The sequence below is a fragment of the Adiantum capillus-veneris genome, chromosome 7 (genome assembly GCF_014529385.1).
Source record: "Adiantum capillus-veneris isolate H3 chromosome 7, ASM1452938v2, whole genome shotgun sequence".
Classification (NCBI taxonomy): domain Eukaryota; kingdom Viridiplantae; phylum Streptophyta; class Polypodiopsida; order Polypodiales; family Pteridaceae; genus Adiantum; species Adiantum capillus-veneris.
In genome coordinates this window covers 161,222,726-161,294,814 of record NC_140937.1, presented here as the reverse complement: position 1 = coordinate 161,294,814, position 72,089 = coordinate 161,222,726, and the positions used below count along the sequence as shown (strand labels likewise).

Here is a 72,089-nt window from a genome sequence, read left to right as displayed (position 1 = left end):
ATGATGGACCAAAGACAGACGCACCTAGTCAGAAAACCAAGAGCAAACGAAATAGTTGGAAAGCTAGAAAGACTAGGATGAAAGCACGCAAGAACGAGAGCAAAAATCCCTAGCTGAGAATCTTACCGAAGCTCAGGAGAAGATAAAACAACATGAGGAAAAGGAGGCACCTTCTCTTACATAGATGGTTAAACCTCTAAAAGAACCATCCACGAATGAGAAACCGAGAAGTGCTAGTTCAGGAGGATCTGTTTTGGTAGAGAAGGTTAATGAGGCATTAGATGCCCTCTTGAAAGCCTATGATGTGAAGCTCAAAACCAACCAAACCCAAGAACAAAGGTGGATGACATATCCCTATGCGGAACTAGAAAAGCACAGGTTTGAAATGTGCCAGAAAATGATTCAAACATCCCAAGATTTACTAGAACCACCAGTTACAAAACCTGAGGATGTGATCCGTGTCATGCCTACACAAGTAATCCCACCAAACCAGGAACTAAAAGAGCCAGATTCTAGTCATGAGCACAGACCAAAACTCAAAGACCCAGCATTAGAACCAAGGATAGTGCTGAATACCATGGATAACTCTTCCGAGGGATTTCACCAAGCTATACCTAAGGATTGTAAAGAGATAGATGGTCTTGACGAATTGTGGAAACAAGTCAGAGAGGCCAATGAAGCCGATGACCTAAGAAGACGAGTAGACAAGACTGGTGATGAACGAGGAGTGTTTCTACCACCAATAAAGGAATTTGAGACTGGATCTCAAATGAATCTAGACGTGCAATCGTGTTGGGGCGACAAAGGATCTGTACAATCTATGGATAGTCAACCCCATTTGCTAAGAACACTACCGTCCTAAATGGGAGAGTACGAGACCAAGTTAGATGTGGTTGCAGTCCCATCAAAGAGATTGTCTCCCAACAAGGCCATCGATTCAAAGGGGCTAGTAGATATTCCATCTACCCCAGTCACCTGTACAATAATGTTAACCGAGTTGCTCAAAATAAGACCAAACATGTGGGCTAATGTGGGTAAATGTCTAGAGAAATTTGGTGTAAAAACCCCAATGACTCAAATCGAGGAAGGCATCAAAGAGCTTGAAATGCCTCAACCAAATACTAGGACAGTTCCATTAAACAAGGTAGGCGAGTATTACGAGGGAGAAGATGGAAACACCACCCTTCCTATGGAATTCAATGGTGTAAAAACCATGGCAATCCTTGACAGTGGAGCTGGTGTGGCCATTGCAACCAAAGAGGTTTGGAAAAAATGGGGACAACCTGCCTTGATATCCACACGAATGACCCTGCAGCTTGCAGACGGACCCAAGGAAAAGCCCCTAGGACTGCTAGAAAAAGTACTTGTTACTTCTTGTGGCATCGAATATGAACACACTTTTGCTGTTGTCGACTTTGGCAAGAAGAACAACTATGACATCATTCTGGGAAGACCATTCATGCGACAATTGAAAATGGTCCAAGATTGGGGTTATGACCATATATACCTGAGACATATGGAAACCATAACAAAGGTAAACTTGAGAGACCATAGCTATAGGGATGTGACGAGAACACCGGTTGAGGAGTTTGATTCCGCCACAGTAGTAGGATCAGAACTTCCAGCTTGGTTGGGTAAGCCTAAAGAATTGTGGATGTGTGGAGCTTCACAATGTGGTAGCTTGAAACATGAGGAATGTATCCTAGGGCGGGTTATAGAGGATATGGACTATATCCCATAACCATTTCCTAAAGAAGAGTTAGAGCCTTTTGGATGGGAACACATCTTGGCTACTCTGGACGTGTGCGGCGTGGAGGATGCTCCCACAACAAAGTTTTGTGATGAAAATGGCTATGATGTCGTTCCTTATTTTGCAGTAAGTGTAATCCAGGAAAACGAAGAGAACCAGACATCAACAAGCTCTCCAAATAAGGAGCAAACAAAGAAATGTGGAGAATCAAAAGATGAAGAAGACGACGAGTTCTATGACTCTGTAGAACACTTCGAGCTTCAAGAAGATCAACGACCCGGGAATCAATGTCATCGCTACACGAATAAAGTGCATCAAAAGTGGATTCCAAAGTCCTCGATGAAGACATAGCCACCACAAGCATCCTCATACAGGGCTCCTAATAAGGATGCAAAGACCTAGCTAGGAGGAATACGACCAAAGCAACGAGCTAACAATGCTCTAATCAATGGGCTAGAAAAGTCCTCCAAGAAACTACCACCCACGAGCAAACAGACAGTAACTTTCCACTACCAGCCAAAAAATAAAGGGAAAGTACAAGAAATCAACCTTGCTGAGGATAGTAGCGATAGTGATGAATCTTACGACATCCCCTATCATCAACTCATGCCATCACTATCACCAACCCCTTCAGCAACAACCATGACAGGTCAAAAGAACAGGACAACAAGTCAAAGCCAAAAAAGCTCGACAAATTTGGATACCAAAAAGCCAGATCGGCCAAAAACAGATATGGATCAAGAAGACAAAGATCTCTAATGACAAATCACAAGATCCAACACAAAAACAAAAACAAAGAAAGCGTGCACGAACGGGTAAGAATATCACAAAGTCTCAAGCTTTCACAACTCAGGTTTGGGCTCCAAAGAAGTTGATTCAAGCAGAAAAAAGTCAGGAATTCATTTGGATTCCAAAACAACCACAGTATCAACTTTCAAAGCCTGAATCCCATCCCCAACCAAGCGTACAAGGGCTGAAGCAAAGACCACTGTCGACTCACACAACAAAAAGGTGGATCCCAAAGAAGTCTCTTCAAACACAAACGAAGCACGGGCAAGTATGGGTTCCCAAACGAGAGTCAGCAACAAAAGAGCCAATAATCGCAAAGAAATGGGTCCCAAAGAAGAACAACAAAACTGCTGTCAGTGCATCGCCGCTTGAATTCTTACAATTCTTCCTACGATTACAGTACAGTTAGAAGAGAGCAAGTCGCTTCAATCAAGCAACGATACAGGAGCTTCAAAGACCATTACATTGCTTAGAATAGGAAGCCTCGCCAACAAATGCCAATAAGCAAATTGCTTATACCCACATCTTGCACAACATAAATCTTTTCCATGCATTGACTGTGTATAAATAATAGGGCTACATTACAAGGCCTGCATAGGCACAACTTTTAATTTCCCAAGCACAACACATACCCTTTGCGATACCCTGTCGTAAAGGATGACTCCAAATAGGAAGGGGGGAGGCATTCTAAATGCGGACCTAACATTATGACTATTAGAGGGCAATGTTTTGTGAGATGCATTGAATTTTTGCGTTTTATTGTGATAATCTTTTGACATAATTTAGAGTATATGCCCTCATAGTAGTGTTACAGAGGAGTATGGGGACAAAATCCATATATGAGCCCCTAGGGACATGTGTATAGTATACATAGCATTTAGATTTCTATTTGAATGATTTTTCTTTTGTTGAGTTGTTTTAAGATTTTCTTTGTTTATTATTAAGAAAAAAAAATCCATAATCCACATGAAGAAAAGACTGACGAAAGGTCTGAGCACTACAAAGAGACGAAGGTACAGGGAAACGATGAAACTTCACGAAGTATGTCTCCGTAGCCACTACAACAGCCGAAGAACTTGTCACAAAGCAGTGTCAACATGCAACCGACAAGTCATATAAGTCAGAGTCGAATAGCTACGCCACAAAATGAGTGAGGTGTTAGTCCCAAAGCTTCAAGTAATATTCTCTGTGGTCTAAGCGTCTTAGCTATTCTAGGTACTGCTCAAGCTGGAAGAGTTGAGCATATTTACGTTGTGTCGCTCATGCTAGTATAGGTGAGCAAAAGAGTCGAAGTCTAAGTACTTAAGTTTGGTGAAGTGAAGGAGAAGGTCCAAAAGACACTCACGTACTGAGCACAGTGAGATACGAGTGGAGAAACTTCTACATCAAAAACTCTTCTTGGAAAGGTGGAAGCTATTGAAACATCTTTTGATGTCACATGTGCTACATTTATTCCTCGAAACACCCATTATCTCCTTCTTTCACATTGCATGCTTTTGTTGACAAATTTCTCATATGCATATAGAGTGTCCCATAATTGGCACTTGCATCAGGCACTCTTTCCGTGTTTCACCCAAGCACTCACCTTTCATGAACATGTACTTCACGTTCAACTGCTCAACTCCAATAAGAGAGTATACCAAAGGCATTTTTTTCCCACCTGGTTTTTTCCCTTTGGTCATCCAGGTTTTAGACCCTAATCTAAAGACACCTATCACCATCCTCTTGTACATATTCCTTCTACATCAACAATAAGGAAATGCTACTCAAATCAATTGACAGATGAATTGGAGCACCAATTTCTGACCATAGCATACTTCCCCTCAATGGCGAGTCGAAGAATGGCCTACAATGACAAAGCTGCAGACAACACTAACAACATGATTGCACAGGAACAAAGAAGTCCTCAATGACAAAGAGCAGACATAAGGGTAATCAGAGGATCTCAAAAGCTTGTCCTTGATAATGCGCATCGAATGCTCGGCAGGGTTTTGAACCTCAAATTCGAATAATTAAGTCCTGGATTCGGCCTGACAGACAGACTTTGCATTGGAGTGCAACTTGGCCTAAAGAAGTTAAGGGTTTATCCATACAATTTCTACAAAATCCTTACAAAGTTTTCATTGGCTCACAAGATCAGAAAGCCAATCACTCAATTCTACAGATTGTTGAAGTTGTTTCTGAGAATCACAACTACTCCGAATTGACAGATTTGCTGGAGCAAATGATGGATGGAGCTTTCTCTATCCATGATGATAAGAGTCAAGTTAAATGACATTGGGTTCTTTTTGAATTTAGATCTGGCAGTAGACCTATAATGACAGAAACAGATCCTGCAGCCGGAGCGTGGATGTGAAAGACATAAAGTTCGTCATCAATTATGATTTTCCTGAATCATGTGAAGACTATGTACATCGGATTGGACGAACAAGACAAGCTAATGCAAAGGCTATAGTCTATACTTTCTTTCCAACAACAAACGACAATCAGGTCATGTCGGGGACGACATGAACGCGGAAGGGGGGAATGTTGACCGCTGGGTCAACAACACAACATAACTCAAGTTTCGTACCAAAGTCTTATCTTTTGCGAGTTATGAAATGCTGTGGATTATGGCTATAAACGTCATTTGTAATGAGTAGTTATTCTAGTTTTAGAAGCCGGGGTGCAATGGCACTTCCAGATTGTAAATACAAAGCCATTTGACCCTTTCAACCCCATTTTTGGTTAAACGTAAGGTAGCCTTAGTATACAAGGTACCTAGGTCATTTTGTAAAAAAAACTTTTATCATAATCAAAAACTTAGCGCTGCCGTCTACTGTGTGTGAGAGAGAAAGAGAGTGAGCGTGAGCTTCATCCTCTCGCTACGCCCGGCTCGCTCAACACATTGGAGATCCAACTGCACCATTGCTGTAGGCTCGAGGTCAGATATGCGACGACGCCAAGCATTCCACGCGAGACGAAGCACACATGCCGACGCATCTACGAGCTATTTGTGGCCGTAAGTGTATCAAACGATGCCTGTTTTCTGCATGCTAGTAGTCTATAGAATCGTGGCGACATAAGCTACGCATAGGTACTCATAAATTTCAGTTTCGGGCACTTTCAAAATTATGTTCTGTCATCCTACGCGTTTTCCGCAGATGGGTTTAGAGTGAGGGTTTTGAGTGTAGAATCTTAGGGACAGGTGTATCCTAGTGAGGGGATGGTGTTCCTTAAGTTTCGTATGAATCTGGCATGATTATGTGAGTTACCTTCCGCATGTGTGTATGTGGCTAGGTGGTGTAGTTGAGAGCAGTGAGGTTCTTGATTGTGGTTTAGTTGGCCTTCCTAAGTGTTGTATGTGTAGGATGGTCTCAGCTTGACAAGCTAAATAGATTTCCTCCGTGTGCCTATCGTGTCATCTGTGTCCTCGATTGACATTATGTTGATCTAGGTAGTGCTTGCATGCACTTCATGGGTGTGTGAGTCGCTCCCGTCCAACAATAGAGAGCAAGCTTTACAAGTTTACGGCTTGATATTGAGCTAATAGATGCTTTTATGGGTTCATGTATCTTTTCCATGTTCAATAAGAGAGAGAGAGAGAGAGAGACATGGCTGTTGGTATCTCCAAAAGATTCCAATGAAATTGCATTATCTACGATGGGTACCACCTACCATCTCCTACTCGCCCATACTGGCTCTACTCAATTCTTATTTTTCCAAATCTTTCAAGATTCTTTCTCTATCCCAAAACTTCATTGCAAGCAAAACAACCATGGGAGGCCCAATGCAAATTGATCTCTGACAAACTCACAATAGTTCACAACCTCCTAACCACCCAACCTTCATGCACCCATTTTCATTGTCGTCTTTGTGTTTGCTCACACATGTATTACCTCTACATGTTGTCGTGTGTTCCCTCTTTGCTTGAGCTAGGTCAGCTCTACACAGTGCCATGCGTACAACTTGTAGGACTTGCCTACATTCCCCGTTGTCTGGCTCCATCCCTAGTCGCAGCCACCTCTTCTCCTTTCCCTTTGCTAGATTAACAAATCTGGGCTAGATTCCTTCTTATATAGCATTTTCCTTATTTGAGTCAACGTAGCCAATACCTATTGTAATGGCACACATGAAAATAAATTTACCAATTAATGAGATCCCCCCCCCCCCCCCCCCCCCCCCCCCCCCCCAAGAATTTACGAAAAGTCTCTCTGCTCACCCTCACTCTGTGATCCATCTCTTGCTCCCACAGTGACCATCACCTGCTTCCCCCATTGTGCTTCTCCACACTGCCCATTACCTCGCCCTCTGCTTAGAGATAAAGAGAGACCTTTGTGTATAGAGAGAGAGAGAGAGAGAGAGAGAGAGAGAGAGAGAGAGAGAGAGAGAGAGAGAGCTCTGTGACACACATTGTCATAAAATCTATTATCTAACTTTACCAAATGATTTTCTCATGTTAAACTGATCATTTAATATGAAAAGATAAAAAGGGAACAAGAGCTAGAACATAGATATGTGTTGTTAGACCTACCTCAGCATGGGGCCAAAAGGAGAGATGGTTACATCTCAAAAGGGGCTCAAGAAGAGATGGTCTAGTGAAGAACAATGTGCAGATAAAGGAGCCTAAAAGACCTTAGGGTTAGCTTCATTAAAGACCTCCAAAGGTTAATGCTAAAAGTACTTAGACCTAGGACCTTTAGGTACTTTAGAACTTAGGCAAGCTAGGCATGTGCTTGAGGTGATTAGTGACTAATGTGCTTAGTGACTAAGGTGCTTAGTGACTAAGGTGCTTGAGGTGCTCACTGACTAAGGTGCTTGAGGTGCTTGATGACCAAGGTGCTCGAGGTGTTCAAGTCAAACATGATTCCTACAAAGAAGGGGGCAAGCTCTAAAGGTAGGGCATGAGAGAGAACACACTCCCACACTCTCAAGAGCCACCCTTTCCACAAAAGACATAAAGGACACATGTCAAGCCCCTAGCCATGTTGCCCTTAGAGTGTGCCTGAATCCTATTGGATGGCCTTTAGGGAGGTCCAATGAGAATTTAGATTCAATTAAATAAATAATAAATCTCTCTCTCTCAAAAGGGGAAAGCGGGACGCTCATCCAAATGCTACCTCTATTGCTAATTATGACCAAAACCAATGATTGACTAGGCCTTGGCATGGGCCAATAGGGTGCAAGCTAGTGCTAAGGGAGATGGGGGCCTCCTTTTTGGGCATACACTCACACATTCTCTCATATGTTGAGCAAGAACTCCATCTCCTTCTCCAAGCTTGAGAAATAGAGAGCCTACACCAACAGCCCTTGGCTATGGAATGCAAATCCAACCAAGAGTCAACCTTCAAAGCAAAGCTTATCATCTTGTTCATTTCCATTACTATGCTATGCTATGATCTAAGAGTAATGATATTTGAGGAGACTACTTCTTTCTCGTAAGAATACATCTTCTTCTCTTTCCTTCCCTCACTCCCTAGTAGCTCTCTTCACCTTTGGAGGTGTTTGAGGTCTTGGGATTGAGGCGGCGGACAAGTTCATGTTTATTGCAAGTTAATTATGGGCATAATATTGATGCATGAAGCTTACCATCTTCATGGTATCAACAAGGTCTCAAGGAACACAAATAATGTATTGTACCAAGTCTCTATTTATGGGAGAACCTATAATACAAAAGCCTTTTGGAGGGGGAACCGACTCCAAGTAAATTTGGTCCTCAATTGTTGTCAATTTCTCTAATTCTCACTCTCTTTTGCAAGTAAATTTCATGCCAAGCTAACTAGGTATAATGTTTATTTTGCTATCTTCAATGAAGTACTCTCCCTATGTTCATCAAGAATTCTCTTAAGGAAATGCTCACTACTGTCACTTTAATTCCGCTACAATCAATGTTATTAGCCTTTTTTGTTGCATTGGTATCAGAGTAATTGGTTTCTCTTTTATTTCTTAAGAAGAGAGGTCCTTAAGTTGTCCATGAAAGGTTGGAGTTGTTCATTGCAGGAGGGTAATTGACACAGGGATTTATTATCCCGATTGGAATGAACAAAGTTTGAGGTACACCGTTGGGAACTGTAGACTTAATAATGGAGTCTTTCGGGGCTTGCCTTTGGCTTAACCATTATTGAGCTACTAGCAATCACAGGAACTATATCAACAAAGCATTTTAGACCCTCTCCACTACTTTTTGCAATTAACAGTCTCTAAACCATGGGTGGCTGCTTGAGTGCTAATTTTCAAAAGTTAAGAAGAGTAGCAACTAATGTTTTGAGGCTACCCAAGAACAAAGTAGCATATACATAAATTTAGTTAGCATGGATGACAATAATAAAGAGAGTATAATGAATATTGACGGCTTTGATTTTGCACATGAAAAGGTGCTACTTAATGATGCCTCCATGTTTGTGAACTATCTTGTCAACTAGGTTGCAACAAGCCATGGGCAACCCCGCTTTACAAGCCGAAGTTGTCCCCAACAACTTTGCACCCATGGGATTTTCCAAACTCCCCGAGAAAAGAGAGAGCTTAGGAGGCCTCTTGTTGAGACTCCCAAAAGAAGAATCATACAAGAGAGAAAGAAGTGAATCTCCAAACCCTTCGGAAGATGTGGCTCCGGGAAGATGACGATCTCCGATTCCTCCCAATAGGAAAAGGTCATCATATAGTCCTCCCCCTCGTAATTCCGAGAAGGAAGGGAGGAATCAAAAGAAGAAAAGGGAAAGAAAAAAGTCACCCTCTTCTCTATCTTCATTATCTTCCTCATCTTCCAATCAAAGCTATGGCTTATCTCCTAATGAGTTCAAGAGGAGAGGACATCGGAAGTCTTACGCTCCCTAGAAAAGGTCCTACAAGCTCAAGAAGTTCAAAGAGGGAGGAAATAATATTTTTATTCTCACTTATCATGGCACTTTTGGTGCCAGGGACAAAGTCTTGGCCTCATCTAGCAATTCGATGCAGCCTTTGGAGATGAGGGATTCACGGAGTCCTCTAAGCTACGACATGTTAGCTATGCATTTTCAAAAATCTACCAGAAAATGGTGGGCTAGGCTAGTCTACAAGGTAATGTGGAAGCTCCAAAGACATGGAAAACTCTAAGAGTTTCCATAATGAAGCAATTTGTTGCAAGCGATACCAACGACAAAGTTCTTACCAAATGGCAACGCTTAAAGCTATCTCCCAACGAGTCTATCCACAAGTATGTGGACAAGTTTTGGGATTTACATCTCAAAGCTACAGTCTACCAAAAGATAGACTTTGGAGAACAAAAACAACAGTTTTGTGATGGGCTACCTGAAGACATGGCCAAGTATGTCAACTCTCAAAAGCCTAGAACCATCACTGAGGTCATCCACCATACTATGGTCGCTTCACAAATTAATTTCCAACAAGGGGCTAGGAAGAATTCTAAGCCCATGGAAACTAGAGACTTAAATGAGCCTAGAGAGAAGAACAATGCTCAAAACACTTCCAAGGTAACTCTAGCAACAATAATAACAAGACCAAGGAGAAAGGATTCTACAAATGTAAGAATAAACTTTCTCTTGAAGAGTTAGAGTGTTTTTGCAAAGACAACAAATGTTTCAAGTGCGGGGAGCAAGGACATTGCTATCGCACCTGCCCCAAAAGAAATGCACGGAATGAGTCACCTAGGGCTTCTATGGTTGAAGCTCCAAAAGAGGATACTCATTGCAAAGGATCATCCTTTTCCTATGCTTGAGGAAAGGTAAGGGAGCATGATCTCCTTTATCCTTTTTGATCCCGGTTCTACTCACAATTTCATATCAACGGAGTTGGCCACTAAGTTAGGCATATAGGCTTTTGATATGGGAGACATTATGACTGTCGATGGGGCTTTCAAGGGACAACACGCATCCGTTACCCCCTTGATTGGGAAATTGAGGCTTCATGTCCAAAGCTACATCAACAAAGAGGAATTTTTCATCTCCCCTCTCCAACATGAGGATGTTATCTTAGGGACACCATGGTTGAACCGCATGGCTGCTGTTAACCCTCGTGGCTCACGGACACCCTATCGCCTACGACGGACACTGTAACCGTATTATTTATTTAAGTAGAGTCAGGCACCGGGCTTGTCGGTCCAATAGGGAAAGGTAGAGTGATCGCCGATGAGAGGCGCACTCTAACACGAACATGCTAGGGTTAGTTGGCTAAGTATGGGCGCCCAAGTGTGAATGGGGTGAGCTCACATAAAAACCAATTAAACCTAAAATTGAGTCATTCTCTCATTGTGCAATAGAAGCTGCTCTTGCTCCATCTCCACCTTCTCCTTCACCATCTCCTTGTGTGTGTGCGTGTGAGAGAGAGAGAGTGTGTGAGAGTGTGTGTGCGATCGAGCGTTGCGGCGGCACGACGGCGGCGAGGCGGTTGAGCACGGCGTAGCGGCGTCTCCCTCTTCTTCGCGGCGAGGAATCCTCTACGGAAGGAGCATAAGGCGGTGAGTGACACACCATTGCCCTCTTTGAGCTTACTAGTTAAACTAGTTGTGTGCTTGGAGCCGTCTGCGGCTCGTACACGGTGTATCGGCAAGTCCTCTGCTTCGACAGTGCGGCAAGGAGCGCACATTTTTGGCGCCGCTGCCGGGGATATGCCCTACACTAAGCTCGGTTAGCACTTTACGCTTTCTTGTGGTGCAATTTCTATCATAAAAAAGGCAGGGAATGAGTGTGTGTAGTTGTGTGGAGATTTCTGTTTTTTGCGTTTTCTACGTTTTCTGGTTTGCACTGCACAGTTAGCATTTCTTGCGATTTTGCATCTTCTGCATTTTCTGGTTCTGACAAGTTTCAATTTCTGCATTTTCTGTGTTTTTTCAATTTTCTGCATTTCTTGCGTTTTTTCAATTTCTGCAATTTCTGCATTTCTGCATTTCTGCATTTTCAATTTCTGCGTTTTCAATTTTTGCATTTTCTGCATCAAAGAAAAAAAATTGAATTTTAAAAAAAAAAATCGGAAAATAAAAGCGCGAGTGAGTGAGTGAGTGGGCGGTTAAATTTTTGAAAATAAAAAACGTGAGTTTTAAAACGGACGGGTTGGTTTGTATAAAAGTTAGATCGGGATCGGGATCATTTGCCCAAGCCCAAGCCCCAGTCCTCAGTCTTATGTGATATACTAGACTCACTCTTATATATATACCCTACTCCCTCAAGAGAGAATGAGAGCATGTGGGGCAAGTCCTCCACTCTCCTCCTTTCTCTTCCCACTTGCACCCTTAGACTTTCTAGTTTGGGCCTAGTTCCCTACTGGAAATTGACAGTTTTAGGGATTCTGAGGGCATAGAGTGACCAAACGGAGGGCTGTAAAGCACGGCACGACCCTCTGACCGATACGCTCGTTTTGAGCTATCACACGGCCCATTCCACGACACGCTCTAAAAAATCTAGCAAAAAAAACAAACAAAAAACACGCTAAAAACTAGTCACAAGGACTCCTAGAGCAGCTTTTTGACACCTTAGGGTATCAAAAGCACATGCACTTACGCTCTGGGCGGGTGCTAGAACACGAGCATATTGAGGGTGCCTCTGTTCATACGGACACCCATTACCCATCCACGATAGGATCTAGACCCTCAGCGGGGACACAAGGTAGCACCACCCAAGACCCTAAAATAGCCGCTAGTGATTCCTCCTCCGACTCAGAAATCATGGAAGCATACCCTACCCAAAACACTGAGAGAGAAGGCCATGCACCTCCCGAAGCTCCACAACCTAGTACTAGTATGTTTAGCCGTTTCATGGAAACATTAGGTAGAGCTACTCGCTCGGAACCTGATGCAAATGAAGCACACGAAGGGGGTGGAGAAGTGGACTCTCCTTTCACATCGCACGTGGACCCCACACCCCCAAAGAGTGTCCATGTGGATATCTTGCCAACTTCTTACCAAGAAGGCCCTGTTGAGCTGCCTCCTTCAGAAGTTCCCTCTAGAGTACCGTTGGTGACAAGTAAAACCACGGGGAGCAACATTGCTTCTACCTCACAAGAAACCGTTAACACGTCGACTCTAGAAGGATTGTTCATTAATGATCATTGGACATACGACCTCCACACTGAGGTGTTGACGGATCTACACTCTGGCCACGCCTACCATGTAGAATGGATAGAGATTGTACAATCCACCTCTAGTGCCACGAGCATCGAAGATCAACAGAAAATGATCTGTAATGTTATCCATGGCATTGTTCAATCAGAAAGGCAAAACCGAGGGGTAAATATACTCTCAACTGGCCCCATGAGATTTCTGGATACGAGAAAGGCTCAACAGCCTACTCTATCACAAATGGAGACTCCTCTAATGAGCCCCATGGACCCATCTTACGTCATTTCACCTGGGGTCTCTATGCAATCTGAGCCTCCGAGCGACAACTTTAGCTTCCCTGATGTGGCTCAACCCTCTATTAAGGAAAACACAGTGCTCACTCCAGGGATAAGCCTGACAGAGAATGTACCGATGACATCTACGGTTAGCGCAGTGCCACTACCTAGTGTCGTAGTACCTAATATGGGGCCTCGACCGCATGTGCCTCTAGCCCCTTATGCACACATGCCCCCCACACCTCCAATTGTACCACTTGTTTATGCTCCTCGAGTGCCGCTCCCTAGCCCTTATCCGAGTGGACCTATGCCCGGTTATGTTCCATATCCTGCATCATCTAGACATATGCCAAGACCGGTACCCGTCCCTCTCCCACATATGATTCCAAGAGTACCTCCACCGGCCCTACCTCCTCACGTAGGTGACTTGGCAGTGTTTGCTCAAACCATAGGTCGATCTATCGCGGAAAATATGCGTCATGCATCTGATAGAGAGCCTAGAAGTAAGGCAGTACAAATTGCCAAACTCACGCAAAAATTCAATGGGGACGAAGATGCTAGGAAACACATTGAAGTGTTTGAACAAGTATGTGATTCCTTAGGGGAACGCAACGAACTACATAAGTGCAATGCCTTAAGCTTGACATTAAGTGGGAAGGCTGGAGATTGGTATAGGACCCTAAGGGTGGACGACTTCGAAGGTTGTTTCTAAAGGAGTACATACGAGAAGGTGTGCTTTGGGGTGTAGCATCTCAGCTACAGAAGGCCGAACGTAAGGAAGGAGAGTCAGTAAGGGACTTCATTAGTCGTCTAAAGCACTTAAACTCTCGTTGCCCTGTAAATGAGCGCTTCAACAATAACCAACTGCTTGATCGATTCATTCGAGGGTTGAGGAATGAAGGAATCTATAATGGACTAGTGATTAGAGGTATCACAACCTGGGAAGATGTCACTGCCAATGCAATCCAATTGGAGGACAACTTGATGATAGCAAGCATGAGGGTGTCTACCAACACGAGATCCACTAGCTCACAAGCCATTGAGTATGAACCCATGACTGCAAAGCCCATTGCCAATGAGCCAAAGGTATTTGAGACATTCTTGACAGACCTCACCAAGGCAATCCAAGAGTCTCTTAAGGATAATCGACCCCCTCAAAATAGTCACATGTATCCAAGAAGGGAGCAACAATGGTGTTCCATTTGCTTAGGTCCACATAGCACTAGTGAGTGCCCTACGTTTAGAGTAAAATTTAATGGAACTTGCAACGCATGTGGTAGGTATGGTCACCAAGCTAAGGATTGTTTAATGATCAAACGTATGATGGCAAATAGACCACCTGTAGCCTGGACGGATGCATCTCGAGCTCCTGTATTGATGCCTGCTCCACCTGTTGAGCAACTACCGCAACACATGGTCCCTAGATCTCAAAATGTTGTACAAGCTACACCGTTACCACCTCCTGTGCTAGGACCGCAGCCCCCGCATCCAAGGGTCGCCCCTATAAACCAAGTGGGTTGTGAGCCATCTAATGCTTATGCAGATGGCTGTGAGGAGGAAATAGACACTAGTATTGCCTACGGACTTGATACATTGGAAGAGTGTCCTATATACTACATGGAAGATTGTTGGGGGCAAGTCAAGCCGGTTTATCAAGCTGCTGCTCTCGCATCCAGAGGTCAAAATATCAACACCCAGGCTAGGAGGCCACCTCTTCAATGCTACGAGTGTGGTGGACCACATCGGGCAGCGGAGTGCCCTATTAGGCTGCAAAAGAATGCTGCGCAGATGCAAATGAATCAAGGGAGCACGTCTGCAATGCCAATACTCACATGTAATCGTTGTGGCATAGATCACTTGATTGCCAAATGCCCCTATAACCCAAATGCGCCTAAAATCACACCCCTAAATTTGGTCGAAATTGCTAGCGTGACATCGCCAATACCACCCGTCGCACCCGCTTATGCGATTACACGGTCCATGCTTCAAGGGCGAGGCCATATCCTCGAAGAGAGAGATACCGCGTCAGTTATCCAAGCAAAGAAAAAGAAGACACGAAGGAAGAGGTCGCAGAATACGGGAAATTCAAAGCCAAGTTCCAAAACAAACATAGGAACAGGAGATGACCCCGTGTATATGAATGACCTCGAGGATGATTCAGATTCAATCGAGACAATGGAGACTAGAACCAATACCACAAAGAGAAAGACAGACAAAGAAAACCGTAACATGGAACCAAATGAAAACGGAATAAGAGAAAACCATAAAGAGCCTCTGAAAACACCACAAGTGTTTCCAAATCCAATCCAAGACCCCCAAGATAAACCGCAGGGGCAAAAAGGGAAGAATCGTAAAAAGAAGATTGGGACGTACCCAAACCCAGTAGACGAGATTGAGCAGGTGAAACATCTAAGAGGTTTAGTGGAGGAGACTCAAAGGAAACTACAACCAGAACCCATGCATGTCAAAACTCATGACATAGTGTTTCCCACGCAAGTTCATCCACCCCACATGAACCATAGACCGTTAGCCATATCTAGTATCATCCAAGAAGGGAGTGAGGACGGGACATCAGAAAGTGAGCATACACCTTTCTTGTTGGAAAGGATGTTTAACGAAGGAATACCTGATCCCATTGAGGAATATGAGATTCCATCCTCACCAGTTCCTAGTCAAAAACCTACACCCTGCAAAATGCCAATGAATGTTGCCAAACTAGTGGACTTCATGTCTTCTGAGGTCCGAACCACGATCATAGCAAAGCCGTATGGAGATCCTGAGTTATTCCTTGCACTTCGAGCATTCCTTAACGGAGAGCTACGAACGGGATTACCACAGTTTGCGCAGCCAAATAGGCCTGACTCGATTATGATTGATGAGGAAAATCATGTGCAATCACTTGACTTAGATGGACACGAGTCTGTGATCGAGGTACCCATTAACGAATTAGGGCAGTATTTTGAAGGCGACGAGTCTAATGCGACCCTACCCATCACTACCAAGGCATTAACTATAAAGGGAATTCTTGATGGTGGTGCGGGAGTTAGCATCGTTACAAAAGATTGTTGGGAATCCATGGGAAAACCCCGCCTCAATGTTACTAACATTGTGGTAAAGATGGAAAATGGTACCATAGCCAAACCTATGGGGATGATCAAGGATCTTAAGATCAAGGTTCTAGGACACAAGGTACGACATACGTTCATTGTAATGGATTTCTCTAAACACCTTATGTCATATGAAATGATTTTAGGACGACCATTCATGAGGGAAGCACAAATGGTTCATGATTGGTCTAAAAATCATGTCTATTTGCAATTCCAAGACTCTGTCCTTAGAGTGGATTTGGTGACTGGTAAGGTACACCCCTTAGGGAGTAAAACCATTATTGATCATCGCTCTGACACCACAGTTCACTCGGCCCCACTACAATATTGTTACACTTGTAAGAAGGATACAGACATTGGCCAAGATTCTCCTTACATGGATGTGTTACCGGGTATGACGGAATCAGACAACGTAGACTGGGTACACCTAGCTGCAACCATAGATACCTGGGGAAATAGAGGAACCACTTGGGTCACACCAGAGGGGGAAGAGGTACCACAAATTGCACCTCTGAACATGATAAGTGCCATACATGCATCTTCTAAGGGCAAGGCAATTGTGGACCAATCTGACAGTGACACCGATAGCTCAATAGAAGACTTTGACCAACACGACTTGGACACTGACTCCCAGAGTGAAACGGATTCTGAATCTCATGAATTAGAGAGTGGAGCAAGTTCAGAGGCAAAACATTCGGAAGGACCGAGCACATCAACCGATGATAGCTCCCCTGAGAGTGAAGAGGACACCAGCGAGGACTCCTTTAGTGAGCCAGATCTAAATGCAAATCAAAAGCAGGTCTCAAATAAGAAAAAGAAAAACCTTAAGAGGCATCGATATCGAGCCAATGTACGTGCTAGGATAAAAAAGAAGAGATCCTCAGCAGAATGGCTCAGTTATATAGGGGCATGTGATGCTCATCGAAAATTGGTAGACAATTGGGGTGAATATCTCCAAAATGTTATGTGGTGTAGACCACAACCCCATGACATAGCCCAGTTAGAGATCATAGACAAGCCAAAGTTGAGCCGCACTGGAAGGAGGCGTCAAAACCAAGAGTTAGCTCGACAACACAAGAAAGCAGAAATGGAAGCACAAACCAAAGCACAACCAGAATCCACAGACTTGCATCCTGCACCAGAACATTTCAAATCTTACACCACAGGGGAAGCAAAGGTTGTGTACACAAAAGCCCAAAGAATACCTATCGATGGGAATAATGGAATCTATGATGGTCCGGCAATAGTTAAAGAAATAGAATTAGCTGACCCCGGTGAAGAATCAAAACCTGTTTTTATTGCCCAAGACCTCACAGAAGTTGAAGAGGCGGTCCTCAAAGAGCTTCTAAAGGAATTCAAGGATGTATTCGCTTGGACATACCATGATATGAAAGGTGTTCCACCTTCTGTGGTCCAACATACAATCCCTATGATTAGCACTGCGAAGCCCGTACAACAAAGACCCTACCCGATGAATCCTAAGTACGCAAAGATCATTCAAGAAGAACTAGAAAAGCTTATCAAATGTGGGTTCATATATCCTATTGAACACTCTGAATGGGTGTCTCCAATAGTTATCGTGCCAAAAAAGAATGGGAAACTCAGGGTGTGCGTGGACCTCAAAAAAGTTAATGCAGCTACTAGAAGAGACCATTACCCCCTACCATATTCCGAACATGTACTCGAAAGAGTTGCAGGCAAGGAAGCTTATAGCTTTCTAGATGGGTACTCAGGCTACAACCAAATCACGATAGCGCTAGAGGACCAAGCTAAAACTGCCTTCATCACAGAATTTGGCGTGTTTGCATTTCGTGTGATGGCTTTTGGCTTAACAAATGCCCCTGCTACATTCCAACGATTAATAAACACTGCTTTTAAAGAATATTTGAGAGAGTTTTGTGAAGCTTTCTTAGACGACCTTTGTGTTTACTCTTCTTGGAAAGAACATCTATCATGTTTGCGGAAGGTGTTTGAAAAGTGTAGGTTATATTGTATCTCATTGAACCCGTTCAAATGCCAATTTTGGGTCAAGCATGGAGTTATTTTAGGGCATATAGTATCCAAGAATGGTATCTCAACCGATGAGAGCAAAATTAAAGTGATTCTAAAGTTACCACCACCAACCAATTACAAGGGAGTTCAAAGGTTCATGGGACACGTGGGTTATTATCGACGGTTTATTTTATTTTTCGCTGAGATAGCACGTCCTTTGTACAAGCTTCTCATTGAATTTAAATGGACTGACGAGTGTGACCAGGCCTATGAACAATTGAAGAAAACACTAGCAAGTGCTCCGATTTTAAGGACACCTAACTGGGATGTCATTTTCCATGTGCATATTGATGCATCAAACTTTGCTATTGGGTGTGTTCTCACTCAACCAGGAGAACATAAATTGGACTATCCCATTAGCTTTGCAAGCCGTCAATTGAACGATGCTGAAAGGAACTACACCACTACAGAGCGAGAAGGTTTGGCAATGGTTTATGCAGTAAAGAAATTTTGCTACTACCTTCTGGCAAACAAGTTTGTATTTTATGTGGATCATCAAGCGTTGCTGTATCTGGTAAACAAGCCATGCTCCACAGGAAGAATCACATGATGGTTGTTAATTCTTCTGGAGTTTGATTTCACGATTGTAGTGAGACCCGGTAAAAGGCACGTCATGGCTGATCATTTGTCTCGCATACCCAATGGTGAAGCCCCTACAGGAGTTGATGATGAATTACCCGATACTTCCCTATTCATAGTTGAGACTATGCCTGAATGGAGTGAGAACATTTTTAACTTTTTAGTTAATGGTTTTCCACCCAAGGAACTTCGTAAGGATATCGCTCAAAGGCTAGTAAAAGAATGTGAACCCTATTGTTTGATTGCCGGAACTCTGTATAGATTAGGCAAGGATGATATTCTTAGGCGTTGTGCCCGCGAGGATGAATATTTGTATATCTTGCAAGAAGCACATATGGGCATAGCAGGAGGACATTTTTCAGGAGACCTGACTGCTAGAAAGGTGCTGCAATCAGGCTATTGGTGGCCAACTTTATTTAAGGATGCATCACTTTTTGCAAAAGGGTGTGATGAGTGCCAACGTTACAAGACCACACAGCGCAAAGACAGAATGCCCTTACATCCTATTAAAGTAACCCAACCATTTGAAAAATGGGGCTTAGACTTTGTAGGTCCAATTAGTCCCGCAGCTCGCAACACTCAATCTCGATATATTCTAGTTGCTACGGACTATGTAACAAAGTGGGTTGAAGCTAAGGCTTCACAAAAAGCTGACGCGAGGACAACAGCTAAGTTTCTTTTTGAGAACATTATCACAAGATTTGGTTGCCCTTTTGAAATTGTTAGTGATAATGGTACCCATTTTATAAATGAGGTAATAAGAGAGCTTACCACGACCTTTATGATATCCCACCATAAGTCTACACCTTATTACCCGCAAGCTAATGGACAAGCCGAGAGCACCAACAAGACTCTAATCTCTATTTTAACCAAGACGGTAGAAGCTCATCGCACTGATTGGGATTTGAAGTTGACATCTTCTCTATGGGCTTATCGTACTGCTTATAAAGTGGCTATTAATTGTACGCCATTCAAAATGGTATACGGCCAAGAAGCGGTTATGCCTTGGGAGTTTGTCATTCCTAGTCTTAGGGTAGCTTCGCAAGAAGGATGGAATGGTAACCCCTTAACTGAGCATTTATATATCTTAGAAAAACTAGACGAAGAGAGACAGTTGGCTGTGCAAAATGCTCTTGTGGAAAAGGATAGGAGAAAGAAGTGGTTTGATCGCCATGTGAAGGACAAGGACATCAAAGTTGGTGATAAAATCCTTATGTATGGAGTACGTAAAGAGAAGAAAAAGTTGAAATATGCTGGTAAAGGACCATATAGAGTATGTGAAATTACCCCACAAGGTACCCTTCGTGTGGAAACTCTTGATGGAGTTGAAACCATTGGATTCCTCAATGGGAGTAAATTCAAAAGATATTATGATCCTTTAAGCCAAGAAGAACTACGGGCCATTCATCAAAAGAAGGCCGCCAAAGCACAAACCAAGTTAAACAAGATACAAGCTCAAGCTAAGGCTAAGGAGCGACAACAACGTATAAGACAAAAACGAGAGGCTAACCTTGGAGTCACAAATGCATTCCACGTGGAAATCGAAGAGGATGGGTTGGACTCTGACACACCTCTACGATACCCTATTGAGTTAAATAGTGCCTATGGAAAAGTGCTATATAACGCCTTATTGGACACGGGTGCTAAATATAATCTGCTATCCTATGGGGTGTGGTGTCAGTTAGGGAAGCCACCTCTATCTGAGAGTATTATCCAAGTCAAGGGTGTCAACAAGAAAAAAACTACGGTTTTTGGAATCTGGCACACTTCTGTCAGTTATGACAATGGGATTGTAGCTCAAGACTTTTTGGTCATGCCTACTAGAACTAGGGAGGGTAATATAAACCTAGGCCGCACGTGGATGATAGCCACCAAATGCACTATTGATTGGGGGACTGGGGGTGTTACAACGCAAAAACCAACTCTTAGCCCTACCACTCAAGCCATAGTCCCTGAGATATTGCCTAAGGAGATAAAACCCAAGACATTGCATGTCCAGGAGGTTGAACCATACGTCCCCATAGCCCAACTCTCTAGAGCTTCAACTGATGTAGTTGAAAGAAAGCTTGAGACACACAAGAACCATCCTAATATAACACAGAAAACATACAAGTGGGTCCCTAAAGCCTCTGTAGTGAGCATGGTTGATGCAAAAAAACGGAAACCTAGTAAGAACCATCCCACTCACTCCAAGAAATGTAAACAAACGTTGCGTTGGATTCCTAAACGACTATTGGAAGCCCAAGGATACTATGAAGGGAATGATCAAATCTGGGTGCCCAAACGTAAAGTGTACTCTTACCTGTCACCTGGCCCATGTAAACCCAATCCTGTGGCTCCAAAACAAATTGAAAATCACGGAAAAGAAAAAATCATGGAATGTTACACACCCGATCTAGAGCTAGTTTGGGTACCAAAGAAAGAACGATTTGTTCCACCTAGCTCAGGAACAGGGAAATCAAATGAAGCTTCTTGCTCTTCATGTAGTTCCTATACGCAAATAGAAGCTTCGACACAACCTCCACCTACCACTGTACATATCCATACAAGCACGAAAGAATCCACACCTCCCAGTGTTCAAGAATCACCTGATGAACCACTTCAAGTTCGATCCTGGGAGAGTACCTTACCACCCTTGCAACTAGATGAAACGCATAGGGCGGTCGAAAACTATTGGTTAAAGGTATGATCTACCCAAGGAAGGGGGGAGTGTTTGCTAACATCAATCATTCACTCGCTCCCCTCTCAACCTTCCTCCCTGACCTCTCAATTCCAATCTTAGGGAATGTATATATATAGCCTTATACTCACAAAAAACAAAAATAGTAAAGAGCAAGAGCGACTAGCAACGAGAGAGCACCCTATCAGATCTTACATATAAGTCCAAATTCACCGTGTCAATTCAAGCAACACACAAAAACAACTCTTATGTTTTAAAGGCCTAACCAAATCTATCTGTCTTGTCAGAAATGGCTACTTCACCAGAGGCATGCACTTCTATTTTTGATGAAAGGTACCCTTTGTCTTTTCCTCAAGTGTTCTACGTATGCTACCCTATACTTTCTTGCGAATGGGATTTGATAGAGAGCCTTGCATGTGAGAGAAATTTTGAGGAGTTAGAATGGCTGATACGTCTATGGCTAACTAGTGATCCCTACCCAGTAGCGAATGTGTCTCCAATGGCACATGCTTATTCTTTTGCACAAGATGAGTATCCACACATCGCGAGGTTCTTGATTAGCATGCTTGCACAAGAGGATGATGAAGAGGAACTAATAGAGACCGAGGAAGACTATGGCCTCACGGACAACGATTTTATTTATCTAGATGATGAGGATAGAGGCCTAGCCTTAGGGTGGCCACCCGGTTTATATAATATCCTCTTTCCTTAATTCTAAAAGGGGTGACAGATAGGTAGGTTAGGGGTCTAGATTGTGTTTTGAGTTTGTTTTTTAGGAGTTTTAATTTTTCACACTGACATGCCTCCAAGAGGTATAGTGCCTGTTTTTGGATGTGTTAGGTAGGACTTATATGGATCTCCATCCACATGGCTGAGGACATCTGCTTCAACGAAATGAGCCACTCCATACCTCCAAGTGTACTACTTTCCATGATTCATGTTGGTGGATATGTGTAATTGCTAATAATGATTTTTCATTCTTTGTTTGAGTGCAATAGTTATGATGTTATCTGCCATTATAGATGTATAAATTTGTCTTTGCTTAAGTTGATTGAACTCCAGTTTAATCTTATGGATGAGCCTGGAGATTAGGAGACCGTGACTTTAGGTTAACTCATTTACTTGACCACTAGGCCTAGCTAATAAAATTATCCGAGTATTTGAGACCTTATGAATGTTTTAGGCAGAGAAAGGCTTGCTCACTCAAACAACAAAAAACACTAGTGCGAATACCAAGGAAATGGAAGCAAAAAAAAAAAAAACATAAGTGCCACAAATGAAAAATCTTACGCTGGAAGAGAAATCCTGGCTTGAATTGGTACTTCACTCACATGTATTGTCTATGGTACTAGAGCCCTAGAGGTTCCCAGTGTGGGCGCTTTTCCTTGAGAAGCAAAAACCCCGGACATACAAAGTAAGCACACAAGTCACATGATTGTGACCCAAAGTAAAAAAGTATTTAAAAAAATAATTTAAAAAAAAATTAAAAGACTTCCATTGAGCTTACAGTTAACATTTCAAGCTTTTGTTTGCAGTTGTGAGAGCGAGTTGGCTAATCAAAGCTGAAAAGCATAATTAGGGAATCTTGCATTTAGATAATCTTCTTAGCTTAGCTAGTACTAGAGTAGTTGTTTTAACCTTAGTCATAGCTAACTAATTGATAGACTCACCCATAAGCTCAAAACTCTTGATCAATTAATTTACTCAAAGTGCAATTTATTTGTCCTTAATGGCAGTCCAACATTTCATAAATCTTGCATTTCCTCATTTCCACATGTACTTTACATTCCCCTCATGATTTATGGCAATATAATTCCGCTTGCTAAAACAGTGACTTTGCCTTGCAGATTCAAATCTAGATGCTCTACAACATGGACATACCAAGCTTCAACTCAATAGCTTCCGAGGACGGAATCTACATCAGGAAGGGGGGCAATGTTAACCCTCGTGGCTCACGGACACCCTATCGCCTACGACGGACACTGTAACCGTATTATTTATTTAAGTAGAGTCAGGCACCGGGCTTGTCGGTCCAATAGGGAAAGGTAGAGTGATCGCCGATGAGAGGCGCACTCTAACACGAACATGCTAGGGTTAGTTGGCTAAGTATGGGCGTCCAAGTGTGAATGGGGTGAGCTCACATAAAAGCCAATTAAACCTAAAATTGAGTCATTCTCTCATTGTGCAATAGAAGCTGCTCTTGCTCCATCTCCACCTTCTCCTTCACCATCTCCTTGTGTGTGTGCGTGTGAGAGAGAGAGAGAGAGTGTGTGAGAGTGTGTGTGCGATCGAGCGTTGCGGCGGCACGACGGCGGCGAGGCGGTTGAGCGCGGCGTAGCGGCGTCTCCCTCTTCTTCGCGGCGAGGAATCCTCTACGGAAGGAGCATAAGGCGGTGAGTGACACACCATTGCCCTCTTTGAGCTTACTAGTTAAACTAGTTGTGTGCTTGGAGCCGTCTGCGGCTCGTACACGGTGTATCGGCAAGTCCTCTGCTTCGACAGTGCGGCAAGGAGCGCACAGCTGCCAATATGAAGTTCCTTGAAAGGAGAATTTATTTCAACTACAGGGGAAAGAACATGTACATAGATTCTAATGAGTCGAGTCATACTATACCCCTTGTAAATACGCTTGCTTTTGATAAGTCAATGAAAAGCTCAGTTTTGCATACATGGTTTTTGTTAAAGAGTCCATAAATGATCCTAATGTTTTACTAAATGAAAGTGGTAGGAATCAAGAGGAATTAGAGTTGTTTAGTTTCTTGAATAGATTCCAAGATGATTTTTTCAATGACATCCCTAGAGAGTTACCTCCCAAACGAGGGGATGATGACCATACAATAGAGCTTCTACGTGGGAGCTCACCGCCCAATAAGCCTCCCTATCGAGTTTCACAAAAGAGAGCAAGTACATGAGCTAGTTGAGAAAGAGATGGTGAGGCCTAGCTCCTCTCCTTTTTGTTCATTAATCCTTCTAGTGAAAAAGAAAGACGGTACCTATCGCATGTGTGTTGACTACAGGGCACTAAATAAGATCACTATCAAAAACAGATTCTCCATGCTATGGGCAAAAGGTTTTTTTATAGATTCTCCCATCCAGAGAGACTTGGTACAATACAATCTTTGTGTTCCTTGTGACCTAGGTGATGCAATGAAGATGGAAAGCTTAAGCATTGGAGCATGGCTCTTGGTTGGATTTGCATTCCATAGTCAAGAGTGTTGGTATAGGCTCTCAACTTCTCAACAAGCTTGGAGAAGGAGATGGAGCTCTTGCACTTTTCACTTCACACAATGAGTGTGTGAGTGTGTGTGTGTGTGTGTGTGTGTGTGTGTGTGTGTGTGTGTGTGTGTGTGTGTGTGTGTGTGTGTGTGTGTGTGTGTGTGTGTGTAGCTGTTTAAATCTTAACTAATAAGACATAATTGAATTTTTACATTCAAAAGACATCTGGCCAAGGAATAAATGAACTGATATGTACAAAAATAACTCAATATTAGAATTATTTAGGTACAATGATTGTAAGAAAGAGATCCTCTTTCAGTAAGACTAGAAGTAGAAGAACTTCCCATTCCTCAGTGAGTAATTCATTACAGAAAGGTTGCTTGCCAAAGAAAAGAAAGCCATCCAAGATAAGATAGAGTCCTTACCTGCATCCATCCAAACAAGACAACAATTCTGTTAGCCTTGGATGTGTTTTACAGGTATCAATGGACTATATCAGTTGTTATCCATGTCCATCTTATAGGTTTTAATTGCTTTACACAAGCTAGTTTATTCATTTAGTATGTTAGCAGTCTTTCATATTACTTTATAGACTATGGTGGAGTCCATCAAAAGTAACACCAAGAGCCACCGCTCAGTGACTATGCATAAAGAAGCAACCATGTACTTACCTTTTTCAATCAGTAGAACCCATGGTACCAAAGGTACTTTTTTAGAAAAAGAGATGCGAAATCTGACATCTTTTTGTTAACCAGAGGTTATAGATGCTGGTGGTGATTACCTCGTTTTTTTACAACCAAAAAGACAACAATGTAACTAGTTAGGAGAGTAGCAAGACTCCCCCCCTTTCTTCTTTTTTTGAAATCTCATCATGTTTTTGCCAAAAGCTTGGAAGCTATACCCAAGCCAAAATATCCTCGGCTATATACTTACCTTCTTTATCCAAAAAGTTATTATCGATGATCTCGAACAGTAGTGTCCGGCCATACCAACCATAGCCTATTTCAAAATCCAAAAGAATGAGCTGCTATATACTTACCTTCAAAAAAATGCCAGGTTATTACGATATGCAATGTCCGGCCTATGAGCTCCCAATTATGCTAAGCAACCAGTTAATCACAGAAAAAAGAACCCACTGATTTCGAGATCTGTCAGATAGAAAAAACCAGTAATCACAACGACAAGATCCTGCTGTTTATTTTCGCCAAGTGGCCCATTGGCCATCATCCCTTGTAGCTACTATTTATACACTCGGTACACAGTAAACAGCCCGCATTTTACTACATATCCAATTGTAGCTTGAACGGCCATCAAGCCACCCCTCATACTCACCACCATATACCCACCAACACATACTGCCATACATGCACAAGCAGTTTTATGTGGAGGTGAAGTACTGCAACAGTCAAATCTCTGCGCCCTGAAGCCACCCCTCATACTCACCACCATATACCCACCAACACATACTGCCATACATGCACAAGCAGTTTTATGTGGAGGTGAAGTACTGCAACAGTCAAATCTCTGCGCCCTGAAGCCACCCCATTATGCAGACAATCATAGATGAACATTTTTTATGCACAAGAGACCCACGGCCAGCCATAGTGTCTCGGCTTTTAGCAGGACAAAAGCCAGTCAAGTTTATAAGTATATGAACCTGCAGCAATCAACATAGCCTATAGTAAGCCACAAAGGCAGCCCTACCAGTTCAAGGTCAGGAGCATTTTTTATATATACATGGCAGGGATGCTCCAATCCTAGTTTTACCATATCCAACCCTTTAAAAATATCAACAGAAAATACTATTTGCATAGTTTTTGCAAGAGGCCCATAGCCAAAAGAACCTACACAGTATGCGTGCTTTTACCAAGCAAAAGGTAGGACTAAAAACCTTTAGTATGTGCAAAAAATGGTGCAGTAAAATAGTAAACTCAGCAGAGGTAGGATTGAACACCTAAGTTACCTCCGAGGAGAGCTCCATTCCCCTTGGTAGTAGAAAGCAGACAGGAGGTGTTTCACAAAATAACTCAACACACCCACAATAACTAAGTGAGGGGCAGAGATGCGCCCTCACCTGTTTTTATAGTAGGAGGAGGCAAGTCTTGCCCTTGTGTAGTGTCACGGTATCGAGAGAGGAATGCCACGCTCCACCATGAGTATGAGATACAGCATCGAGTAGCACACCCATAGCTTTCAATGGGGATCGACAGTCTGGGGGGAGGAGGAGGGCCCGCCTTCGCTACTCCTTGAGGGCAGTAGACATTGATCACGCTCGACAGAGCATCATTACTCAGTAAAGGGCTTGGCTCCCAGTAGTAGTGGCCAAAATAAACAGTCAATTTAAGTTTTTAGACCTAGTATGGTCCAAGCAGCAGGAGCCTAAAAAGGAAAGGGGGGGGGGGGGGGGGGGGGGGGGGGGGGTTGTTTTTATTTTTTGGAATTTTTTCTTTAATCAAATATAACTAATGAACAGTATATAAGTGTGTGTGTGTGTGTGTGTGTGTGTGTGTGTGTGTGTGTGTGTGTGTGTGTGTGTGTGTGTGTGTGTGTGTGTGTGTTTGTGTGTGTGTGTGTGTACCCGCCCTAACCTAGGCACCACACACAATGGGTCGGTAGTAGGCCCATTGTGTATGGGCCTACTACCTAATGAGAGGGATGAGAATCTCTTTTTGAAACAATAGCCCAAGCCAGTTATGTTGAATGAGGGATTGTATGATGGTATTCCTGATCTGATTATGGTTAAATCCGTTCCGGCAGTATTTTTTTATTAGCACAGATATCTCTTCCCAAGCCAAAGAGGAGGTAGATGACGAGTAAGAAATAAAGTAAAGTATGCCAATATAGAAGCAAATAGAGGCTTTGTATGGCCTAATGCTATTTCTTTTAATGAATTCTATATGAGGAAGCTTAAGAAGATCCTTTCTCCAGATAAATCTAAGGTCATATCCGCCTGTAGACGGGGAATGAAGGGAAATTGAAAGGTTGAGAAATTGGGTTGATTTGCAAAATTTCTCAACAGCAGTCGGATCATTTGGGAGGGAGGTAGGCTCAATCTTTAAGCAGTGGGGGTAGATTTGATCAATCTCGTTAGAGAACATTCTGTTGTTAACACTCAGTAGGTCATCCATATATCTAAAAGTATGATTGAACAATGGAAGTATTTTATGGTTAGTTTCCAAGTTTTTAAGACACCATTTGTATTCGAAAAAGGCAAGGTAGATGTTACACATAAGAGGTGAGCAAGAGAAGCCCATAGGGATGCCAAAGCATTGGTTAAAGCAGTAGCCGCCTGCAATCACAATGCAGTTATTCAGCAGCCAGAAGATATAGGAGCAAGCTTTGTTTCATTGAAGTGTAGAGGGTGTATGGAGTGAGATGCTTGAATCCATCTGGGTTTCTTGGATAGAGAGATAAAAGGATACTTTTTTTTTTTAGCATTGGAAATGGCTAATTTAATAACCTTAGCTAAAACAGTCTTAAGGCCGAGATCTCCACTAAGTGGAATGTTTTCATAGCATTGTGTAATGTCAGCTGTAAAGATGTGGAAGATATGTTGAGGAAGGTTAAGTGTGACTTTTGTAGCGTTTTTTGTTAGCAATAAGGGATTGTATTGGATATTTTTGCTTTTGCTTCTCTGCACAAATGAGTTCAAATTCTGTGAGAATAATATCAAGGCAGAGAGTAATATCTTTGGTGATATCTGTGAAGATGCAATTAGAGGCATCAGATATCCATCTGAATTTATGTTGAGCAATCCTGAAAAAAAGTGACATAAAGATTAGAAAAAAGTGTCTAAATTGTAAAGTATACTTGGTCCTGCAAACCTTCAACCGGCAAAGTCATAGACTATGGTAGCCGTGAGCAGGGAACCTAGAAAAAGAGTCTAAAAGGGGCCACCTAACACCAGTCTACCAATGAAGGATTTATCGACTGTGGGTCCAATTTAGAGCTCCATTCCTAAGAAAATTTCCTAGGCCAGCATCCCGGTTTCCCCGAAAAGGAGAAACCTTATGTATAGGATGTGTGTGTAGCTGTTTAAATCTTAATTAATAAAACATAATTGAATTTTTACATTCAAAAGACATCTAGCCAAGGAATAAATGAACTGATATGTACAAAAATAACTCAGTATTAGAATTATTTAGGTACAATGATTGTAAGAAAGAGATCCTCTTTCAGTAAGACTAGAAGTAGAAGAACTTCCCGTTCCTCAGTGAGTAATTCATTACAGAAAGGTTTCTTGCCAAAGAAAAGAAAGCCATCCAAGATAAGATAGAGTCCTTACCTGCATCCATCCAAACAAGACAACAATTCTATTAGCCTTGGATGTGTTTTACAGGTATCAATGGACTATATCAGTTGTTATCCATGTCCATCTTATAGGTTTAATTACTTTAGACAAGCTAGTTTATTCATTTAGTATGTTAGCAGTCTTTCATATTACTTTATAGACTATGGTGGAGTCCATCAAAAGTAACACCAAGAGCCACCGCTCAGTGACTATGCATAAAGAAGCAACCATGTACTTACCTTTTTCAATCAGTAGAACCCATGGTACCAAAGGTACTTTTTTAGGAAAAGAGATGCGAAATCTGACGTCTTTTTGTTAACCAGAGGTTATAGATGCTGGTGGTGATTACCTCGTTTTTTTACAACCAATACGACAACAATGTAACTAGTTAGGAGAGTAGCAAGACTCCCCCCCTTTCTTCTTTTTTTGAAATCTCATCATTTTTTTGCCAAAAGATTGGAAGCTATACCCAAGCCAAAATATCCTCGGCTATATACTTACCTTCTTTATCCAAAAAATTATTATCGATTATCTCGAACAGTAGTGTCCGGCCATACCAACCCATAGCCTATTTCAAAAGCCAAAAGAATGAGCTGCTATATACTTACCTTCAAAAAAATGCCAGGTTATTACGATATGCAATGTCCGGCCTATGAGCTCCCAATTATGCTAAGCAACCAGTTAATCACAGAAAAAAGAACCCACTGATTTCGAGATCTGTTAGATAGAAAAAACCAGTAATCACAACGACAGGATCCTGCTGTTTATTTTCGCCAAGTGGCCCATTGGCCATCATCCCTTGTAGCTACTATTTATACACTCGGTACACAGTAACAACCCGCATTTTACTACATATCCAACTGTAGATTGAACGGCCATCAAGCCACCCCTCATACTCACCACCATATACCCACCCACATACTGCCATACATGCACAAGCAGTTTTATGTGGAGGTGAAGTACTGCAGCAATCAAATCTCTGCGCCCTGAGGCCACCCCATTATGCAGACAATCATAGATGAACATTTTTTATTCACAAGAGACCCACGGCCAGCCATAGTGTCTAGGATTTTAGCAAGAAAAAATTGAGTCAAGCTTATAAGTATATGAACCTGCAGCAATCGACATAGCCTATAGTAAGCCACAAAGGCGGCCCAACCAATTCAAGGTCAGGAGCATTTTTTTATATATACATGGCAGGGATGCTCCAATCCTAGTTTTACCATATCCAACCCTTTAAAAATATCAACAGAAAATACTATTTGCACAGTTTTTGCAAGAAGCCCATAGCCAAAAGAACCTACACAGTATGAGTGCTTTTACCAAGCAAAAGGTAGGACTAAAAACCTTTAGTATGTGCAAAAAATGGTGCAATAAAATAGTAAACTCAGCAGAGGTAGGATTGAACACCTAAGTTACCTCCGAGGAGAGCTCCATTCCCCTTGGTAGTAGAAAGCAGACAGGAGGTGTTTCACAAAATAACTCAACACACCCACAATAGCTAAGTGAGGGGCAGAGATGCACCCTCACCTGTTTTTATAGCAGGAGGAGGCAAGTCTTGCCCTTGTGTAGTGTCATGGTATCGAGAGAGGAAGGCCGTGCACGCTCCACCATGAGTATGAGATACAGCATCGAGTAGCACGCCCATAGCTTTCAATGGGGATTGACAGTCTGGGGGGAGGAGGAGGGCCCGCCCTCGCTACTCCCTGAGGGCAGTAGACATTGATCACGATTGAGAGAGCATCATCACTCAGTAAGGGGCTTGGCCCCCGGTAGTAGTGGCCAAAATAAACAATCAATTTAAGTTTTTAGACCTAGTATGGTCCAGGCAGCAGAAGCCTAAAAGGGGGGGGGGGGGGGGGGAGGGGGGTTTTGTTTTTCTTTAATCAAATATAACTAATGAACAGTATATAAGTGTGTGTGTGTGTGTGTGTGTGTGTGTGTGTGTGTGTGGGGGGGGGGGGGGGGGGGGGGGGGGGGAGAGAGTATACCCTGCAAGCAAGCCCCTAAGTGTCCCCCTTCCCCCTTTGAGGGAGAGGACTTGATAAATGCATAAATAATTAATTTAATTAGCTAAATTATCATTGGACGCCTTGAGAGACCAACCAATAAGCTTTAGGCACATCGTGAGGGCAACATGGAGAGGAGATTGACGTGTGTCCTTGTTGCTTCTTTAGACCACTTGTGTGAGGGTGTGTGTGTGTGTTCTCTCTCATACCCCTACAATCAGGGCTTGCCCCCCTTTGAGTAGGGATCTAGTTTGACTTTTGACACCTTAAGCCCCTCAAGCACCTTAGTCATGGAGCACCTTAGCACCTTAGCACCTTAGTCATTAAGCACCTCAAGCACCTTAGTCATCAAGCATGAGAAGCACCTCAATCTTGGGCCTGGTTCCCACCTCAAGCACAGCCCTAGATTTTGTCAAAGGTCAAAGGACTTTTAACACTAACCTTTGGAGGTCTTTAATGAAGCTAACCGTAAGTTCTTTCAGCTCCATTAGTTAGCCTTGCTCTTTGACAGACCATCTCTCATTTGGACCCCTTTAACCTTGGCCTCGTGTTGAGATAGATCCATAAGCACATGTCTATATTATAACCCTTGTTCCCATTTATTCTCCCATATTAAATGATCAGTTTAATATGAGAAAATCATTTGGGTTGGTTAGATATTAGATTTTATGACATCTCCTCTCTCATGCTTTGGTAATTTTAGCCTCTTTGGCATCTCTTTCCATATTTTCTCTCTCCATTTGGGCGTAAAATTATTCAAGTTCCTCCCAAATATTGGTTGAAACATGGAATTTTTAGTTTGCAGTTTCTAGGTGATCCACTTTTCTACAAAGTCACCTTCGTCCACTCTCTTCTTCTTGAAGTCCTCGGCTAATCTTTCTTCTTGAGCTTGCTTTTGTGCTTTTTCTTCTTTAATGGACTTGTTAGCAGTCATAGGCTTCTTCCCTTTTCTATCATCACGTTCTTGTTCAGTGTCAGACTCTTGCAATTTCCTCTTTGACCTTGTCTGGGCTATAGTCTAAGTAGGTCCAGACTTGGTAGCCTCTTTGCTGCTTCCCTCTTCTAAATATTGAATCTAGTCCATTTGGGAGGGAGTTTTAAGCAAATTCTAAGCCGCACCAATGGCTTGGTATGCAATTCTGATAAGCATCCCTAGAGTTGCTACGTATCAAATTTGTGTGTTTCTTCTTTTTTGTTAAAATATCCAAGATATATTGAGCATGTTTGATCATTATCGATTGATTCCATTCCCAAGTGTACGTTGTAGCTACCATATGGTTAGGCATTGTGTAGCGATCTGGCCTTTTGTCATCAATGTGGAATAATTTCATAAATATCCTAGTTGGCAGCTCAGCTTCATGGCATGTCAAATGTGCAAATGTAGCTCCTGGTCCTTTCCGTGTGCAAAGACTTCAACTTCTTACTCTTTTTTGCCTTTCATTGGAGCGCCTTCATCTGAAAAGTGTACAACTTCAAAAATCAATTCTGAGGTGATCCGCACTTGAACTTTAGCATTCTTTAATGTGGTAATCTCCATTCGGCCTTCTTTTGTGATGATGATATAGAGCTCATGATCTCTTGTGTCTATTTTGCATAGCGATAACTTATATGTCGTTCTCAAGTGCATCTTTAATTGGAAGCTTCCTTGCAAGATTGTATGCTTCCCTTGGTATCATGGGTAGCATCACCATGTTATTTTGGAAATCTCTGTACATTTCATAGACAAATGCGGCTACCAACATCTCTCCACATCTGAGGTCTGAGTTTTAGCAACTCAGCCACCATTAGCATACACCTCACCGATGTTGACATAAAGTCATGCAATCCTTGAGAATATGTGATTGGCTTATGAACTCCTTGCTGCAATGGTAGGATCGTGATATCAAATCTCTCCTCATAGGGTCCTAAGTAGGAAACTCCTCAAGGGTTTCTTCTTTATTATCCTATGATCTTTTCGTTCCTTGGTCACCATACATGGATTGCATTTCAAAGTCCACCTTGCACGTGTCATGATCGACATTTGCTATAGGTGCCAATTCCCACTAATGAATTTCATCTCTAGCCTTCCTAACCGCATCCCAAAGTTCTTCAAGCCAATTACCCTTGACTTTCGGTACAATAGGAGGTATAAGGTAGACAAATTCATCTATTGTGTTTGCTACCACTTGTTCAACTACTCCATATTCACAAGTAGACACATTGCTAATCCATTGAGGATGTTGGATCCGTGGTCTACTATCTTCTCATTTGAGTTGTTTGTGCTAACCCAGTTCATCAACCAAAATCTCGGCCTCCTTGCTCTTGTTTGTTTTTTTTTACTCAACAGGTTGTTGAGGTATTATCCTAGCTTGAGTCGGCATAGCTAGTGGAGGTTCCATAAGTGCTTGAGCAGTCTCAATTATCTTTTTGAACATCTCCAACCTCAGCTTTTTTATCTTTGCATCGGGATAAGCCATCCACCGATGCTCCATCTTTTGTTGGTTGTCCAGTCTCACTTCATAAGCCTTCAAAATTGCTTCCAATGGCTTGAACTTCTTATCAACTAAGACCGAACTGCCTATAATCACATCTCTTGGCTCTATTTTGCTTGACTTTTGTTCAATCTCTGGTATTTCTTCTAGTATGACACTAGACAAAGATTTTGTCAGTTGTTGTGATTGCTCTCGAGCTAGTGAAAGCTCACCTATAACAACCTTTATCTTGTAATGGTATTGGGATCAAATTCTATCCCTCATGGCTTTCCTTATAGATTTCACACTCACGGTGTTGTTAGGGTTATTTCCCCGTTCATTTGTCGCTTTTTGTACTAGCACTAAGGCATTCTCTTTGGAGTATTGGTCTGGATACACGAACCTCACGGCTACTTGGTCTTTAGCCAACAGCGAGGGTTGGTGCCCCATCACATGTCTCGACCTTTCTACTCCTAGCTGGTATTGAAGGTTGGGATGATAGGGCCTCTCCTTGACTTGGCCTTTGTCATAGTAACATTCCTCAATGGTATAATTCGTCCACTTATTCTCAATGGCACACCATTTCAAGCAAGGATATAGTTGCGAAAACATGATAAACTATTGGGTCGGATGATCTCCTCCACGTCAAGCAACGTCTCAAAGGCGGCACTCATTGGTTTTGGATTCCCAACTTCTGCCCCATTCTCCTCAAAAGTTCATCTGTAAGCTACTCAATATTCATTGGTAGATGTTGTATAGGTGTCGTCCTTGCTGTATTTGTACCATTAGTAGTAGAATGTGTATCATTTGAGGTAGTATCACTGTCTTGTGATGCTTCTCCATAGATCTTGTAGTAGTCTACTAAATAGATAGCATCGCTTGTGACCTCATCCAATGTCGCACACTTTTTCAAGTTCAAGTCCTTCTTGAGGTGTTCATTCTTGATCCCTTCAATGAACAGAAGTAATTGGCAGTCTTCCTGAGATTTCTCTTCTGTGGGCATCTCTAAATATATTGCTTGAATCGCAAGGTGGCCTCTCGTACCCTCTCATTATCTTTATGTTTGAAAGAATGGATTTGCGACACTATATTATGTTTTATTCCTTACATGGAAAACTCCTCCACAAAGTCTTGCGATAATGCCTTTCTATTTTCATAATCTTCCTTCTTCAAAGGCTGGAACCATATAAGGGTGGTACCTTCCAAACTTAAGCCAAATCCTTCAAACTGAATGTGGAAATTCGTGACATATTTAGCTCTTAATACATGTTTAAACAATGCAAAATGTTTATGGGGATCCTCTGATCCATTATACTTTGATGTCATGCATTTTACGACTTGAGATGGACGCATAGGCCTTGGCCCAGTGACGTATCTCATCACTCCCGGAGCTCCTAGGACAATCTCCTCATATGTTGGATGTACTAGTGGTCTAGGTGCGATTCTAGGTACCTCTCTCGTAGTCACATCTAGCATTCCTTACTCGGTGTGGTGTGGTGTGGTGTGGATGCCCCTTTAACAACCGCATAGCCACCTCTCATAGGCTCGGGTGTCCTGACAAGTGACACTTATCACTAGATCCAAAAAATTTGGTACCCCCAACCCTATCATGTATGATTTTTCTGCATGTGGTGGAATCTTGGTAACTTGATCCATAAAGCTCACCTCTTTCTCGACCGGCTTTCTCCTGGCTACTTGATTCAAGTAGATGGTAGAAAATGGTTCCCCCAACAACAGGAAAGATTTTCCATGTCTGTCACATACGCGTATCTATACTCATGTCCATTTTTGTCTACCAAAATAGGTTGTTCTCCCATTTCAAACCGGTAGACATACATGTACATCTTCTTGATGTTCGTAAGCTTCACTGGGTTTATGTCTTCCTTGATGTAAAAGCTTTTTGCTTCCTTGGTTATCAGCTTATACTATCCCATACTAGGATTATCAATAAGCACTCTCTCACGCTCTTTCATAGCTATGAATTTAGCTCTTGGGTCATTTTCCAAAGGAGGTCTCTCTACCCCTTCATCAACTTTATCCTTGGTTCCAATCATTCCCATTGCATCTACAAGGTTAGATAGGCAACCCCTCTCTCATCATTGTATCGGTCTCCATTGTCCACAACTTTGACTATCTCTCAAAATTTGGGGTTTCCTAAGTCCTCACAAACATAGCATCTATTATGGGCACCCACATAAATCCTGGCTCCTTTACCATTAGTGTAATGGTAGTGCAAGAGCACAATCAACCTAAGTTATGGACTCCTTGAGATTCCAGCCACATCTCCTTCAATGTGATAACTCATACCCAATGCTCATTTGGCCATGAAGATGGGAAACGCTTGTTCAAATGAAGTGTCTGAAACCACCTCTTCTTGAACTGTCTGTAAATGCTCAAAGTCAACCTGGTAGTCTTTCACGTGACCTATACCAAGTTCCTAACCTTAAGAACATGAACAATATATGGAAGTAAAACCTGACTTGTTACCTAGAACTCGTAGACCCTTTAGTCATTTCCACCTTGCTCCAACTTCACACAGCCTTAGGCTCCTTGTCTGCACAAGACTCCACAAGACCAAAGTGTTGGTTGAGTTAAGTCAAGTTGGCACTCTTTCTCTACTTAACACACCTTAACCACAAATTTTTCCTGATTCAAATTTAGCTATGTAGAGCTTAAACCACTACTTGGAATCACCATTTGCCAAAAATGAGTGTTTCTTGCTGCTTGGAGGAAAAAAATGTGTTTTTTTTCCACCTCCTAGCCTTTGACAAGATTTTCACACCAACTCTGTCAACACTCTCCTACAAATGCATTCATGCACCAATCCCAATTGTTTAGCTTTCTAATGGTCTCTGGTGGTCACTTAACCCATTTCCAGCCACTAACTATCCACAAAAGATGATTCAAGGCACATCGAGGGGAAGTGATATATCGATGGGTACCAAAAGATGATTCAAGGCACATCGAGGGGAAGTGATATATCGATGGGTACCAAAAACTCCACCATTACTAGCAAATCCAACCACTCCTAGCACAACGTTTGTGACTAGTACGTATAGCACTATCAAAGAACAAGCTCAACTACTACAAGATTTACGCTTCAAGAGAATTAAAAATCAGACTGCTTCGCCATCGGCAACCCTTTACGCTACTCAAGACCCACCTCTTGCACCGCATAGGTTTTTTACGTGCATTGACATCAGTAGCATGATAGGGCCAATCTCAGCCATGCATAAACACGACTTTATCACCCATGCACTGAACAATCCGGGCTATACTCTATCATCCCGGAGGAATGAGGACCCAAGCGTGTGAATTTGATAGGTGTGATCCTTGCATCAAGATCTACCAATGGTCCAAAGCTTGGCCAAAAAATTTCGTTCAACAATGATTCATGAAAAGAACGCGCTTTTTCTCTCAATCCTGCTTTTGATACTTTTTTGCAACTTATATCTCAATATGAAAGTGTGTTTTCCTTTTCCTTGAGTGTATTCCCCAAGTTTCACAATGTTTGGATGCCTGGTTTTAAGTTTAACCCCAATGTTAGCAGTTTTCTTAGTCCGAAAGCCAATATTTGACTCCACACTCACATTATGAGTCCAAATTCACCTTTGATTTGATAGCTTGCTTTCTTGGGCTAAGTAAAACCCCAATTTTGACTCCTATGGCTAGGTGATGGAAGAAAAACAAGTTTTTTTTCCTAGTCCGTGTGTTTTGAATTCCAAACTTGTTTTTGGCAATTGGACTATGCTTAGCACTCTCAAAAAATATTGTACATCCAGTTTTGGTTAAGTTTGATTGTAATTCTTGCCTAATAAGCTCCTATTCGTCCCTTCAACAACTCAAATGTGTGTGTGTGTGTGTGTGTGTGTGTGTGTGTGTGTGTGTGTGTGTGTGTGTGTGAGAGAGAGAGAGAGAGAGAGAGAGAGAGAGAGAGAGTATGCAAAAGTAAGCATGCAACTTTTCAACCGAACTTAGCTTTCTAACACCCAATGAACACAAGTATACGAGAAAAAGTAAAAAGACGAACTCTTGGAGCTACTCTCGGGAAAAAAAAGAGCTTTTTTCCAATGATGGCCCAAAAGAACTCTTTTTTTCCCTTTTTTTTTATATAGCGCCACTTTCCCAATATTTCCAACATAATGAATGCATTGTCTACATTCACTTTTTCACTTACCACTTGGTGTTAACTCACAGATAACCCTACGGACACTTTGTCTCTCGACTCTTGCACACAAACTATGCTTCCTTTTGCACTTAACTTTCACACAAGCTCAAATACACAACTCAAACACTTTGGTCAAGTCAAATTATGTAAAAATTCCCCAGATTAGCCTGATGGAAAAAAACGCGTTATTTTCTCACAGAGGCTGGTGATCAATTTTTTGAACTTTTTGTTGAGGTTTGTGTATTGACATACACTTGTACATGCAATCTATGCTCTCAAATCGTAATTTTCTTTAATGCATTTCATTTTTTCAAACATTCACCACACTTAGCTTCAAACCGCAATGATGGTCTTTCCGACTCACTCTGAATCCAAGATGAGGGTACTTGTCACATTCTCCTACTTGTCCTACTCCTATGAAAAGAGAAAATAACTTAGAAACAACACCAAAATACTCAAACAACAACTCCCTACACAAACTCTGAATTTTTTTTTGTTTCTTGCGTGTTTTAAGCTTGTGCGAGTATAGTCGTTCTAACAGCCAGCAAAACTTCGCACCAACCTCTCACACGTACTAACAACACTCTATCTCTTTACCACTTTTGTGGCAAAAAACTCACCTCATGAAATCACCAAGATCAAGGATATCTCGATCACCACTCCTATTTTACCTTATCCAACTAACTTATCTAACTCAGGGAACTCTTTCGAATTTTTATGTGTCCACACTAGTTTAGGTACTCGTTCTCCAGCAACGGTGCCAATGTCTCGGGACTACACGGTCAACACCTATCACATCTCGCGAAGAGACGGAACCAAGACTAGAATGTCAAACATGGGAAGCAAGCAACCTACAAGCAACTCGACTAGGGCATGGAAGCACGCCAAGAGGTTGTCAGTCTCTCATCTGAACACAATACACTCTGAAGTGACTATCAATGTGTACTCTTACTACAAAAGATATGGGTTTTATCTCTTCGATCCTTTCACACATCCACTAGCAAAACAACTCCAAACTTAATAAGCATATCATCAAACTGAAAATCTAGTCATAGAGAAAAAAAACATGTTTCTACATATTTTCAGGCCATCAAATCTAGTAACAGACTACTAGAGTGTATCAAATGGTGAGATAAGCCATCTGGAAGGTTGAGGACGTCGGCATTCAGACCTCACGAGACGCTTGCAATGTAGATATGCACCTGTCTGAGACTAACACAACGCTGCTCTCAAAACTTTAATACGACGATCGTTTTGTGTTGGGAAAGGAGATAAAATCACAGTAGAAAGAGAGAAGGATACGACGTATAAAGGAAACCTTATCTGCCCATCTCATTCATGATAATGATAATCAAAACTTTACAAAGTTACCTTTTATACCTTGGCTCCGAGTTTCATGTACAAAGGCTTGATTTGCATTAAAAAAATAGCATGAATTACAACTTGGGGCTCATAACCTCGAATCCTTCATCATTATAAGATGATGACATGGGTAATGATTTTGGGAAAAATAAACACAACCAATTTTCATTAGAGGGATAAAATTCTTCTTGGACATCGTCTTTTCCATAGTTGGTCATCGTTGCGGTTGGAATCTTGAGAGAGAGAGAGAGAGAGAGAGAGAGAGAGAGAGAGAGAGAGAGAGAGAGAGAGAGAGAGGGAGAGGGGAGAAAGAGTAAAAATCTCGCTCCAAAATCTCTTGGAGCAAGGTTTTCCGTTAAATATGAAATTTAAGGAAATAGAGCTCGCTCTAAACCGTTCCTCGCAAGCTACAAATATGTTAAAATGGTTGGTGCAACATTGCATGGCAGAAAATTGGGTGCACTTTTATCGTCTTGTACTTGTTCACATTCTCTAAATGCCTCTTATGCATCAGTCTGTTATGTTTTGGTTGTGTCTAGTATGTTTGATGAGAAAGACCCTTTGTCATTTGACGAAGGTTAGGCGACATGCAATCTCAATACGATTGTAAAAGAAATAGGCCTTTGTGTGACTCGCCTCCTAGAAAAAAGGCCATTCGTACTAAATGGGTTTTCAAGTTAAAATCAAGACCAAAGGTGGTGTTGATCCCTATAAGGCTAGTGGCAAATGGGTAATGCTCAAGAGAAAGGCATTGATTTTGATTGGAAACTTGCTCCCACTTGTCATTTGACTACCATTCATAGCATTTGTGCATTGGCAGCTCATTATGGTTGGAATGTACAACATTTGAACATAAAGATCGTGTTTTTGAATGGTGATTTGCATGAGGAAGTATATGCAGCACAACCTCATGGTTTATTCAAAACAAACAGGAAAGCAAGTTTTGTTACCTAAGAAGGGTTTGTATGTTTTGAAGCAAACTCCACGTGCTTGGTATGAGAAGATTCATGCTTTCTTGGCTGCACATGGTTTTTAGAATAGTCCAACTAAGAGCACTTTGTATGTCAAGGGTACAAATGACGGAATTTGTTTATCATTGTGGTTTATTTTGTGCTTGTTGCTCAGTGGACCAAAGGAGGAAAATATTGTTGAATTTTCGGCTTATTTCAATGCCTCTTTTGAAATTTGGGCCTTTCGCATTATAACTTCGGCATTTCGTTTAAGTAGGTTTATGGTAATCTTCCTTTGTGTTAGACAAAGTACATTGTTGTGTAGATGCGGTCTTGAAGATTACAAGCTTATTGCTAGTCCTATGGAGATAGGTTTGAAAGCTAGCCTTCATCATGTTGGACACTACTTTGGTGTCACTCTCTATAACCATGTGGTGGTGGTTGCTTGGTCTATGTATGCATTACAAGGCGCGATATTCACTATGCAGTTTGGCAAGTAAGCAGATTTATGTGTAGCCCAAGGTCTATGCATTAGGAGGAAGTTATTCCGATCTCTCTACTTATAGATTTTGGGTTGTTTTATTCCGACGGGGGGTTATTGCCAGCAAATTTACATGCTTTTTCAACATCTAATTGGACTAATTGCTATGACACACAAGTGCACTACTAATTTCTGTTTTAGGCTCGATAACTTAGATATCTTGGTTAAGAAGCAACCTCCAACGGCCACTTTGAGATCTTAGGCTGAGAACATGGTATCTTTCACAACTATTATTGAGTGCATCTGGCTTAGACCACTTTTGACTAACTTGGGTGGAGGATAGCAATCTACCACAACTATATTCATCAACAATTAGCATGCTTCAAAAGTTACAAGGAACCTAGTGTTCCATGCTTGCACAAAGCACATCATAATGCTCATTATTTGAAGGAGAGACTCTCTACAATAGGAAAGGTCAATGTGGATTATGTGCGTACACACAGACAAACATGCTAATCTTTTCACAAAGGCTTTGCCTCAAGAAAAATATAAGCTTTATGTAAATCTTTGGGCTTACTCCCCTCTGTGAACTTATATTATAGAGTCCCAACACTATTCTATTCATGAGTGCTCGCTCATGTTCACGGCATCACTCTTAAGAGAGTAGTTTTCCTTGTGGGGTGTGAACACACTGACCACCAAGCACTTTTTTCCCCCCTTGCTTTAGGGCAAGCCTTATCTTTGTATTAGCACAGTTATTGACACACTCCCCAAAAGCCTTATCTTTATATTAAACGTATTTCCAACAATCACTCTAGGGCAAGTTTTATTTTTGTATTAGCACACCCAATAATACTTCCTGTGAATTGTTTGCTCTATTGTGAGCTCTTTAGCCTCTCCTTCGTCTTGCCCATCTTCAAGTGCATTCCTCCAACCATAGGTCAATCTATGGGAAAATATTTCTAGAGTAATTGTTTACGGATGATAGTGAAAACCAAGACGGAAGACTTTTCCCTAGCCCGAAAGAGGCATCAAAAACAGAATTTGGCACTAGCTCATGCATGGCTCTGAATCTTCACCATCCCACAAGGAAGGAGGTTCTAGCATGAGGTTTGAAAGTTTTCTTGACCACTTTGTGCAAAATGAGCAGTGCTCAAATCTAAACCAATCCCACTGATAATACGTTGAGGATTGATAGCCTTGTGATAGTAATTGCCAAGAAAGTTAAACAAATGAATCGACAAGTAGATAGATATGTTGATAGCCATGAGATAATAATTGCCACGCAAGTTCAAGTGAATTGACAAGTAGATAGATATATGGACAGGAAATGAACTCAAATTTCTATGTGGTGGACACAAGGGGCAAAGGAAACTCAACAGGAAGATGTGCTAGAGAGCCACCTCAATACAGCGGCAAGCAGACCCCAGTGCCAAGGCACAGCTTAAGGAGAGCCAGCTATTCTTTAAGCGCCCAACCGAAAATACACACCACTGCTCGTATCTCCATGAGGCACACTTTAAAACGACACCTTGCATAAGTAAGAAGCGTTCTTACATCATGAAGTTGAGAGCATGCATATACTGCAATGCCTGCATAGACCAGCCCTTACAAGGTGCAAAACTTGTATTACAAAGCCGAGGAACAATGTTCCTTTTGATCTTTTTATTAGACCACAAGCTTACAAACGAAAGACAGAAATAAAATCGTCTTCAAAAGGCCGAAGTGACCTAAAAAAAGTCACATCTCCGATTGGCCTTGGGGGCGGGGGGGGGGGGGGGGGGGGGGGGGAGAGAGAGAGAGAGAGAGAGAGAGAGAGAGAGAGAGAGAGAGGACACTCAGTAAAGAGTACAAAGTTATTACGGTATACAACTCCACTCTATCTCCCTATATTGAATTGCACGTCGCTCATATAGTCCCCTGGACAGTAATAATGAACTGAAACTCAAGGCAGGCATTTTAAAGAATAAGCAGAATGTATTAGCAACCAATGCACTTGATCAATAGTAATAACTTGCTTGAGCTAGATAACAACGGTTGAAGGGCAATATCCAATCCTGTTGCTTCTTGGCCAGCACACGGAGAGCTTCAAATTTGAAGAGAAAACTCTCGACATGTAGACCAGAATTCCCTCTGCAGTTGAGGATTAGAAAAACTTCACCATGCCTCGTCCCTCAACACTGACCTTGGATGCCTGGAGCCTTTTCTTTTTGGGCGCTTTCAGCTGCTGTAACTTCTTGTTCATCTACATTCAAAGAACAACTACAGTCGTCAACACAGTTGACAAGCTCAAAGGGCAAAAAAATCTTATCACCAAGAAAATCATCAACCTTCATCCGTCGTTCATCCATCCTCTGATGTTTGGCGCGGTGTCTTATCTCCTCTGGATCAACCTTTGAAAGTGGACGAACAACAAAATCAAGCGGAAGGGCTTCAGGTCTTGATGCGTGTAATCTGTAGCCTGGCTCTCCTGGTTTTGGATCACTACAACATCACAAAAGCGCAATGGTAACAAGATGGGCCTTCAAGAATCAACGATTGCACGTCACACCCTCTGCTGTCTCAACAACAAGTGCCAAAGCAAACCAAACATTTTAATTAGGATTGTACATACCGAGAGTTCTCTATCATATCCAAGTCATCTCCTCTAGCATCAAATCTAGCTGCTGCCTTCATTGCAGGCCTGTCATCATTATATATCAGATGGCTTGTTGAAGACGAGCTTCACACACTTTGATTTGTCATACAGGCCCATAAAAACTCACTTCTTGACAGACGGTCTTGGAGGGGGGGGCCTCTCATCATCATATTTGCGCAAATCTTCATAGCGAGTACTCTTCTGGAAAATGGGTCGACTCTGCATACATGAACAGACATCAACAGAAATTTCTGCCAAGAAACTAAGACCATCCTATTGCTACAGTGAATTAGCCATACCCATTTATCTACCAAGTCCCTGGCAAGTTTCCGATTAGCTGCACCTTCCTCATCAGACTTTGACAGAAACATGATAACCTGAAACAGTGATGCAGAAGTCATGGGTTTTGTGACTAATCCCAGCTCAACCTGTTCTGGAACTAGACAGCAAAGCTTCTAACCTTTCCTAGACCACTTTTCTTCAACTGCTCTCTTCTCTCATCCACCTCCACATCTATTGGTAGCTGCCACACCACAAAATAATTTTATGTTGCCTTGATAATTCTGCCCTTCACAATTATTCCAAATGAATGAATCAAGACACAGAAACTGCTCAAAACCTTTCAATTAAAATCAATCGAGCACAGCACCACCAGCAAGAAAGAATTAAATATGAGAACAGCATATAATGTTTTCCATCCACACCCATCATATACCCCTTAGGGTCTTCGCTTCTTTCTTATATGATTATGGTACCCATTTCCAATAGGGAACAACTAGTTTCTCACAAATGTCATGAAATGTAAAATTTCAGTACTCAATAAAATTTTAAAATACGCAGACCCCCACTTAATAAGTGGGCAGCCATCTGATAAATAAGGCAGCAGATCAGCCCAGCCAGACGCTTACACTTATCTTGGAGTGGTTTTTAGCGGACCTACATTCTCACTCAGAAGAGCAGCAGAGACCAGACTTACTAGAGCCCACGCAGCATTGGGTGGATTGGAGAGGATGTGTTCGCAGGTTCAGTTTCAGGAGCCCCGGACGAAGCTCTGGCTTTTGACACCTTGGTGGCTTCAGCACTGCTCTATGGAACCGAGATATGGGGACCTTCACTAGATCACCACGGGAGGCCGGGTCGCTCATACGGATGGGGGAACATGGAGAAACCTCTCATCTCTATGATCTCGCGGCTCAATAGACATAGTTACCAGGAACGGGAAACCGGAACGGGAACGCGGAACGGCAACTGCCACAAAATGCCAGTCCCTGTTACGGGTACTCGCGTTTGAAACACGGAACGGTGATTCGGAACGGGAACTTGGAATGGGAACGGGGAACGGAGACCTGAAAATGGCCATTCCCTGTTACTATGTCATTAGAGCCAAGGCATCAGTACCACGTGCCATTATCCGAGCAGAGCTAGCGGGCCCCCCACTTGTGGTGGAGGCGCTCACCAGATCAGTCTCCTTCATAAACCGCACATGGGAACTTCCTAGAGACAGATATGCTCGCATAGCACTTGAATCCTCTCGACAGCTAGCCATACAAGGAGATACAACATGCTGTAAGGGGAGATGACATCATGGTTTCAGGCACATGGGTTCAGCATAGACAGGCTGCCACCATTCCATTACTCTTTGGATGCACCATCTCTCACTCTTACACAGTCAGAGATCACCAAACTCATCCGCCAAGACCTAACCCAGCTAGACACCAGGAGGACATGGATACAACCAGCACAGGAATTGGGCACGAAGATGGCTTTCTACAGAGACCACCTTCTCCAGCTTACGGAAGATGGTTTTGTGGCGAGACCCAGATACATGGATACCCACTTGTCTCATGGGATACGATGTGCTATTGGCCAGTTACACACATCTTCTCACCAGTTGCGGATTGAGACTGGGAGGTACAGCGGAGTATCAGCAGAGGACAGGACATGCCCCTTGTGTAACACGGAACCTGAGACAGAGCTACGCTGCTGCCCCGTCTACTACGAGATACGAGGTCGCTTCCACTGCCTGTTCAGAGAGGGTTTTGGACCACTCTCAAGAGTCATGGGATACAAAGATCAGAGATGTCTGGGTTTGTTCTTACTCGAGCTGCGCAAACACAGAGATAGCCTGATGAATGGCGAGGCTAGCCAATCTCAAAGACGGATCACAGACTTCTTCAAAGCAGACACGGGACAGCCGCAAGAGCCACTCCCACAACAGAGCTCCCCCTCGTCTCACACCAGAGGCACACTGATTGACCGAGCAATTGAACTAGGGAAATCCAGGCGCCCACGACTGCGAAGAACTACACAGCATCGACGGGTTCTACGACAGAAAATTCGGAGCACGCTGGCCAGGCATGCACGACGCCCGGTCAGACTACTAACCATGGAGGAAATTGATGAGATTCGCCAACGACCGATGCTAGATCTCTTGTGATTCAGCCATCCCAACAAGCCGCCCAAAATTTCTCCGCTTAGTTTTATGCTTGGCTCACATTGACCAACCTAGGACCCCATAGTAGATATCTTTGTTTTGTACTGTTGTTAGGTTATTTTGTTACTCTGACTTTGTATCAGATCCACCACTTTGTAACGTTCGGGTCTCATAGGTAATTATGGCCTTTTGAAGACGTTAATATAACATTTCATTTCTCTCTCTCTCTCTCTCTCTCTCTCTCTCTCTCTCTCTCTCTCTCTCTCTCTCTCTCTCTCTCTCTCTCTCTCTCTCTCTCTCTCTCTCTCTCTCTCTCTCAAAATAGCGCCCAAAAAAAAAATGGCCGCCATCTTTACGTGGGCAGCCAATGCTCTGCTATCTTTGTCGTGGCCAGGAGCTATAAAAGCATCACATGCCCTCTCCCATAGGGAAGACCAGTTTTTGCAAGGAGAAGATGCTACTGCAGATTTCAACCGCAAAGAAGACGTTGTCGATGATGCCCATGGCTGCCCCGAGTGTACCAGATGTCGCCAGGACCCAGTGCACGAGTTCCCTCTCGAAGAAGTGCCTACGGAGCGTGTTCCCATCGCGACAAGCTGCTGCTTTTCTTTGTCTTCAGCCCACAAACGTCGTAGACAGGGCTGATTTACGAGAAGGAACCCGAGAACACACCTCTTTTGTCTGTAGGATTGGAAGAGAGGATTTTCTTTGTAGAGATCTCTTCTGGGGAATTGCTTTTCGAGAACCGAGTTTCGTCTCGAGCGTCGAGACTTTGAAGGTAACGATTTTCATGTTATGAACTCTAAGTATTTGTTTGCAAGTGTACTTCCTCTTAGTGAGGGAGTAGGAGCAGAGGAAGGCATGAGCCTCTGTAGGAGAAAAGCGCTCTGAGGAAATAGAGCCAGATCAACCCAAGGGTTTCGTACCCGAGTTTGGGAAGTAGATCCACGGATCTGAGAGTGGTGAGATGTGATCCGGAAGTAGAAATTCCCAAGGGAAGGACTTCGTGTCCAAGAAAGCAGAGTTATTTTGTCCGAAGAGGACTCTGGAAACAGGATCGGAAGAGGAATAGGAAGCCGAGGCTTCCAGGAACCATCAAGTCTTATTCTAGAACGAACGTGGTAATACGTTCGGTTCAAGTGCTTGTATAGACTTCTCCTCGGTAATAAAGACACTATTACGGGGGGGGGACCAACCCATCTTCTGGTCCTAGTACCGTGTCGATCTTCTCTCTCTCTCTCTCTCTCTCTCTCTCTCTCTCTCTCTCTCTCTCTCTCTCTCTCTCTCTCTCTCTCTCTCTCTCATATCTATATATATATATATATATATATATCCTCTAGCTTCAGTATTAAGTGATAAATTCTATTTATCCAAGTAAATTCTATATTGCTATGCACTCCCGTTTCTGATAGTGTCCAACCCGGTAACACTAGCAATATTCTTTCAGCCAGCCTTTTATCCTAGCGATTAAAAAATTCAGCTTTTATGCTACATTAGCATGTTTTACACAAAACATCGGTAGTGTTTTTTTCACACTCTGGCTCTTTCAGTGACGTGCGATCCTCTAGGTGTTTGTTGCGTGGAGTTGTGCAATCCTTTACCTGTCGGCTTTGATGACAATGCCTTGCAATGAAAAAAATAGAATTTTGGAACGTTCTGAGATGTTATAGAGCGGGTTCAGAGGAGCAGGCGCTAGTCCCCCTCTCTCATTCGCAATGAGTATTGGCACCTACAATGGGCTTGTCAAAGGTGACAGCGCAGGATGTAATGAAGACAAGAATTGGCTCGTGATCCGGTGGGTACCTCGACTCCGATCTAGAACACGTGCAATAACAAACTCATGAACAAGGCACAACGGTGGAGGAGAGATCATTGGGGTAAAGAGAGACAGGACATCTTTGAGAGAGAGAGAGAGAGAGAGAGAGAGAGAGAGAGAGAGAGAGAGAGAGAGATCTGGGAAAGGCTCTCCATGCTGATAACAATCTGCTCATACAAGTGACCAAGGGTGGTCCGGCATAGAACACATGCCAACTGGATAGAGCCGAGGTGCACACAATTGCGACTCCTACTGACACTGCCAACTACTCCTGCACAGAGACCACTGTCACGGTCTTCACATGGGCTGCACCAAACCGCATCTTCTCCCGGCAACAAAGTGGATCTGGAGAGAGAGGAATCACAGCTCAAGGCTGTTTCCATATGGGTGCCCTCTAGAGAGAGAAGAAATCCTCTACTCTCTTGGGCTGCATCGGAGATGCTGTGACTGCTGCTCATGAACTGGTGATGTGCTGCCTATGCTCATGCCACTAAAAAACGCAAGCCTGCTGTCCACCAAAAACACTAGGGGAACATCAGGGAAAAACGCCAAGCAAAGATGGAAAAAGGGCTGCCCATGAAGGCTCCCTGCTGGGCTGCACATACCACACACACTCTGAAAGTGGCCCCCCCTGCCTGCCTATATAGGGCTGACCTCAAGTCTGCCCAACGCACTCCTCCAGCCCCACCACTTGGTGTATATGGGAAAATAGGGGGAGTGTCACAAAATGATAACATGGCTGCCCTGCTGGACGTGGCTGCCCTGCTGGACTGACGAATGCAGCTGACGTGGCAGTTTTTCCAAAATTTGCATTGACTGTACGGACGCTGCTTATGTGGCAAAATGTACGGACTTCCGCGTTTCATGCTGGCTGCTGACGTGCCATGGCTGTACGGATTTCCGCAATTTGCGTTGGTGCTTTTGGCAGCTTTTGAAGACCAATTGCTTTTGGATATTGAAGCTTTTGAGTTTTTGCTTTTGGGGCTTTGCTTTTAGCATCCCTTTGTAAGAATAAAGAGGGCTCAAAGGGCTCAAGGGCCTCATTTCTCAGGGCATTTGGGACGCAGAGTCTAAGAATTGAGGACCCGTGGGAGTTGTACTTTACTCAAGATTTGATATAAAAAGAAATACCGAAAGGGGCGCCAGCTTTTGGGGACAATACTTCTGGGCACAGAACTAGGCCGGGCCGTGTCGTCTCGAATTGAACTGTGATTTAAAGTTGTGAAGTATTTTCAATAAATCTCTCTCGTGTCGCAACAAATTCTAGACTTGGGGTGGCCAAGTCTGTTAAGTGGTTTCAGAGCACGGCCGATTTCTCTTCTACCGAGAAATCCAATCCTTCTTCTCGCGGCACATACGGATTCCGAAAAGAATCAATCGACTCTATCTGCCATCTCCGAAGCGGCAAGCGGTACGGAAATTCAAGCGGATTAGCAGGGAACGAGTACAGGCCACTTCCGCCTTCACAGTATGAACTCATGGAGATGCAATGTCAACAGCAGGTTGACGAGTGTGCAAAGTAGATGCTTCAGTTTGCCAAGGATCCACAGTGTGCCAAATTTTTGACCCGCACCCGATGGATGAAATGCATATTCATTGGCAAAAAGCCATTACGTCGCCAATAAAACCGGCAATCAAGAAAGCTCTTGACACTTGTCCCACGGATGTTTACTGAAGATGAACTCGAGGACATTGTTGAAAAGCGAGTCAACCAACTTTCTGGGTCAAAGGAGAAGCAATTGAAGAAACATAACAAGGGAGTTGACTTCCCTGGTTACTTGGGCTGAAAATCCTCTTTTGAGAAAGCAAGAAAACAGAAGAGGAGTGTACGCTTTGAAGCATTGTCCAGTTCATCCTCATCTTCTTCTGACATCTCAGATAGCTCATCCTTTTCTAACTCGAGTGATGAGGACAGAAAGGGCAAGAAACAACGAACGGACTATAAATTTTATTCAAAAAGGAAGCACTTTTACAAAGCTAATCAGTATGATTTTCTCGACGACAAGGGCAAGAAGGCCAAGGAATTCAAAGAAGGTGGACAAGCGGTAAAGTTTGAACCTTTTCAGGGTTTCGAGATGCTCCTAAGGCTTTAGCCTTCATCCAATAGTTTGATATAGCATTTTTTGTAGGTCACTATACAAAGCACTCCAAGATTAGACGGGTAGCATCCTTTATGAAAAGGCAATGCACAGACATGGCGGTCCACCCTTTTGTTAAGAAAAGAAGCACCGACAAAATGGCTGAAATTCAAGAGACTTTTTATTTCCTCATGGCTCACTCAAGAGTATGAACGAGATGTGAGAACCGACTGGAACCATCTTTGAATGATTACTGTGAAGGATTTTGGGATACTTTCCTTCCAACCTCTTCCTTCAAGAAGATCAGTTTTAAAGAACACATTGAAAAGTTTTGTTGTGGACTCCCCAAAGACATTCGAAACTATTATCTTGAGAAGAAGTCAGACTCCATTCAACAATTAATGGTGCATGCTAAGCAAGGATTCGCTATGCATTCGGGTAACTTGACTTACCCACCAAATGAACCTTCGACCTGTCAAAACAAAAACAGACAACAAACAGATACACGAACTCGACTAACTGAAGACCAGAAAGATGAATATTTCAAAGCAGGAAAGTGTTTTGAATGTGGAGAACTAGGACATATTGGTGCACGGTGCCCCAATAGAGCACAAGAATAAGGACGACTGACAGAATACAAGGAGACGAGGAGATACTCGTTCCAAAACAAATTTTAGATAGAACCTTATGGATAAATTAGCATTAATTTGTGTGAATTTATGAAATAAGACTTTTTGGAGAAAAGATCTTGAATTTTTTGGATGAAACCAATGTTGTATGGAAGAACCTGTTATTTGTGAGTATATAACACGACTATGAATGAGATGATAATGATGGCTTTGGAGCAATGATAGCTCCCGGATGAATCTAAATCAAAAAAGAGCGAGAAGATACTCGTTCAGGAACAGACATTGACTTTCCAAGACAGGAAAGAGAAAGGTAAAGTGAACGGTGGATCTTAGATAAGAACCATCCGGCATTGAATGCGAAATGAATGGAGGAGGACCTAGCACAGTCTCCTCAAACTTGGAACTTTACCTCGACATTTTTGGTCTAGCAGTGGCTATTCCAAGAGTTCCCATTGATCAGTGGGTTGAATCTGGTGCAGACGGGACTGCACAAGAGAGGAGTTACTCCACTCCTTTGTCACAGATTACCTAGGTGGAATAAAGTCACTGATTTCCAGTATATTGATGGGCTGACAGTATTCTGCTAAATGGCTTTATGGGAGAAGTACTTCGACTTAGGATCCCCGAAAATGATTACTCGCACACGACAATGCTTGAGTCAAAAATCTCTATAGACATGACCGTAGGATTAGTTAACCCGACATCAGTGAGGTCCCGAATGGAACTAGATCTTGTTACTAAATACGTTGCTGGCAATCATGGTCTGAGATTTAGAATGAATTTCTCTAATTAATTTGTGATGTGATGTCCTGTGATGTCATGTGCAGTGATGTGATATATACCTTCATAAATTCAGAATAGTCTGAACTCACGAATTATAAGAGGGAATAAAGCACTCATAAAACTATAAAAGCAAGGGACACAAGAAAAGAAAAGAAAAACAAAAACAAAGAAACTAAATCACTTTGTTTGCTACGAAACAAAACTAGATGAAACAAAACATTATTAACTTAAAAATGTTTTTAGAAAAGGCATGTGTAAAATAAGATGACGCAACTTACTTGGCTTAAAACAAGTACTCAACTTTAAGCAAAAGAAAAGGATAAGACATCTAAACTTAATCCTAGAAATCAAACTTCACACAACAACTTCTAATGGAACACATTCTTAAGTCCTCAGGTAAGCTAAATACGAAATCGAAAAATGAATACTACTACAAACCTACGAAGAGCAAAGAACCAAACTTGACAATATGTGATCTCAACTTCGTTACTTGTCCAAACAGGAAGAATAAGATTATCACCTTTATCATGAATAGCTTGGACAACAACTATGACATCCCTACTCACGTCGTCAATGCCCAAGAGTAGGTGCAGGTTTATATAGAGGTCATTCATGCTTTGAACGTACTCTACAAAACCAACGAGCAGTGATGTGATTGCCTTCTTTGTACAACTGCTAGATGTGTCGTGTCTAGTGCGTTGGTACTTAGAGTCGGTGTCTACTGAAATGGTTTATGGCCTCTGTCTGTTTGTAGACGTAATCGAGGATGATTACAATTCTTTCAAGAGGGGGGTATGTCACAAAATGATGACGTGCTGCCCAACTGGACGTGGGTAACTAAACTAACGGACGTTGCTGACGTGGCAGTTTTTCCAAAATTTGCGCTAATTGTACGGAAGCTGCTGACGTGGCAGAATGTAAGGACTTCCGCGTTTCACGCTGGCTGCTGATGTGGCATGGTTGTACAGATTTCCGCAATTTGTACTAGTGCTTTTGGCAGCTTTTGAAGACCGGTTGCTTTTGGGAATTGAAGCTTTTGAGTTTCTGCTATTAAGGCTCTGCTTTTAGCATCCTTTTGAAAGAATAAAGAGGGCCAAAGGGCCTGACTTCTCATGGAATTTAAACATAGAGTCCAAGAGCTGAGGACCCGCGAGAGTTGTACTTTGCTCAAGATTTTATAAAAAGAAATATTGAAAGGGACGCCAGCTTTTGGGGCCAATACTTTTGGGCACAGAACTACGTCGGGCCGTGTTGTGTCACAAATTGCTGACGTGTCCAGTCACTGAAGAACAGAGCCAACCTTCAGATCACGACCGAGGGGCCTAAACCCTAAGAATAAGCAGACGAAGAAGTAGTTCCTACCAACTTATGGGACCCCGTTCGATGGGGCCCAAGTGACACAAGAGAATAAAATAAAGCAAGACCCACACAGACACACTTGCGCAAACCTGAAGAACGGAGCCAACCTTCAGATCACGGCCGAGGGGCCTAAACCCTAAGAATAAGCAGACGACGAAGAAGTAGTTCCTACCAACTTATGGGACCCTGTTCGATGGGGCCCAAGTGACACAAGAGAAGAAAATAAAGCAAGACCCACACACACTTGCGCAGAAATTCATGGCGTGGCAGTTGTAAGAACAACCCGGATTTTGCGCTGACTACTGACGTGGCAGCTTGTACAGATTTCCGCGTTTCACGCTGACAACCTGTACGGATTTCCTCGTTTTGCGCTAGCTGATTTTCAGCGCCAGCTTTTGGGCCAGTTGCTTTTTGAGTTTGAAGCTTTTCACTACAACTGCTTTAGTGGCTAAGGGCCTTTAAATATGAGGCTAGGGCTCATTCCCTAGCACTCTTTTGGGAGAAGGTGCAGAGCGTGGAGTACCGGCTTGTACTGTGTTGATGCAATATAAAGAAATATCGAAAGGGGCGCCAAGCTTTGGAGCCAATACTCTCTGGGATGGAATTCCGCCACTCCATGTCGCGTGCGCTCTCTCTCTTTCAGTTTCAGTTGTCATTGAGGTGCTAAAAGTCTGTTCAATCTGTTCTTTTCTAATGGCACGTGTTGCCCGTCTTGTAACAATGGTATCAGAGCATCAGGCGTGTGCTTTTCTAGAAGCATACCGGTCCTACAAAAGAGCAGACAGAGCAAACTAGAGACTACTGGAATTTTATTTGAAGTATCTTCGAGTCCCGATCCCAGACTTGTCAAGCACTCCCACCCTTACTTCATCGCGCATCGGGCGCGCTCTCATCTTCATCGCTCATGTCTTACACAGCATAAGCCATAAAGATCACTTGCAGGAGAAGGATCCAAGATTTGTTTCGAGCTGTTGTTTTTCTCAAAGGCAATGCCATACAGAGGTTGATGACTAGAGCTACCTAGCCGCACACTCCAAAGACTTGGAAAGCTTTCAAGAAATTTTTTGCCCAAAGTTATATGGTTTTTGGCATCTTCCTTTGGAGTGCAACTTCTTAAAGAGTGGGGTATCCTGAAATGTTTGCCATGGAAACCCTAGCAGACTATAACTTGAAATTTCTCGACATCTCTCAATAGGCATCTCTTTTTGAGCTAAAAACCTTGGAGGTCCAATGTGATTGCCACGTCTTGGGACTACTATCACCGCCACAGGAACATTGCTTGTCGAGGCTTGTTTCAACTATTCAAGAGTTTGTGGATCATGCCGCGGTCGGCTGTGACCTTATGGAAGAAATCTAACAGTTGTGTTTGGAACTTGTTTGGTGATCCTGTTTGGAATTTGTTTGAAATGGATGGTATCTGTTTTAAACTTGTCTCGGTGCCGATTTGAACTGTTTGACTCTGGTTTGGTTTCAATGATTGGTGATTTTACTCTCAAGTGGAGTAGTGAGAAATGTTATTTTGGTATTGTTTGAACCTCGGAACAACGCACAAGAGATGTCTGGGGAGTGAATGTTTGAAAAGCTCGGAACGACGCAGACCGATGTCTAGGGAGCGTTCCATTGTATGCTAGAAAACCTTCGAACGACGCATGCCGATGTCTGGGGAGCGTTTGGTTGTATGCTTGGCCCTCCAAGCGACGCATATTGTGGTCTGGGGAGCGTTTGGTTGTACAATCCTTTGAGCTCATGGCCTAGACCTTTTTAGGTTGTTTGCCAAGGGAGTGACGAGGTAGTCGTCGAGTAGCTTCATACCGCAAACCGTTTGTCTCGGGGGAGTGCTTAGCGGCGTTGTTCGTTGTGTCTTGTAACATACATATGTGAGCATTTGTGTTGCATTGTGATGTGCCAACCACTCAATATTCCTAATTGGATGAGATTGCCTGGGTATGTAATTTTAGTGCATCAAGACACCCATGGAAGATCAGTGCGGTCTGGGTGTGATGGTTAATTTCACTACGTCTATATATCAAGAATTCCGACATGGACGAAAGGAGAAGTCAACTCCTTGATCAAAAGAGTCGAAAGGAGAAGCCAAATCATTGATCAAAAGAGCTGAAAGAAGAAGCCAGCTCCTTGACAAAAGAGCAAATTGATTGTCCCTTGAAATGTCCCTCGGGAAAAAAGTTTAGCTAGCTTGAGTTGTTTTGCAGATATACTGTAATCGCGAACGATTACTTTCTTTCAAGAAGGGGGAATGTCACAAACTGCTACCGTGTCAAGTCACTGAAGAACAAAGCCAACCTTCAGATCACGACCGAGGGGCCTAAACCTTAAGAATAAGTAGACGAAGAAGGAGGAGTTCCTACCAGCTTATGAGACCATGTTCGATGGGGCCCAAGTGACACAAGAGAATAAAATAAAGCAAGACTCACAGACACACACAAAGACTTGCGCAGAAACTGATGACATAGCAATCGTACGAACAACCCGGATTTTGCACTGACTGTTGACGTGGCAATCTGTACGGATTTTTGCGTTTCACGCCGACAGCCTGTACGTGATTTGCGCTGGCTGATTTTCAGCGCCAGCTTTTGGGCCAATTGCTTTTGAGTTTGAAGCTTTTCACCGTAACTGCTTTTAATGGCCAAGGGCCTTTAGATATGAGGCTAGGGCTCATTCTCTAGCACTCTTTTGGGAGAAGGTGCAGAGCATGGAGTACTGGCTTGTACTATGTTGATGCAATATAAAGAAATATCGAAAGGGGCGCCAAGGTTTGGGGCCAATACTCTCTAGGGTGGAATTCCACCAATCCATGTCACGTGTGCTCTCTCTTTCAGTTTCAGTTGTTATTGAAGTGCTAAAAGTATGTTCAGTCTGTTCTTTTCTATTGGCACGTGGTGCTCGTCTTGTGACATGCCGTCTCGAATTGAATTGTGATTTGAAGTTGTGAAGTATATCTCTCTCTTGTGTCGCAACAGATTCTAGACTTGGGGTGCTCAAGTTTATTACAGAGAGTAGAAAGAGGGGCACCATGTAAAAAACTGCTAACGTGTCAAAGCCTAAAGAATGGAGCCAACTTGCAGATGTCGGCCGAGGGGCCTAAACCCTAAGAAGAACAAGTAATAGAAGAAGTCGTCCTACCAACTTATGGGGACCCCGTTCGATGGGGCCCCAAGTGACAAAGGATTAAAATAAAGCAGGACCTACACACACATATACAAATTGATGACGTGGCAAATTCCAAAAATTACGCAGACATGATGACGTAGCAGGCTGTACGGATTTCCGCGTTTTGTGCTGGTTGATGACGTGGCACGCTGTACAGATTTCCGTAAATTGCGCTAGCAGCTTTTTGGCTTTGCTTTTGGACCAGATGCTTTTGAGTTTGAAGGCTTTTTACTGTAAACTACTTTTGGGGCCTAGGGCCTTTAAATATGAGATTAGGGCTCATTCTCTTGCATGCTTCCTGGAGAAGGTGCAGAGTCTGGAGTACTGTGTTGATGCAATATAAAGAAATACCGAAAGGGGCGCCAAGGTTTGGGGCCAATACTCTCTGGGGTGGAATTCCGCCACTCCGTGTCGCGTGTCGTCTCTCTCTTTCAATTCAGTTGTTATTGAAGTGCTAAAGGTCTGTTTAGTCTGTTCTTTTCTATTGGCACATGGTGCCCGTCTTGTGACACAACGGATACCCATAGGCTCAAGGGGGAAAAAATATGCTAGGGATGGGGAATGCTATTTCCCAGCATGCAAGACAATTGGAGACCATGGAACCAAGACAAAACCTGAGCTAAACATGGCTAGAAAGGACCCAACATGAGAGACCTACCTCACACTCGCGAGCACAGCCACAAAACAGCCCCTGCTCCCTAATCAACTCCTGGGAGATACCGGAGCTACCACCAGACACGAAAATGAACTCTACAGGGTTGTGGTATCGATTCCTCTTTTTGAGCTTCCAGTTAGTCTTATTTTGCAGAGACTTGCTACACAACAGAGTTTTGAACAGGTTGGCACACCGGCTCTATAATTGGAAACAAAGTGTCATCAAGAGCTCTGTAGCAATTGGCTTACATAAAAGAGGAAGACACCCCACAACCTTTGAAAGTCACAGCGCGCTCTAGTTGTGCGGAGTTTAGGCGGCTTCACCCACAATAGCCCGATGAGGGCATGAATACAACAATCTACAGTACATTGGTGCCACAAGTTGAGGTTACGAGATCCTCTCTTACACCATAATTATGTTGTATCAGATTTCAAGTGTTGTCGGCTACTATAGACCCGCCCATAGTGTTGTGCATGGGCTCAAGGGCCCCCACGTGTGTTGTTTTGGTGCAAATGGTTTTGAGGCCCATGCAAGGGACCTAACATCTATACTTGGCTAAGGTGAAGGCATCGCCAGCGCAGCATACGTCGGTTGTGAGGGCATGCAAGCCGTGCCTTGCCCCGTACACAATTATTAGGTTGGTAGTGCAATTTAATTTTTATAGCCTGTTGATGCTTTCTGTATTTTTTGAGTCTGTCAATGCTTCCTTAAGTTTAGTTTAGCAACATGTTTTTCTCACTAGTACATGTTCAATCTCAATCATCATATCTATATATCAAATAGATACACACTTCTTTTCTCATAGTTGGGCAATAGAGGTAACCAATCATCATATATGAAATTCTTTTTTAAAAGTTCGTCAATGCACTTTGTACTTGTTTACTTCACTGCAAGATGCTTGATGTCAATCTGTGTATGTCCTGTTATGTTCTATAGATGTTCTATAGAAACGCCCACCAAGACACTGTTCTACCCAACCAATATTCCTATATAAGTGACCTGGAGGGATCACTTCTCAGGAAGTCAAGACCTGGAAGAAGTACCATCAGCACCCACAGCACAAGGACCTAGCAGATCAGCCATCAGCAAGCCTCAGAGTTTTCCATCATCAGAAGCAGATCAGCCTCAGCCCCAGTATCCCTCATGATCTAGCGTTTTCAGCCATACAGATTTCAGCCAGTATCGCCATCGTTGTCAACCCCGATCTCAGCGTTTTTCAGCCTCATCAGTTCAGCGTTTTCAGCCAGCGGATTCCTTAGCGTTTCAACAGCCAGCGCTTGCAGATGAAGGCCATCCCTAGCGTTTTTAGCCATGGCAAATTTCGGCCTTCATCATCAAGTTGCAGAACCAAGCAGAGCACCCTTAGCGTTTTCAGAATTCAGCCTTTAGCCTATCAAGTACCATCATTATCAAGCATCCACTACAAGTTTCCATCAGCATCTAGGACCATTGTATCATCATTTGTGCAATCTAAAGCAAATACGTCTCTAGCGATAGAGAGGGGGGCCCTTGGAGGGGGGTTTGGGACCCCAGCTGGTGTCAATCCTCTCTCTCTCTCTCTCTCTCTCTCTCTCTCTCTCTCTCTCTCTCTCTCTCTCAATCACAGTATCATTCTCTCTCCTCTCTAGTCTTTGCACATCTCCCATGAAGTAAAAGGAACTCTCGTTTATTAAAAGGAACCTTGAGTACGCACTCCACGAATGACAATGGGAGAATCACTTTTGGCATAGAGAGTGAAAGTGTTAGCCTCCCAATCCATGAGAGGGTTAAGATCACGAAACCATCGAATGCCCAAAATCATATCACATCCTGAGAGAGGAGAGACAAAAAATCTTCTACTGAAGGCAGCTTGTTGAATTGTAAACAACACACCAAGACACTCCTGCATGATGAGAGAGTCCATACCCGGAACAAAGCCTGAGACCTCGAGAGGAGATTTCTGACTAACTTCTAGGCGGGCTCTCTCAACAAGAGAGGGACTGATCACATCATGCATACTACCTGGGTCAAACAATATGACAAAACGCTGCCCCGACACCTGACCATAACATTTAATGAGAGAATCATCAATGGGAGGGGTCAAGAGAAACTTGGGACACACTCGTGTTATCAGTAATTGCATTGACAGAGGAAGTGGGTTCTGTGGATTCTTTAGATTCATTCGATTCAAGCTTAGGACATGTTCTCTTTATGTGACCCTTAATGTGACAATGAAAACAACGACCTTCCTTAAAATAAGTGCTTTGCTCTTCTGACGTGATGTATCCTCCCAAAATTCCTTGTGCTACCTTTTCATCTGGAGTAAGCTTAGGTTTAGCAACTGTGTTAGCCTTACCCTTAGGTTCATTGGAAGAATTCTTTTATGAGAGACCGGTGGAAGATTGGTTAGAAGAGTTACCGTTCTTACCAGTCTTACCGTTCTTGCCGTTTTGAGAAGTCTGCGAGGTACTTATGGAAGTCTTGTTCTCCTTAGGCTTTCCCTTGTGCTTCATCTCCTGCGTACCGCCTTGTTGAGATCGGTTGGGTCGAAGACTTCTACATCAAACTTGATGTATTCGTCTAACCCAAAGAGGAAAGCCTCCTTGCGCTCATCATCCCATTTGCGTAATTGAGTGCCGAGCTGCAAAACACGGTTAGAAAAAGACATGACTGGCATACGATTTTGCTTGAGAGCGCACCAATCGTCCTTCAATCGCGCGAGGTACTGAGGTGGCATAAACCGCGCCTTGAGCTTTTCTTGGAAATCAGCCCAATTGAAGGGAAGGGGCGTGAATTCGTCGACTTCCTCTAGGTGCACGGCTAGCTGTGCCTCTTGCCATGCATGGTACCCATTGATGGCATCACCAGCAAGGTACATAGCTGCCGTCAAAACCTTGCTATTCCCTATCTTCTTAGTTATCGCAAAATAAGCATTAAATTGATGCAACCAAGAATGAATAACCGTAGCATCCATCTTACCATCATACTTACTGAAACTCAACTTCTCTGTGGTTGGGTTGTTGGAATCCGCATCGTGGATTGCACCACTTGAGAAGCTCCCACGATCTTTGGCAGGTTCGGACTTCGAGGCAAGTACTTGTCGAACCAATTCTTGAGTGCGTAGTTCTCTTTGAGCCTCACGCTCGACCTCTAAGGCCACTCTTTGAGCTTCACGCTCGGCCTCCAAGGCCGCGCGTCGTAATGCCGCTTCCTCCTTTCTTTGTTCTTTTCTTTCTTTTCGTTCATCGCGTTTGCGTTCCAAGGCAATGCGAGTCTCTTCTTGTTTGGCCATCATGTCCATTATGGACTTGACCATTGCCTCCATAGGATTTGGTACACTTTGTGGCGTAGATGGCGGAGGGGGAGGGTCGGAAAAATCTCTTGGTGGGGAGAACTCTTCGTCACCTCTCTCATGCTCACCACCTGTATGCTAAGTATCCATTCCGCTTCGGGTGATGACCATGCACTATGAACTTTGGTTCTTAAGTTCACGAGGAACTTGGGTTCTTGAGGGTCTTGAGGTTCTTGAGTTCTTGAGGGTCTTGAGGTTCTTGAGGTTTTCTTTCGCTTGCAAACCGTGTTTGAGAAGGATCTTCTCTTCACCCGAGTTCTACTCCTTTCCGCGGGCGCACCCCTTGGCGGCCTTGCGCTCACACCAAGGTTGCTTTTTCCCACCTCACGTCGATTGGCCGACCGCCAAGTACACGGTCCGCTCTCAATGAGTGAAAAGAGACACAAGGGGAGGCTGGACAAGCCCTTCTTTCTTGGGATTCCTGTCACTCTTCAAAACACGATTAGGAATCGACACGCCCAAGCGAACTTGGGTTCGTGCGACCGCAACAAGCGAAAAAAAATTCTTGTGATTCTTGTGGTTCTTTCCTTGAATGATACAGAACACTGCCAAAGCTCTGATACCAATGTTAGGTGCAGCGGAATGAGTGTTTGAACTTTGCTCAAGATAAGTGCTCCGAACTATGCTCAAGGTTTTTTGTTCTTATGGAAGAGAGAGCCTTCCGTTCTTAATGAGAGAATGCTATGATCACAACAAAGTGAATGGACACTGTGCGTGCAAGTGTATGAGACTGAGAGATAGAGAGAGAAGAGAGATACGACACCAGAGACATAAAACCCTCCTTCGAAGGCCCCACTCTCGTCGGCGAGAGTGGTCTACTTATGATTGCACAAACTGGTACAAACTGAATGCATGTGACTGATGCAAGTCTAGGCTATGTCGGCGATGACGACGGGGATGACGAGACCGACCTAAGGGCTGAAATCTGCAATCTTTTATCTGCTGTCCAAAAACGCTATGGGCTAAAATCTGCTACAGTCCAAAACGCTGGTTTTGGGGCTGATTCTGTAGGTCTTTGTCGCTGAAATTCTGCAGGTCTTATGGCTGAAAACTGAGGTTCTTAAGGGCTGAAAACTGCTGTTGGTCCTGCCTGGCTGAATCTGCTACTCTTTAGGGCTGAATCTTGCTATGACCAAAAACGCTAGGCATGGGGGGTTCTGTGGCGATGGCAATGGCTGAAAATGCTGATGTGTTGCAGCTTTGCCGGCGATGCTGAAACTGTTGCAAAAACGCTAGCTGAGGGAGACTCCTGGCAATAGTTTGCTGATGCAAAACGCTAGGGCAAGGACTTGCTGACGGTGACTACTTGCTGGAGAAAACGCCCATGGGGGATGGTTCTTCTTGCTTGGAGGGGGAAACCGCCAAGGTCTTGCTTGAGAAGTTGCCTGTTGAGCTTGGCTCCTGTTGCCTCTTCTGCCATTTAGTGCTAGTTTTGTTTTGCTTATATACAAACTTACTCAATTTGCCCTACCTACTTTCCAACAAAAGTCACTTAAAAATAATAAGTGAAAATGTCAAAAATAGGTAAAATAGGCTAAATGCACTGGAAAATTCCCCTGAAGGATTTTGATGGATTCTAATGGGAATGCTTATGATCATGCTATGTGCAACCAAAGGATATGCATCTACACTAAGTGACTGGACATGCACGGTCTGCGAACAGATTCACAAAAGTGCCAGAACACTTCCTATTCTAGACTGACTAGAATGAACTGAACCTTGATCATGTTGTAGCTTGTCCACAGACACATAGGGTTGGAAGTGTCACGTGACAATCAATTCTTGAATAGAATTCAACTTTTATTCCAGGCAGTAGTCTCGAATCTCTTTAGAGAGTCCAGAACAAAACCGCTCGATCTGTTCCTTAAAAGAGACCTTAAATGAAGAGGTTGGTAGAAAAGAATTCCAATATCTCTCGCAATAAGAATCTCCCTTGGTCATCCGAAGATGATTCCAAGCGGTTCGTATATATCGTTCATACTCCCGAGTCAGCCATGAAGAAATAAAGAGCCTTTTGAATTTCAACCATATAACTGGAGCTTCCTTCCTCAGAAGAAGAGTGGACCACCATGTTCAAGCGTTTCCTTTGAAAAAAGATGCAGCCCTCCTAATCTTGGAGTGCTCTGAATAGTGCCCTCCAAAGAAGGCTATGTCAAACTGCTGAATGAAGGCCAAAGCCCTAAAAGCATCTCGGAACCCAGAAAAGGATTCAAATTTAATCGACTATCCAACTTCTTTAAAATCTTTTGTTTTCTTGCTCTCGTCTTCAAGAAAGTCATATTGGCTCTGTAAAAGTGCTTCTTTTCAAGAGTGCTTGTCCATGTCTTTTTGCGAGTACAGTTTCCACTTTTCGGCACTCGTCTGTCTTTTAGGCTTTCCTCCCTACCCAAGAGGAGAAGCGATGACCACACGCCATTTCGAGTAAATCTTATCAATCGGGTAATTCTTCAGGTGTTTCGTCAATCTCTGGTCCATGGAGTACTTAATCAATACGTTCACACATATGCCAACAGGCAATTGACATTTGTACTCCTTTCTGGCAAACTTGTCCGAAAAAAAATTTGCCCAAATCTTCATTCTTTTCTTCAATTCCCGTGCCAGATTTTCAACTTTTCTTTGCCTTCCCACTAAGAGGTGTCATCTCTATCAACTTCTTCACGAAAACCCATGTGTAATATGGGATTCTTTATGGCTTTATGCACTGTTAGACGGAGCGATGAAGACGGAAGCGCGCCCGATGCGCGATGTATGAAGGGTAGGAGTGGCTTATAAGTCCAGGATCGGGCCACGAAGATTCTTTCCCAAAAAGCTGTGCGCACTGCAAAAAAGGATCGGATCCTCCGTAGAAAAAGAATCTTTCTGTGCTCTGATACCACTGTAACAAACTTGGACACCCCAAGTCTAGATTCTACCGCGACACAGCACAGATTCACTTCAATACAATTCACACAAAACGACACGGCCCGGTGTATTTTCGTGCCGAGAGGTATTGGACCCAAAGACTTGGCGCCCCCTTCGGTATTTCTTTTTATATTAATCTTTGAGCAAAGTACAACTCCTGGACCCAAAGACTGGCGCCCCCTTCGGTATTTCTTTTTATATTAATCTTTGAGCAAAGTACAACTCCCACGGGTGCTCGCTCTCAAACTCTGCGTCCAGATGCTCTATAGAATGAGCCCCCTTGGGTTCATTATAAAGGTTACAAGAGATGTTGAAAACAGAGCCCCAAAAGCTTCAAACTCAAAAGCAAAGTTCCCAAAAGCAATTAACTTCCAAAAGCTCCTAAAAACAACCAGCGCAATTTACGGAAAATCCGTACAACGGATTTCACGAACGTCCGTATGCTGCCACGTCAGGATGTCAGCATAATTCCCGGATGTCCTTACAATGCCACGTCAGTCTGTCGACGCATTATCCGAAAAACTGTCACGTCACCGATTGCAGGGTTTGTCCGGGGGCCAGCCACGTCACCAGTTTGTGACATGCGCCCTTTGGGGCTGTCCGTATAACACTGCCACGTGACTGAATTTCCTCAAAGGGCAAGCCATCCATACAGCTACCACGCCATCCTTTGGTTACGCAATTTTCTTTGTGTGTGTGCTCTTTATTTTTAATCTTTAGGCGGGGCTATTGTAAGTTGTTGGGGTTTAGGATTTTTAATCCTAACCCAATAAAATTTCGGGACGTTCAATTGAACTTCATAAGTTGGATTTTCTTTTGTTTCTTCTTCTTCTTCTAGGTTTTAGGCCCCTAGTCCAAGACCCGAAGGTCACTCATATGTTCCTAGTGCCACACAAATGATTACATATGCAAGTACAAAGCATGAAAGAAGAGAGAAATTGATCACGGCATAGAGAATTCTGGCTTTGACAAAGAGATTGGCATGGAACACCTGTCTACAAACTCAACGCAGAAACCATAACCCTAAAACCCGTCACACTTATTCTATCTATGATGCTCTTCTCCTAGGCTGTGAATTGCAATTCACCCGTGGAAGAGAAATCAAGGTGCTGAACCCATCAAAGACTCAACACCAAACAAGGCACATGTTACATGAGAGATCCAGTAAAAGTCTGGATTACGAAGGAGGAACTTCACTAAAGGCATGGGTAAAATACACTGAAGGCCTTCAATTTACAGCACAATAAAGTGATGCGGAGCAAAATATTGCAGCACAACAAATTCACATTTTTGCCTATGTGAAGCGCTGAGCTGGCATCAGCCCAGGACTTCACAGGAAGCTACGAGTTACAAACGTGCGGTAGCCAACATAGCCATCCGCTCCATCATGCACAGGTATGTATAAAATGGTCCTAAAATAGTGAGTAATGTGGGCATGTGCACCAGAAAAACAGCAAAATCATGCCTGAAAGGGCATGCAAAGAAATAGTCACAACTTCAAGCAAAGGCTTACTCACAACTTGAAGCAATGGAAACATCTTAACAGAACCCATGGTTGGTATTGAGCCGGTTTCAAACACACAGAAATCAGCGCACACAAGTACAAGAGAAGCAGCAGCCAAACAGTAACAACAAACAGTAGAACCCACACGCATCCATATGGTTCATCAGTTCTTGAAGTTAGCAAAAAGCAGAAGGTACAGTGGGGAAAGACCAAGAAAATGTCCGAACAACACAGCACAAACTGACTGTTTTGTACCTCAGTTAGAAGCTTTAATAATGCTGAACGTATGGTCATGTTTGGCAGCGATCCATCAGGTAAAGGTTCAAGCCAGTTCTTCAGAGCAGACAAGACACCTCTATCCAAAAATTCCTGCTGCAATTGTCTCCTGAAGTGAAATCTCCAACACTGGTGAGAATCCAATCAATCTCCAACCCACTGAAACTTCATATTTAAAATCTGAACTTGACAAGAACATGTACACATAAATACTGCTTACTTGGAGAGAACATTGAGGAGCGACGCAAGTAGTTCTAGCTTGTTTATGGCTGGTTTTGACTGTCGATTCAGCTCAGCATCCTCCTCAGCTGCAACCTCTAGTCGGGCCATAAACTGTTCCACGAGCATAGCGATTTCTTCTGGTGATCGTTCATTCTTCTTGTTCCTAGACTTGCCTGATTTGAACAGTTTTTTCAAGTCATCATCTTCCTCCCCTTCTTCAGCCTACAGAAATGTGATTTATCTGCTTCTGGATTGGAACCCAGTTATTCAGGCTACTTCAATAAATCAGAAAAAAGCTGAGAGAAACGTTACCTGTGGAGCATCACCAATGGAGCCTGCCTCATCATCACTGTAGGCCAACCGAGTATCCGGATCAACTCCAGTGTCATCAATAAAAGCATCATCGTCCCCCGTCCTAATGCCTTCGTTGTCATCCTGTTTAGAAAAGGTAACTTACAAGATCAAATGCCAAGAATCTCAAACCACTATTGATTCCAAAACTAATACCCTTGAAAAAAGCACCTCTGATTCATTTCCGGCAACAGAGGCCCACATTTCTTTTTCTTCAATGTCTCCTCTTTTGCTGGCATGAGATGTGCTAGCTTTCTCAGCTTTCCTAGTGCCTTTGGCAAGCTTGGCCAGTTTAATTGCTACTGCCGCTTTAGATTTTGGCTTCCCTGTCTCTTTCAAAGGCCTGTTGTCCTTCTCTTTCGGTTTTTTTTTGGGTCGTTCCTCAACCTCTTCTTCCTCTTCAACTTCTTCTGGAGCAGGACCTTCATCATCAGAGGGGCTAAGTTCTCGTACCGTCTTCTTAATCAAACGTTTTCTAGGCTTTGGCTTTGCAGAAGCCGTAGCCTCGTCATCATCCCCTGACTCTGCACCAAATCCTGCATCTTGCTCCCAATTTTCTTCCTCCTCGGGCTCCGGGCTGGGCTCCCTATCAGGATCAAAAATGGGTTCGCCTTCTTCGTCGTAATCACTGCCCAAAAAGGCGCAAGCGGAAACAGACGTTAGGGTTTGCTGTTTCAAAGCAATCAAAACAAAGGAATACCCGGATAATTTACCGATCCATCTACGTGAAAGCACAGAACAATGGAGCAGAAGCAAGAGCGCGGATCAACCGGAGACGACGACGAGCTACAGACTCGCAGAGGAGGATTTAGAGTTGAGTATACCGTTTCCTACAATACTCCGCTTCCTACTATCCGGACGCTTGGGGGTCGCGCTTGGGGTTCGAACATGAGAGAGTTTATCCGAGCTAACTTTAGAAACTCAAAACTAGTATGGGATTGACATCGAGTATCTATGAGAAAATAAAAGAAGTGCGTATCTATTTGATATATAAATCTGATGATTGAGATTGAGCATGTACTAGTGAAAACTATGAGAAAAACATGTAGCTAAACTAAACTTAAGCAATTGCAAGCTCAAAAATTACAAAAAGAATCAACAAACTATAAAAATTAAATTGCAGTATTACCAATCTGATAATCGCGTACGAGTGTTATCCAATTGTCCAAGCTAGAGGACAATGTTTGTGTCAAGCTACATAAAACCAATGAATAGTTCATCATTTTGTGTTGCAATGAAGCATCACAAAGTGAAAATGCTAATTATACAGTGCACGTCATGCAAAAGTGCCAGACAAAAGTATGGTGGAGAGTTGGCACTATTGTCTCTCCAAAACTTATAAGAAACGGAAGTCATACCCTGTCCCGTAGCATTTATGTGTTCATTGCTTCCAATTTTGCATGGCAAAACTGGTGAAAGTTCTCATTGATCAATTGGTCTCTCTTATGATTCTTCAAAGCTTGCAACACATAGCAAGCTTTTAAAAACATGAATTGCCTGTTGATTTTGTAGCTCACGTCCACCTCACTCCCATAGCTTTGTGTGTCAAAGTTATATTTTCTTATCATGCTTGTTGTTATCTCATGCTTGTGAGGTGTGGGGGAGAATTAGTAGTTGCTTGTTGGAGGCTATTGATCAAGTCGAAATATGTCATGCTTTTAACAGGAAGCTAGGAGAGAGATTGAAACGATAGTTGCAGGTGGCCAAACAAGGAGAAATTTGTTTAGATACCAACATTAAGGTTTCAACATCATCTAATGTCTCAACTAGTAATGGAGTATGAGTGGTGCATATAGTTCAAATAGTAGTGCTAAGAACATGAGCTCAGAAGCATTCTAAAAATCAATTATAGCAACACTGAAAAGCGAAATTCACAGCTGTGTAAGGAAAAGCTTCTCGTTCTTCGAGACGAGGTCCTGATCAAATATACCATATCAAAATATCTTCAATACCCATCCTCCTGGCATATCACACGTTAGCATCCCTACAAAGGTAATTCCATTGCTTTCGGGGGGAGGGGGGGGGGGGGGGGGGGGGGGGGGGGGGGGAGAGAGAGCAACTTTTGTCACTTGCCATGGGTGATGGCGCAGATGTTGATTGGCCAATTAACAGCCGTTGACGAGCAAGATGGATTGTTGTTGAAAACCGTTGATGGTGTTGACCATGAGTGTGTCAGTATGCTTTCAAAACCCTTCTCAAATCCTTCAAAAGACGCCAGCATCTAGAGAGCAAGATCTCCTACTTAGCATTGTTGTTTTGAGAGACACCACACCACCAATCCATCCCGGCGATGTTGTCGCAGTAGAACAACAAGGTCATCGATGTCCAGGACCATTGCCGCCAATGGACGACCAATCCACCAGAAGAGTATTCGAAATTGAAGACGACGACAAGCGTTGTGCAGGCAACGTTTTTCTTGAAGACTTTAAAGAAAAAAGAAACTTGATTTTTAGTTGTTGTCTGTGTCGATGGTGCTCCTCGTCGTCCTCCTTGCACCGTCTCAACTTCTCCTACTCTACAGAAGTCAGGCCCTTTGTCCTCCTCTACATGCTACTCATCAACGGCCCTGCTCTTCTTTTTTTACTACAGACCTTCTCGACACGTTTTGCCTCAGCTTGTCGATGACACAAAACAAGTTGTAGCGTCATTTAACCTTCTCAAGTGTTGTTGCTTGTCCTCCCTCTCTTTGGTGACCAACTCGGCCTTGGCCTTCTATTAGCGCCCATCCTTCAGCTCCGATAAAGCCTATGCTCTACGGCTTTTCTTGTTTCTAAAACATCTCGCCAACAACTGGATTGTGAGATCAAGGCTCTTGATGGAGATCTAGATTATATGGCCATGATTGAGCCAAGTGGCTCAATAGACTGGCCTTATTTGAAAAATGGACCTATCGTTCACCAAGTAACTAGTGATTATGTGTGCACCAGACTAAAAAAATAAAAAATCAAAGATCTTTTTGGAGATTCTCTCTCTCTCTCTCTCTCTCTCTCTCTCTCTCTCTCTCTCTCTCTCTCTCTCTCTCTCTCTCTCTCTCTCTCTCTCTCTCTCTCTCTCTCTCTATATTCTGGGGGCAGCGCCAGCGAGGCCTTTCTCTCTCTCTCTCTCTCTGGAAGCCCAAGAGGCAACGCCAACGAGGCCCTCTCTCTCTCTCTCTCTCTCTCTCTCTCTCTCTCTCTCTCTCTCTCTCTCTCTCTCTCTGTCTTCTGGGGGCAGCACCAGCGAGGCCTTTCTCTCTCTCTCTCTCTCTCTCTGTGGAAGCCCAAGAGGCAACGCCAACAAGGCCTCTCTCTCTCTCTCTCTCTCTCTCTCTCTCTCTCTCTCTCTCTCTCTCTCTCTCTCTCTCTCTCTCTCTCTCTCGTGTGTGTAACAAAAAAAGGCTAATAACATTAATTGTAACGGAATTAAAGTGACAGTATTGAGTATTTCCTTAAGAGAATTCTTAATGAACATAGGGAGAGTACTTGATTGAAGATAGCAAAATAAACATTATACCTAGTTAGCTTGACATGAACAATACTTGCAAAAGAGAGAGAGACAATTAGAGAAATTGACAACAATTGAGGACCGGATGTACTTGGAGGCGGCAGTCCCCCCTCCAAAAGGCTTTTGTATTATAGGTTCTCCCATAAAGAGAGACTTGGTACAATACATTCTTTGTGTTCCTTGAGACCTTAATGATGCCATGAAGATGGTAAGATTCATGCACCAATATTATGCCCATAATTAACTTGCAATAAACATGAACTTGTCCCCGGCCTCAATCCCAAGACCTCAAACACCTTCAAAGGTGAAGAGAGCTAGCAGGGAGTGAGGGAAGAGAAGAGAAGAAGATGTATTCTTACGAGAAACAAGTAGTCTCCTCACATATCATTAATCTTAGAGCATAGCATAGCATAGTAATGGAGATGAAGAAGATGATAAGCATTGCTTTGAAGCTTGACTCTTGGTTGGATTTGCATTCCATAACCAAGAGGTGTTGGTTAGACTCTCTACTTCTCAAGCTCGGAGAAGGAGATGGAGTTCTTGCTCAACATATGAGAGAAAGTGTGAGTGTGTGGGAGTGTATGCCAAAAAGGAGGCCCCCATCTTGCTTTGGTCCCTCTCCCTTAGCCCTAGCTTGCACCCTATTGGCCCATGCCAAGGCCTAGCCAATCACAGGTTTTTGTCATAACTAGCAATAGAGGTAGCATTTGGACAAGTGTCCTCCTTTCCCCTTTTGAGAGCGAGAGCTTAATTAATTATTGAATTGAATCTAAATTCTCATTGGACCTCCCTAAAGGCCATTCAATAGGATTCAGGCACACTATGAGGGCAACATGGCTAGGGGCTTGACATGTGTCCTTTATGCCTCTTGTGGAAAGGGTTGCTCTTGAGAGTGTGGGAGTGTGTTTTCTCTCATCCCCTACCTTTAGGGCTCGCTCCCTTCTTTGTAGGCATCATGTTTGACTTGAACACCTCAAGCACCTTGGTCATCAAGCACCTCAAGCACCTTAGTCACTAAGCACTTCAAGCACATGCCTAGCTAGCTTTCCTAAGGTCTAAAGTACCTAAAGGTCCTAAATCTAAGGACTTTTAGCATTAACCTTTGGAGGTTTGAAGCTATCCCTAAGGTCTTTTAAGCTCCATTATCTGCACATTGTTCTTCAGTAGACCATCTCCTTTTGAGCCCCTTTTGAGATGTAACCATCTCTCCTTTTGGCCACGTGCTGAGGCAGGTCTAACAACACATATCTATGTTCTAGCACTTGTTCCCCTTTTATCTTCCCATACTAAATGATCAATTTAACATGAGAAAATCATTTGGTAAAATTAGTGATTAGGTTTTATGGCATTACCTCTCTCTTGAAATCATAGTCGTCCTCGACTATGAGGTAGAGAATGTAAAGCCATAGTCATTAGTCTATGTTTCTTAGTGGATAGAGGATCCCTTTGTACCCAGAATGGATGACTAATCTATTCGGTGCCAAAGAGACTCAGCTGCCGCAAGCATATCCACTCTTTAGTCCATATCATGCTCCCAGAGTAGAGTGACAAATTCTAGTTGGTGTTTAGGAGGAGGCGTCATCACAAACATGATTCTAAGCATGCATACGACTTAAGTTTGTGCACAATAAAAAGAGAACTAGTCTTATAAGACAAAAACATTGTTTATTAAGAAGGCGTTTATATTTTCTTACTCTAATCTAGCATTGTAAGCATTGACAAGGTTCATACTACCCTTAAACCGCGTTCCTTGCATCCATCTAGCATCTTGAAAAGGATAATTTTTGAACTAATAAGATACCGATGTTGGATAATCTTACCATGCCTTAGTACCTTGTCTTCATGTCGAAGGATGGATTTGGGCTGAAGCACCTCTTCTTGATCTTTGATCTCCGGCGGGTCCTCAATTATTGGTTTTCTTGGTGGCTCTCCTTTGTAAGGCATAATTAGGCTCACATGAAAAGCATTGTGTATGAGCCAATGACTGGGCAACTTTAGTTGATAGGCCATCTCGTTGATTGGTTTAAGGATTTGAAAAGGACCATGGTATCTTTTTGCTAGCTTAGCATAATACTTTTGGTGGCCCGTACGATTTTTGCCCGTAGTTTGCTTTAGACGAGCCTTGGGGAATTTTAACAAGACCCAATCATTTTCCTTAAAGGCTAAGGTTCTTCGATGCTTGTCTCAGTAGCAACCTTTTGTCTTTGTTGTGAGATGGATATAGCCTCTTTAATCTTTTGAAATGATTCTTGCAAATCTCGACTGTACTCATCAGCAACGAAGATCTTCCATTGTACTTTACGTAGCAAGGGACTTTTAGATCTTCCCTCTATGACCTCAAAAGGTGCCTTTCCGACGGATAGAAGTATGTATAGTGTTATTGTACGCATACTCTACAAGGGGTAGGTACTTCTCCCATTGTGAGGGTTGATCTACTTCAGTAACGTAGGTTTTTAGTAGACCTAGAATTGTAAGGCTTGCTATTTCACTTTAGCCATCCGTTTGTGGGTGATAGGCCGAGGATAAATTTAACCTTGTAACTAGATTCTCAAAGAGACCCTTCTAGAAATTATTGGTCATTGTAGAATCTTTGTCTAACACTATGGATGTTGGCAAGCTATGGTACTTGAAAATTTGAGATATGAAGAGAGTTGCCATTTGATGTGCCTTAATAGTCTTTTTGATAGGTATAAAATGTGCTTATTTGCTAACCTGTCAACTATTGTCCATATTCCTGTATTCCCATGGATAGACTTGGGCAATCCATGGATATGCTCTCCCATGGTGAATAGGAATTGGTGATGGATGAAGCAATTCAGGGTGCTTCCCTCTATCATACTTTGGCTTTTGACATACTACACATTTTGAAACATACTCCTGTATGTCTACTTCCATAGTGGGCCAATAGAAGTAGGTCTCTACTCGCCGAAGAGTAGGTTGAATCCCTCTATGCCCTACATAAGGAGGAGCATGGTATTTGTACATTACTTTCTTACAAACTAAGTTAGTAACACATAGCCTATTGCCACAGAGGAGATAAGCATCTTGCAAGGTGGATGGTTCCTCTTTCTTCCCTAAGGCAAGGGCTGAAATGACATCCTTGAAATCGGGATCAGTAGCATACTCATCTATCACGAAAGATAGATCATTGTGAGTTGTTATAGACACCGCATTTGCCCTTGGTCGCCGTGATAATGCATCAGCCACTTGATTGTGCTTGCCAAAAATGTGAGCAATATGAAAGTTAAATTGCAAAAGAAAATTTGCCCACCTCATTTGTTTGTTGGAAAGCTTAGTTTGTGTCATGAAGTACTTAAGACTTTGGTGGTTTGTTCGTAGGATGAATGGAGTCCCCCAAAAAAATGCTTTCATGCGTCAAGGGCATGTAGAACACCTAGGAGCTCTTTTGTGTATAATAGTGTGGCCAACCAACCGCCTTCGGCGGCCTCTATCTCTTTCTTTCTCCTCTTTCCCTCCCCCTGACCACATGGCAAAAGCTCTTTCCTCTGGCAAGTGTCCCATGCGGCCCCAACAACACAATTATGTCTTTGCTATGCTCAATGAAAGTGGTGTCAAGGAAAACTCAAACAAATTAAAGGCTATATTCACATTTGCAGGTAATTGTGAGGTTTTGAATTGTACCCCTCTCTCTTCCTACATGTTTTCAACATTACAAAGTTCTTGGCTTTTTGTCATTAAATGCTAAACATAGCAAAACAATAGAACCTCCGAGATAATACAGCCCTCCGGATAAAGCATCCAAAAAATAACTTACAATAAATTATAAAACAAAGAGGGCATGCATATGTAATCAAACACACACACTTTACCAATAGTGCTCATAACCGCGTATTTGAGGAAGTTGTAAAAACCTTGCAAGAGCTTCTAAAGTATTGCACTATACATATAATCCATGAAATCCAAATTGTGGCATACATAAGGTAATTGATTGTAGGACAAGGAAGCCAACAAACCAACCAATGTAAGTCATGTTATGGCCATGGTGCTTGAAGATGTTGAGTACATTCACATGCCCATAGACTTGAGGAGATGTGGACATGGGGAAAGAACCAACATTCAGGTAAAAAAGGAGGTGATTGTGAGGCTCCCATAGCAAGTTGTTGTTGGCGTTCAGCTTGATGGTGGAGACTTGGAGTGCAAGATTTGCATGGCATGGGCCCCAATCTTGCTAGCAGGAATGGATGCTTCACCCACTGCCAACTGGCGGTATAACATGTAGGAGAAGTTGATGTTGTAGCGAAAGCTGGTGTGGTA

The 72,089-nt window shown here is 43.0% G+C and overlaps 1 protein-coding gene across 1 annotated transcript; it reads right to left on the bottom strand.

The window, feature by feature from the left end:
- Nucleotides 1-42,010: 42,010 nt before the first annotated feature.
- IWS1 (Transcription elongation factor (TFIIS) family protein) lies at nucleotides 42,011-65,203 on the bottom strand. Its single transcript, XM_086516776.1, has 11 exons — nucleotides 65,045-65,203; nucleotides 64,503-64,959; nucleotides 64,293-64,415; nucleotides 63,979-64,202; nucleotides 63,738-63,867; nucleotides 43,285-43,347; nucleotides 43,124-43,201; nucleotides 42,952-43,043; nucleotides 42,801-42,869; nucleotides 42,517-42,670; nucleotides 42,011-42,431 (listed from the first exon to the last, which is right to left on the bottom strand). Exons 1-11 carry the CDS (start codon nucleotides 65,050-65,052, stop codon nucleotides 42,333-42,335), a joined length of 1,497 nt encoding a protein of 498 aa, XP_086372902.1. The 5' UTR covers nucleotides 65,053-65,203; the 3' UTR covers nucleotides 42,011-42,332.
- Nucleotides 65,204-72,089: the final 6,886 nt, after the last annotated feature.

Excerpts from the sequence above, each read along its gene's own strand:
- IWS1 (XM_086516776.1), bottom strand. Across the intron at positions 64,416-64,502 it reads TTGCCGGAAATGAATCAGAG|GATGACAACGAAGGCATTAG; the intron begins GTGCTTTTTTCA and ends TTTTCTAAACAG. Across the intron at positions 63,868-63,978 it reads CTCCTCAATGTTCTCTCCAA|GAGACAATTGCAGCAGGAAT; the intron begins GTAAGCAGTATT and ends ATTTCACTTCAG.